Source organism: Sphaeramia orbicularis, chromosome 9 (genome assembly GCF_902148855.1).
Source record: "Sphaeramia orbicularis chromosome 9, fSphaOr1.1, whole genome shotgun sequence".
Classification (NCBI taxonomy): domain Eukaryota; kingdom Metazoa; phylum Chordata; class Actinopteri; order Kurtiformes; family Apogonidae; genus Sphaeramia; species Sphaeramia orbicularis.
The window spans coordinates 34,422,147-34,494,235 of NC_043965.1; the positions used below are offsets into that span (position 1 = coordinate 34,422,147).

A 72,089-nucleotide genomic window follows, 5' to 3' on the forward strand; every position below is an offset into this window, starting at 1 on the left:
TGTTAGCTCATATGACATTTTATTTATTTATATTCTCATTGCTGTGTTGTGTGTTTTATTTTTTCCAAGTAATCATGTTTTTTCTTTGCATCACCGTTCATACTTAGTAATTTATTTGGGAATACTGTGTGCCATAATATGTTTTCCTATAACAGGATTGTGCTATTTCTGTTGTAAATCAACACAAATACCCCTCTTCACTTGTACTACAGCTTTTACTCTGAAGGTTGCATTTCCTGACTTCAGACTTTATTACTGCTGTTGGACTCCAGCTTGACGTAGGTCTGTTGGTGCTGGTAAAAACCTGGCTCCCCCTGCCATCCACAGCACCTCTCCCCAACAGAGTTCCACCAACTCTCCACTCCGCGCTCTTTGCATTGTGGGATTGAAGATCTAAACAATACACAGGCCAATAGCCTGACTATAAATAGTTCCTTTAACCTTGTATTCATTTTAACTTCCATAGCTGATTAAAAAATATATATATACAAAGCACATTTACTGAAAATCCTTCTTTCTTTGTAGAATTATTTTTGTGTTTATTAAATTCTCAAAACTGCGTGTTCCATTACAACTAAAGTACTTCTGATGATTAATGAAGGGTATTTAACACTTTGATTCTTACCTAAAACAAAACAGTATTAATTATGGTTAGATGTACAGTACTGTGCAAAAGTCTTCAACTTTTAGCCTTATTGTTTTGTGGGCATAACTCTTTTCTTCAGATACAACAAAAAAATACAGGAAATGTGTGCACAGCTTTAAGACATACAAAAAAAAAAACTGTATTAAATGGGTGCTAAAGGTTAAAGTCACTATTTAGTGTGACCCCTGACCCCATGACAAAAAGCAGCACAAACAGTTCGAAACATCTGACAAGTGTTGATTGAAACCTGGTGTAAAACATTATAAAATTAATGCAAAAATGTCATATTGTCTGAACAAAAGGGTTAAAGAGATGTTAGTGGAAAGGAGGGTCACACTAAATACTACTGCTTTGGTTTATAGAAGTTTTTCCCTAAACCTTTGTTTTTACTGTTGTACATACTTCCCATATATCCAGACTGTATCATAATACAGAGACTGAGAAATGCACATGTGTGATCATTATAACTGTACTAAACCAACAAACCTAAGGGGGCCTAAGACTTTTGCACAGAACTGTAGGTTAATCAGTTCAAACATTTAAATACCAACATGTGCGTGGTTTTGTGAATATGCATTTAATTAGGGAAATATGTTTTCTTTGCAGGATTTCAGATAACATAGCCTGTCGACAAAAAGTGAGCACTTTCATCAACTTCCCGTTCAAGGCATCTATAAAATAGCTTTATAGTATTGGCATAAAGATCATATGCTTTGGCAGCATTTCAGAGGAAATCAGAAATTCAAATGTATGTGTCAACTCAGCACAAACACAAGTTTTTCCTTCTGATCAAACACATGCTTCATATCTGAGGAGCTCATGCAGTCTTTGGTTCCATGTCACAGTTGACAAATGACTGATGACTGAAGCTGCAGAGACACATGAAGCCCAGCTTCCTAGTGATATTAAAGAATGGGATTACAAAGAAACTGACATATGTTTTCCTTTTCATCACACCTGCAGTGTTGACACCAGCGCTCGACAAAATAGGCAACTTTATGGTTTAGTTTATTCTAATAGAAATTCAAATTCAGCAGCAGGTGAAATGAATAATAAAGTATAAGCATACATCATTCTCACAGGGATACTTCTGTTCCCCATTTGTAGACAGTGTATTATACCTGTGTCTACTCTATAAAGACAGCAAACATGTCATATCGCATGTCTCATAAACACAGCCCCTATCAGCACACCCAGCAGGACTTAGGAAATAACATTTCAGGATATATTTGTAGGATTACTCATGTATACTGTAATCAGAAATCCAAACAAATGAAACACTTTAATATAACATAGTGTGTGGTTTTTTTTTTTTGTCTGTATGGATGTAAAAATCCCGCACGCAATGTGTATGCAGTAAACGTAACTGTATGACAATGTGCTCTAATAAAAACACTTGAGATAACATAGTGTGCTTTTTCATCTTTTCCAAGTTAATGACAGGGAAATGATAAGACTTACTAATAATGCTTTATTATCCACACAGAATTAAAGAAATACGATATATCCCCTCACACATATGTCTCTGTGCTTTGTAAATTTTTATCCTCTACATCTGTGTGCTGATTTAATTTTTTCTGCCTTTTTTGGTTTGTTTTCTTTCACTTTCTTTCATTTATTTCTCTCTTTTCTTATAAATTAAGTTTTATTTACTTGCATACAATAGGTACAAAGTTTTCAATTTTGACTTTTCAACATTTACACGCTGACAGTTATGCCAAATCAGCTTTACTTCAAATAAACTTCAAAGAGAGCTGCAAACTCCAAAGCAGATGGTGCTTGAATCGACCACATACATACCAGTGAAAAACCAAACATGTTTATAAGGTTAACTAATAGTGAGAGTTAACTCTGCATATGCTTCCATTAGCCACATCTTACAACTGTAGCATCTAAACACGGTCGAGAAGGTCTTTGATGCAGCAGATATTTTATAGGCATTTCTCACTTGGATCTGTATATGATACTGATAAAGAGTTCCCTTGGGCTTGAAGCCGTAAATGAAAGTTCAACACCCAACATGAAAGTATTTGCATAATCCATGACATATGCTTAAACCATTTGTTTATTGTTTTCCTGATAAGCAGTGAGTAATACATATCAGGATCTCTGGAAACCTCCACCCCCATCTGTATAGTGACAGCTTGGGATGCTAACTTGTAAAAAAACAGATGAGAGAACATAAAGAAAGTAATTACGGGCCAATAAAAGATAGTCTTTGGTTCTTTATAGCAACTCGGGGGAGACATACTGTCTGTATCTCTATACTGATTCACTCACACACATTAAGGGAATAATTATCTATGGCTCTTTTGACAAAGCTTGTATCATCAATTATTAACCAGTCTTTGTGATGTTTACATGCCATGGTAGCTTCAGTAACTTACAGATAAGGGGAGTTACTAAGAAAGCAAACCTATTTAAAACAAAGACGTAAGGTTTTTGATTTTTTGTACTAGAAAACAGTGTGATTAGTTCACACTCCCATCAAAAAATGTTTTAAAAATGGTAATTAATATATTTTCAGGTCATCTGAGGACTTCAACTTGTAGTCTATAAAGTCAGTTAAACCTGTACTCAAATGCAGCTGACAAAAGCTCAGCCTAAGCACAGTCTGTTTCAAGATGAGGTGTGGCATTTCTGATCACTCCTCACTTCCTTTCAGCGTAAGGAAATGTGCCGGACATTGTGAAAACCAGGAATACCATATGCAAAAGCAAACTGAAGGCAGGCTAAGCCGCGCATCAGCATGAGAACAAATAAAGCGTCATGCAATGCTCAGAGTGAACAATATCTTTCCCAGGGATGCTTTGCATGATGATTTCCCTAGCAGCTTCTTCATCACCCCAAAGTGGTGTATTATTGTCCTTGCTTTTCATGTTTGCATTCCATTGTTACCGGGCAAGTACAAATATCCCTCTTTCTGCACAAAAACCTCAAACAGGCCTTCCACTACGCAGCCGCAGCCCAGCCCTCATCCATCTATCAGCGGTGCCCCCGTTCTGCACAGGGCCCCCCAAGCTCTGCCCACCACCCCCAGCCCGCTCTTTGACATAACGCTGTTGTGGCTTTCCGGGCCTTTATGCAGGCTGTTGTCTGAGGCAGATTGAAGACCCTTTGTGTGCGTCAGCCCCTGTCCTGAGTGGCCGGGAGGAACCTGCTGGGCTGCAAGTGGAGAGACAGGAATGCGCATATGAATAGGCTAGTGTGTTCTGGGCACCTGCTGACAGAGGGACGGCATGCATATGAGTCTAGTTCATCAGCCTAACCATCTTGTTCAATTACACGTGCAGCCCGGTGTTGCATTCCCTGGTCAATTACACTGAAAGGATGCATTGTCAGGCCTGTTGTGATCAATTATGCTCTTTGATATGTATAGGATTTTTAAATGAATGTGGTGGCAGCTGCATTATTTTCAGTGTGAATTATCAACATCAAATGCAGTATTTAGTTCTGCTCTACTACTGTCCCCCAATCAGGGTTTCTTTTGATGTCTGAATGGTGTGCAGATTTATCTAATCTGATTTATACATACAGAGGGCTTGTAGAGTCTTGTCCTTTCATAAGTCAGTCTTTTATGCTCCACTTTTAAATATAGACTGAAGCTGATGTATGAAAGATGCAGATTTTAATCTCCATGTTTCATGACTTTTAAATTGCATAAACAGAAAATCATTTGCAAATGACTCAGTCCATACACACATTAAAAAAATACAGGCAAGGTAGTTATATGTAAAAGTCCATAGATCAACATACATGAGGTAGAATAAGGAACAGCTTGAATCAAATACTGAATAAAATGAAACAGCTCTTTTAGCAGATTTAACAACTAATAGCTAATATAATAAGCTGGGCCAAAAACAGAAAAAAAATTGTATCTTTGTTGTGAGAGCCCTCACCTCTACATAATATGAAAGTATTTTTAAAATATGCACCGTATAATTGAATTTTACTGGTTTATTTGACCAGGACATCGTGCATTAATAAACACTGATGTAAATGCTCCAAAAGGCTTATTTTTTATCTTTTGTCCCTCACTGGGTTTACAGGGTCATCCCTGAATAAAGATTATAATTACAATCATGTTGATCATTTATAAACACGCAGAAGTAAAAATAAAATACAGAAGAACTCTGATGTTAATAAAAAAAGATGATTTAAAATACTCCTATGCTCTTATTATTATCAGGTACTATTTAAAGTGTGCACATGACTTAAAAATGTTGAACCAAAGTACTCATATAGCTGCTTGACAAAACTGTATTCATACATAATTCTGAGGTTATTTTATTAAAGTAGTACTTTTAGAATGACACTGCGTCTGTCTGAAACTATGGATATTATGAACAGCATGTGGGTGAGACTCATTTACAGAGCAAAAAAGCTATGCAAATGATTTTTCCAAAGGAACAAGAACAAGTAAACCTGTGCAAATGAAGACCATGCTGTAAAAGCTTGCATGTGTTCAAAAGCTGGCACATAGATTTACAGAGTTCACAAAGATTTGGTAGATGATGTATAATTAACTGATGCTTAACAATGCTGTTTTGATGGGATGTAGATACATGATCCAAAAAGGTTCATTAATTGTCCTCTGACTCATATGGTACAACTTATGGGATGTTTGTCTGGCTATGCTTTTGAGAAGATTACATCTCCATAATCAATAAAAAGAAACTTAACCATCCACAATAGACTCTGGAAAATAACATTTGGGAAAATAAATGTTAGATTTACCCACAACTCAAAAAAAAAAGAAAGAAAAAATCATATCATGGTTACTGAGCACTATTTCCTGGAAAAACTTTTCTGATGAGTACTGTTATACTGGTACAACTGGGGACATTTGGACTCTGTCAAGATGGGCTGCCTTTCACCCTGTTGATGCTGCAAGAGCCTAAATTATAATGACATGTCCTCCATATTCAAACCTTGAAACCTAGACCTGGACTCTATAATTTGCTTGAAAGCAACTGTCCGTTTCCTCCCCCAACGAGAGATCGCTCATGCTTGTTTGTCTGCAGGATTACACAAAAACTACTGCACTGATTTTCATAAAACTTGATGGAAGGCATGGGCCAAGGACAAACAAATTAAATTTTGGAGCAGATCTATAAAAATGGGTGGAGCCTGGATTTCCTTTTTCCTTTTTCTCACAGTCTGAGACAGGGCATTTGATTGGATTACAGAGCTATGGGTCTTGGTAGAGGTAGGCACTCTTCAGGTGTCTTTCCATTGTAGTTTTACATGAATAAATGTGTAATGCTATTGTATGTGGATCAGTGCTCCAATTAACATTTATCACCTGGTCCCATTTGTGCTTGGCCTGAGCCACTGATAAGCTGAGCCATAGTGCTGATTGTTCAGAAGAGCTGAGCCGTTGCTTCTGGACTCATGGCTCTCATCACCCGCTGACCTGGAAAGTAGAAACATAAGATCTGCAACATCACTTCAACCAGCAGACAACATGCTGCTTTGAAGTGGGAGTGGGACAAAATTGGATTATACAGCATCTCTGAGGAGCAGCTCCCGTAGATTTGATTACATACACCTCCTCACCCACCACCCACACTCCTGCTTCGCCAGTGCAGATGAGACGATATGTGGCAGTCCTCTGTGGCAGAGTCTGCTACTTTACTCTTTAATGTGTGTCCATCTGCCAGGCATTTACCTGATTACTTGGGGCTATCTCAGACAGGTTCTGATCTTTCAGTGTGGCTCGAAGGCCAATAATTGGCATTTGTTTTGTACAGGTGGACACAGGACAGATAAAACTAATGACCATTTTATCTCTGAAAACAACCATCAATGAATCACCAAAATGAAGAAAATGTACACCAAAGCAGAATACAGAATCGCATTGCATATTGTTTTTCACATTAAACTAAACAGTCTAAACAAATTTTACACAATTCTCAAACTAAATAAGTCTGACAAGCTGTTCCATTCTTGTCCTTCACTGTATTTCTTTAAAAAATCCTTGCAGAGTAAGTGCGTTTAATATAAAGCCTCAAGCACTGACTTCAAATCCTTCATACAAGCATGGCACACAAGACCACCTTCTATTTCTGAGGAAAATAACATCCAGTCCTGGTTTAACTTGGGCTCATTATGGTGGAAGTGGGTTCCAGAGCCAGGAAGTTTCATTGCTTTCCAAATAAATCTCGCTAAACAGAGCTGTAATCCAAATTCCTCATCTTGTGGAGTCCTCCCTAAATCCACACACTACGTGGAGGCTTTTGTAAGGCTGACATAGAAATCACGCTTTCTTCTTCTGGGTATCACTTTTAGGAGCATTTCTGACTTACGAAGCAAAGTTGTTAAAAAGAAACAGAATAATAGAAGAAAAAAAGGTTTTCTTTTCTTTTTTTTTCTGGTTCCTCGACAAAGCTGCTCATTTTCACCCAGCACAAGCCTGTTTCTGATTGTTTCCACATAGAGGGGCAAGCTCTCAAATTCAAACCAGCTCATGAAAAATTATCAAAAAGGGGGCCCTATAACTTCCCTCTAGTTTTACCGGGTGACACAGAGGGTTTTCATTACTTTGCTCACTGCTAGCAAATCTAAGACATCAACTTTGATTATGTTACATAGAACCTGGCACAGGATCAATCAGTGGGTGCTGTGGGTGGATGCGATAGCCTGTTTGCCAGTCAAAATTACTCTTGTACTTCAAATAGTATAATGTGCTTTGTGTTCCTGTGCCATTTAAAGGACAAACATATAGTGTCTTGACCAAACTCCTCTGTGACCAGTTTACAAAAAGGCTGAGCAAACCCCCTGCTCTCTCTCTGACATGTGGTATTCGAGTCGGGTGATCATAGTAACAGCTCCTCAGCTGTAGGGAAGGAACAACTTGTCACTGAGCGTAAACAGCTCTCTTGAATCAGTTCTCCAAGCTACAACACCCCCCTCCCCATCCCACTCCATCTACCCCCCGACACCCCATCTCCTTGTGCTGTGTGGCGTCAGCTGCAATGAGCTCCAGATGTGGCCTGGCACCCCTCCAGTCACGGCACTGGATGTGGTTTGAAGGTAGTTTGGAAACACCACCCACCAGCGGACCCAATGAAAGTTCCTCAGACTGCAGCGAGAGGTTTCTGTAGCGGGTTTTGCACATATGCAGTCTACATACATGCAGAAGAAGTGCAGCTCTATACTCTGCACATCTGGGGAGGCCAGGAAGAAAGGTATCAGTCTTAGATGTGCATGTGTAACTTATTCAACATGCCTTGAATAAGTAACTAAAGGACACAATAGCCAAAAGTGCTTCCATGTGTCTTAGTAGATATGGAAATATCAACATCCTCTCTTCTGCCATCGGCTTCCATCATTCGTTCCCTTTGCATGAAAATACTTAAATGAGTGATTTGGTCTGCCTTTGATAATGTATGAAATCAACAAGACATAATTTTGTGATTGGATATTCTTAAAAGAAAAAAGACTTGATTACAACAACTAAACAAGCAAATTCATTCTATGTAGAAACAATTATAAATCTAGGTGTAGTGGTGATTTGACTGCATTTTATGTTCAGTAAAATGAGCTTGAGAGCCTTATTAAATCAAAAATAAGATTTAAACATCTGCTGTTTTCAGGGAAAAAACTGTACACTCTACATGCCAGAGGCAAAGAGGTTAATCAGATACTTAAAGACACATAAGACCTGGTAGCAGCAGTTGAACAATGGCAACAGGTCGCAAAATGACATAGGAAACCATGGCTTTTCCCAAAGAAGAAGTTTTGGGAATAAATAGTAGCTTAGAAGACAGTTGCTATGACAGCTTGACACTGTACCTACAGTTTCATAAACAACATACATGGACTCATACCCTTGAGGCACAGCACAGCCCATCCATGATACTTTACTATCAGCTGTACACTGATGCATTTCTTTCCTTCTAACAGACACTGTTTAGTTTTCCAACAGTATTGAGGATCGAATGAGGTCATTCTGCCTAGGCTGCCAGCTAATTCACATGGTCTAATGAAAAAACACAATCTGCTTTTAACACAATGGCACCCCCTGCTGTCCGACATTGACTGTAAACAAGTCACCAAATCACATCACGTACTGCTGCACAGGCAAAGTGAATCAGTCCAGTATAATGGGACTTTACATTTTAAACCTTTATGTTTGAAGTTGTTAATGCTGTAGAGAGAGCGATGCTGGTGTGTGTTACACATTAAACACTATGTTACTGCAAATCAATTTATAGCAAAACAAGTACTCCTGAAATAAAAGACCGTGTGAGAGGATTTAGGTGCAGTTTGCCTTAAAATAATTTTCTTAAACATTTATCTGATCACAGAATTATTCAGGTTATTCTGCTGTCATTAAGTGTTTTTCTATTTAAAAAAAAAAAAAAAAAATATATATATATATATATATATAAAATTTACATGATTTATTTCTTAATCTCAGTCCTAAATACTGTTCTTCTGTAGCTCAATTCTACCTGATTGGTTACAATTATTCAGTCTTAAAATCTGAGCTATAAATACTGTTACTCTTTTGTATAATAAAAGCAGCTTTTAACATTAATAAAAATAAGACTTTCCTAAATAATAACACTATTATTATAAAATAATGTCACATTTTACAAATACCTCTGGATTTAAGGTATATGCAACCACATAATCAAAAACAATAGTCACTTGGAGCCATGCCAGTTGTTTTTCCAAAAATATTTAATTCATCAGCACTGTACAGAGGTTCATTCCAGAGCCAAACAGTCAAGCATCATGGATCCAAGTCCTGATGACAGAACCTGTTTGTGTCTCTTAGTCTTTAATGTTCATAGTCAAAAAGGACACAGCAGTGAGTCAGTGGTCACCGAGGAGGTTTTAAGAACTCCTGCAGATCCTCCTGCTGAGCCAACTGGTAGGGTAGCTGGGCTCTCTTGTTCACCTGGCTGCAGAGCACCGGACAGTGCTGAAGAAGCAGCTGACACACATTTCTATGCCCCCGTTCTGCAGCCTGGTTACACATACAAGAAAATCAAGTGAAACTGGTTGTCTGAGGTGTTATTTCTGCAAAATCTTGTAGTTAGAAGAGCCACCTTATGTAATGGGGATGCACCATCATCATCACAGATCATTGGATCTGCCCTGTGTTGCAGCAAGAGTTCAACCACATCCAAATGACCGCAGTATGCTGAACGATGTAGTGGTGTGGCACCGCCTGGTGTCTGGGGAGATGCACAGGCCCCATTTTCAAGAAGAAACTTACACACAGCAAGATGACCACTGCGACTTGCATAGTGCTGAGACCAAACACCAAAAAATGCAGAAAATTAGGGGAAGAACATTGCAACAGTTTTAGCAACCAGCTTTCCTGCTACCTCACCAAAGCTGTATATCCAGCTGAATCTTTCAGATTAGGATGTGTGCCTTTCTGAACCAAAGATGTAACACGCTCCAAGTCCCCATCCATTGCAGCAGACCAGATACCTGCAGAGTTAGGAAGAGACACAAGATCACACATAAGACAGTCTGCTTCATTTAAACACTTTTTTTTTTTTTTTTGTTTAAATAATCTAGCTCTAATGTAGTTTATTCTACGTTTATTTGTCTTAGATACATGTATAGTACAATAGACAAAATATGTATAAATATACATGCAGAATGACCAAAAATAACATCAAATGCAAGATGTATTCGTTTAGTAAAGGTAAATTTTAATTTCTTAGTATGAGTCCTCAAGAAGGTGGACATTAATGAATGCATGTCTGTGTAGATATGGATTTTAGTAGAATGCAAACCTCGCTCAAAATCCATTTCACTCAAGGTCTGGCAGACACTAGAAGAGACTGGATGGGAGCAGCAAGAGCAGTGCTCTCGGTTGGACGCCATAATTTGGTTAACAGAAAATCTACAGCCCCAGAATGATTCAAACCTAAAGCAGTGCACTACTTTTGAAGTTGCAAGTATAAAATAACATAATAAAGAGTTAGCAGCCTCTTCCGTATTTCTTCTTCTGTCATCAGCAGTTACCAACTTTATGATGCATTACCACCACCAACAGGACTGGCAACCTAACACACAAGCTCCTTCATCAAGCTGATAAACAAGCTTTTTTATTATTATTATTATTATTATGTAACTGGAAAATAGATATATAATTAAAGAACGGGAATAACTCGGTTGGTTAGTGGAAAAGAAATTTCCATCGCTAAACGTTAGCATAAAGGGAGAGCTTGTGAGTCATACGTCGCTACGTCTAATCGTCTGACCAATCACAGAGCTCCATTCTTGGTGCTGACTTAAAGTACCGTCCAAACGGTTGGTTTTCTGAGCGACTTAATTTTTAACGGGTAAACAAGCTGTAATATCGATATCTGTTTTGTGTGGTGGCTGGTGTCTCTAAAGCACATTGATTCGTATATTTATTAGCCCATGTCACCTAAAATACATTTCACATTCGTCCTTGATTGCTAAATGAATCAGTTCTTATTTCTTTTAATATTTCATGTTTGGCTTTAAAAAAAAATGTATGTACATAAATACAAAGATAACACACTTGGCCACTGTATATTAATCCTACACTCATACATACACACTCATCATTCATTATCTCGTCATGTAAAGGAAATGTACATTTACAATCTCGTAATTCCTGTAGCTCCGATGGTTCCTGAAGGTACCTTTTGTCTCGTGTTATTGTCTGACGCAGCTAGCTAGCCAGCTTGAATTCGGCAAGTAAGACTCATCTGCCAAACACTGAATTATTGTTAATATAATATACTAAATACTTTCAACCAAAGCGCCTAAAGAATGAGAAGAGTTACGTTATTTGTTAACGGAACATCTAAAAACGGCAAGGTGGGTAATAAGTTGGTAGTTATGCTTTATTTAGTGTGTGATCTTGGGCCGCAGAATGACTGGCCTGGTTTACTTCACATGGATTATTTCATTACAGCTGAATCAGATTTACACTTTTATTACCATTATTAACAATAGGAAAGATGTTTTGTATCTTTAATTGTAAATCCATATTGAAGATAAACGTAGATTTGCCTGAATTTGCACTAAGGCTAATCCTGAATGACATTGTAATGAGTCATTTTGGGGCAGATAACTGTATTTTTGTCTTTAATTTTTTCTTTTTAGGTTGTAGCAGTGTACGGGACCTTGTCCGATTTACTATCAGTAGCAAGCAATAAGTTAGGAATCAAAGCCTCCTGTTTATACAATGGAAAGGGTGGTCTCATAGACGACATTACCCTTATTAGGTAAGGTCACACTTGGGCAGTGTATGTGTTTATGAGCTCCATAGCAGCATATGAACTCACTGTGTGTCCTTGTTTACAACAGAGATGACGACGTGTTATATGTATCAGAAGGAGATCCATTCATTGGTGAGTGCAAGTTATTTCTGCTGCTGGTGTCACATCCACTCATTTGTGAAGTTATGATCTCAGAAACCTTATAATTGTTTTTTGAAATTACAGATCCTCAGAATGAAGTCAAGCTTACATCTGAGCAACCTGGAGCACATACTGACTGGCTGACCCTTAACATTGGTGGTCGTCTCTTCACCACCACCAGGTAAATCGTAGTTAATACAGTGGTCATAAGATCTGCTCTGTTTTCTGTATATCGGCCAAAATTTGCTTAGAGGTCTTATTTATGTCTGTGTGCATAAGAAATCCATATAAGTGAATCCCCAAAGGAACTTTGTGTTGGTAAATGCAAGTTATGGAAATTTACAGGATTTCATTTATGTTGCACCATGTTGATGGTCATATGAACTATGTTTTCAGGTCAAAAATGTCCAATTTCATCACAATTAATGCTATATTTTCATGTCACGAATGGCCAAGTTATATTTTAACTGAATTTACCTGAAAAACAAATATTCTATTCTTTTAGATTCCCCAATTTTTCTTACAAGATTATATACTACATATCACATATTTTATTTATACAGGTTACAATATGGAGTATGGTGTTGATCCATCCTGCTTATGTTACACGAATACATACTTTAAGAATGTCACACGTCATTTTTTAAATCAACAGTTTTCTAATAATAAGCATTTTTATGAAGAAATAACAATTCTATATGGTTATTTACTCTTTAGTATGATGATAAACTATACAATAAATAATTATGATACTAGTTTTTGCACAGGGATCATTTCTGGAAACGGTGACATGGCTGCCGAGCATCAGTATGATGGGATCCGTAACAACCGTGTCACATCCGTCCACTGCCACATTTTGTGTTTTTGTGTCAGCTGTTGTTTTAGATCCACAATACTAACATTAATGAATAAGAGGATAATTAGCAATAGTAAGTATATAAGTTTATTACTAATAAAGTACTGGTACTGACCAGATCATCATGGGTAATGTCATGTCCGTCCACTGGCACATCCGTCCACCAGCAAAAGTTTTCACATACACGTGCTATTCAAAATCCAGTATTTCTGAAAATATAACTTCTCCTGTCACATAATATCAGTAGTCTGTGCACAAATGTATTAGCATTATTTCAACACAGTTCTGTGCATTTCTTACAACTTTTTTTTTGACAAAAATGGCCACTGATTTGACCCCCTAAGTAAATTTTAGCCGATATATTTTTCTATAGTTTAGCATATCTAATAATGATGAAGTTGATTCATTTCTAGCTATGCTTTTGTAAATTCTCCATTTCTTTTGGTAAAATAAAGATGGATACATTTTCATTTTACTTGTCATCATGCTGTGTTGTTGAATATTTTAATACCTTTTCTTGGCTGCCTGTATCTTCAAATGTCTACCGATCCACATCTAAATATGAGCAAAAAAAACACCAGCCTGATGTTTTTCACTGTTCATCTAGTCTACTGGAAGAACAAGGTATTATGACTCAGAGAAATACCTCAAAATATTTATAGGAAAGGGTATTTCTGTTGCCATAGTCTAAAGAGGAGAGACAATAGATGGTTTTACTGCAGAATAAAAATAAATGATAATCTAGTTTAGTACAGTGATCATAAAATACACTGTGTTTTCTGTAGGTGTTCTCTGCTAGATCTGGTTCCAAATAGTTAACTAAGCTGATAGAGGTATTGACTGGTACAAAAGATTGCAGGTTTATTTTCATTTAGTGCAGTTTTACAACCACAATGCAAATATGTATATAATATTTAAATTCAAATCTAAATTTATATAAATTGCAGATTTTTTTCTCTCTTCTCTTTATATTTTATGTTTCACGTGTATATTTCTGTTTTTCCATCCTCCCTGCACTTTATTTTTGGATTTGCTGCTGTCAACTGTGCAGTTTCCCCATGGTGGGATTAATAAAGTCCTGTCCTGTCTTATCTTATCTTATCTTATCTTATCTTATCTTATCTTATCTTATCTTATCTTATCTTATCTTATCTTATCTTATGTATAGCTTGCACACTTTTTTGTTTTTTCTTAGTAAAATGTACAGTTTATAAAGACATAGTCTCTCATAATTGTGTAATATGTAATGCAGTTTCTCTCATAATTGTGTAATATTTAATGCAATTATTCTAGAGATGATCAAGAACCAAAAATGTTGTTCATCTAGTTTAATGGAAGAATTAGCTATTATGATTGAGAAAAGCATACTGTACTTCAAACAGTTATGGGAAAGGCTGTTTCTGCTGCTAGAGCTAAAGAACAGATACAATAGATGAATGAAATGAATGTTCTTTCTGTAAACACTGCTTTAAATTGCATGAGGGTGCTTCATTTGGTGTGGTTTTGGATCTGAATTGCGCTGGGCTGGATTCTTGGACACTGTTACAATTACTCTCAGCTCTGGTTTAGTACAGGGGCCATACACTCTGTTTTCTGTATGTAGTCTCTGCTAAATGGCTCTGTTTTTGTACACAGGAGCACCTTGGTCAGCAAAGAACCAGAGAGTATGCTTGCTCATATGTTTCGAGAGAAAGGTAAGTTATGGTTTCTCAGATGAACACTAGATACCAGAGACCCATTTGCATGAAATCTCATGTGAAATGTGTTTGTCTCAGATGTGTGGGGAAACAAGCAGGATGAACATGGGGCATATCTAATCGACCGCAGCCCTGAATACTTTGAACCTATTCTCAACTACTTGAGGCATGGGCAGCTCATTATCAATGAAGGCATCAATATAAGAGGTGAGTTTGACTGTGTTTTAATGAATCACTTTAAGTGATCTACCCAAGTCAAAATGCTGAATTAGTTTTCTGGAGAAAAAAAAAATCAATTTGTTGTTCCAGGTGTCCTGGAAGAGGCTCGGTTCTTTGGGATTGAGCAGCTTGCTGAACAGCTTGAAGTAGCAATCAAGGTAATGTGAAGTCTGGAATGTGGTTAATTTGGTAAAATGAAGTGTCTCTCCTGGCCGTTCTGACTCACATGCTTATCTTCAAACCAGAACTCGCAACCACCTGAGGACCATTCTCCCATTTCACGAAAGGAATTAGTTCGTTTTCTTCTGGCAACACCTACCAAGTCAGAGCTTCGCTGCCAGGTACAGAAAGTTAAAACTGTTTTCACTGTTCAGTCACATATTACACCATCTAAATGTTTAACCAATCATTCTTTGATATCTATTTTTAGGGTCTTAATTTCAGTGGGGCTGATTTGTCCCGACTTGATTTGCGTTACATCAATTTCAAGATGGCTAATCTCAGCCGCTGCAATCTGGCACACGCCAATTTATGTTGTTCCAATCTGGAGCGGGCTGATCTGTCTGGAGCCAATCTGGATGTAAGTCCTAAAACTTTTTTCCTTGGTGTGACTAAATGATTTATGCCCACATGCAGTATTCATAGAGGCACAATAAGGACAGTGTCTCATTCTGGAGATGCAAATGGTGTCTAATTCTGTCTGAGTTGCTTATGTTATTTTTAATTGCTGGCTTTTCTACTCATGGACAACAGACTTGGGCTTTTGTTATTTTGGCAGTTCACGCCTCCTACCCATCAGAGGTGTGGAGGAAGGAGCGCCATTCTGTTCTGTAATGTGTTTACCCATGTCACACAGCTGCAGTTTTTCCAATTTATTTCATTTACATGAATTCAAATAATATCTGCAGATTCATAAAAACTAATGGCTGCTTGTGAACATTTGGTTTCTCTTTTTAAGGGTGCCAACTTACAAGGAGTGAAGATGCTCTGTTCAAATGCTGAAGGTGCTTCTCTCAAAGGATGCAACTTTGAAGATCCATCTGGACTGAAGGCAAATCTGGAAGGTAATTCTTCCCAATACTTAATTAAATACAGTACTTTACATATTTATATATTTGAATATAAATGCTTGTCAACAAGTTTTAATAAGTCTTTTGCTATCAGGTGCAAACCTGAAGGGAGTTGACATGGAGGGTAGCCAAATGACCGGCATCAACCTGCGTGTGGCCACTCTCAAAAATGCAAAGCTGAAGAACTGTAACCTGCGGGGAGCCACTTTAGCAGGGACTGATCTGGAGGTGAGTTCAGTCTGCCAAAAAGGATTATCTCTAAAACCGGTCATTAAAGAAGTCACGTTGACCCTGATGATAGTGCGTCAATATGGTAGCATCCAGACCCCATAAAGGATGAAACACAGCATCTCTATTTATGATTCATCATCAAATTTTAGCTAAAGTGAAACTTCCTGTTATACAGTGAGTGGGGTGAAGTTTCATCTGTACATCACTGGATTTCATTGTAAAGATTAAGGGAATAATATTTAGAAAGATGTAATTGCAAAAGTGGAATATAATACTCATAAATATGTATTTTTTAGTATGTAATCCCCCCGAAAGAGTTGTTTTCATTGCTTTAGAATGAACTGTTTATGTCCACAGATGGTGTGAACATGTTTTTATAGTTGTTCAGAACAGACTCCATCTTCTTATGCTGTTTTTCTGATTCCACTTAATGTCATGGTCCATTACATTGTGTGTTTGAGTGTGGATCAGAGTTAATATCCCAAAAGGCTGAAGACTTGCATTGGATATCATAGCAGTAAACAAAAATATACTTGGGGTAGACTTTACTTTGATTGTCTATGTAGTCATTTTATATTTTCTGAAAAATAAATTAGGCAAAATGCATCCTGAAAATGTTCTTATTTTTCAGTAAATCATGTCACATTGGTCCACTGGCTTAGACCCCTCTCATCCTCTTTGTTTTGTCTTTGCTGTTTTTGTAGAACTGTGATCTTTCCGGCTGCGACTTACAAGAAGCCAACTTGAGAGGGTCCAATGTAAAAGGAGCCATTTTTGAAGAGATGCTGACCCCCCTGCACATGTCGCAGAGTGTCAGATAACTCAGCAGATGTCTGCAAATCCAGTCTGGCCTCTTAATTGCTTTCTTCCTCCAGCCTCTCCCATATTCCAGCACTATCTGTCTCTCATGACCTGTTCACAGATAGTTATATGCACATCCCTGGCATTCCACTTATATTATGTTAGCTTTAAATATCTTGCACTAGAAATTATCCAGGGTTGTCCATGTATGTTTGTATGGTAGGATGTTTCTAAATGTTTAGCTGTCTGCATGTATCACCAAAACAAAATAATCTTCCTAGTGTATGTATATGTGTGTGGATGCAATCCATTCACTGTACTCATATGATATTTTGCATAATTTATATTCAACTCGTATTACTTGACATGTTAGTGGGAGTCCAAACTAGATCGTGAGTGGTAAAGTTCAGAGCCCCGAGCTTTACTGAACGCTGCTGTAGCAGAAATGAAAGGGGTCACTTATCAATAACTGTGTTCTTAAGCATTTCTCTTAAGTATGTAACTTAATTTTGCTGGATACAACCCGTTAAAAAAAAAGTAATGCAAGCCAAAGCCATACAACAGCACAGTCTAAAAGGCTAAAAGTGCTGTGATTGCACCATAAAACTATGCGACAGGCTAGTTTTAAACTTAGCTTGGGTATGCAATACATGTTTTACAGCTGTGAGGTTTTTCCGTTTCTTTGAAATATTGTGTTCTTAAAAGCTTTTCCTTGTTTTGTGCTCTGTGAATCTACCTCTTGTTTTTGTTTTTTTTTTTAATCCAGTGTGAGCGATTCACAATTGCATGCATTTGACTGTGGCGCTGCTTATTGTAAAGGTTATATATGTAACTCATTATCTGCAAAACACATTATGAGGAAATAATCCAAGTTTGTGCTTTAACAGAAGATCACGTTCAGGCAATCAGTGTTCATGCTGTCAAGGTGCGTTCGCCTGGAGTCATGCTTCTCGTATATCACTTATTCATGCTTCAAACTATTTGCACAAGCATATGTTTAACTTGTAACATGTTATACCTTTTCACCAAAAACTTTGGTGTGTGTAATCTTATGTAGATCAAATCCAGTGCTTCCAAAACTTCCAAAAAATCACGATCAGAATAGACCAATGTTGTCACCTGTTTCGTCTAGGAACAGTCTCACTTTAGATTTTACTGTCGCATGTGTGAAAAGTTAAATTTGTCTCGACTGGTGACATTTCTTTAGCTGTAGCTCCAGGCTGCTCACATTCAGTACTCTTTACTCAGTTCAATAGTAGGTACCCAGCCTGTGAGAATGACTGATGAAGGCAATCATGTTGTGTTTTTCACCTTGAGCGTGAAAATCTATTGAAGAGCTATGGTTTATTTATTGTAATGCATCTCACTGAATGCAAAGGTTGGTTTTTGTCTGAGATGGGGGTGTGGTGAATCCTCCCTGTCCATGAATATTGCACTCGACCGTGGAAATATATTTCCATAAATGACTGTTATAAATAAACTGCTATGAAGAAGATCACGTTTTCGCTTCATTTTGTTTTATGTAATCTATCATGTCTCAGCATGAATATCGAGTGTGTTGTGGAGTAAACACACAAAATGCCACTGAATTTCCAGATCTGAATCCCACTGGAAAGTGATCAAGAGGAAGTCGGATGGTCACAAGCATCAAACAAAGCCAAACTGTTTGCATGTCTGTGCCAGGAGTGGCATAAATTACCCAGCAGTGAAGTGTGAAAGGCTGGTGGACAGCATGCCAGCACACATGAAAACTGAGTGGAAAACAGAGTTTCCTGCCAAATACTGACATCTGAACTCTGTCACTTTAAAACACTAGTATTATGTCTGTAACGTTTGCTCTATTTGAGGTCTGAAAATACTTCAGTAATTAAAATGTAAATTTTAGTCCAAAACATACCTAAAACTAGAAGCACTCGGAAAGCGCAGACCTCCGCCAAGGCAGATCAGTAGGCCCCTGTGGCCCCCCACCCCCACCCCCGATCACCACCAAAATTTAACCAATTGTTCCTTGTACCAGTATTAACATTTCCTGAAATTTTCATCCAAATCTGTCCATAACTTTTTGAGTTATCTTGCACACGGACAGACAGACAAACCAATACCAGCAAAAACATAACCTCCTTGGCAGAGGTAAGTATACATCTGTGGTCATAATATTTCTCAATGGTTTCTTAAGTTTTTTCAGATTGTTACTGTCATGGAAAAAATTATTAGACCACCCCTTGTTTTGTTCAATTTGTTGTTTATTTTAATGCCTGGTACAACTAAAGGTACATTTGTTTGGACAAATATAATAACAATAACAATAGCTCATAAGAGTTTAACCCTTTATAGGACACTCATAGAAATACTCTGAAATTAAAAAATTCTGCCTTAGTGTGTTATTGGAGGACATAACTAGACTTTATTACTTTAGTGAGATTTTTCAACATGTTTTGTTGTTATGAAGAAAATCAAGGTCAATGAAGTTACAATATTTGGTTTCTTACCCGGAAGAGGCAAAAAAAAAAGAAGTAAATATAAAAAATTACAAGAAAAACACATGTAAGGTGAAAGGAATATATATTTTAGAACATTAGAACATCACTTTTAGAAGATTATAACATAAGTACTAAACCAGACCCCTGTCCACATCCACATTCTCCCTTTGAACGTCATTCCTTACATTAGTACCATTACTTCATGGTGCCTAACAAAGCAGGTACACTCACTGTTCATGCAGAGGTGGACCTTACAGACCCTGTAGACCACATTTGACCTGAGATTGTTGACTCACTGTCCTCACTGGAACTGATGCTGTCACTGTCTTGTAATGTACATGGAAATTACCAAAAATAGTCACTTGCCCGATAAAAGGTTAATTTAAGAGATGATGTCCAGCCATTTTCCATGGTTTTGTTGATAATAACCAAAATCCCTTCAGTTCTTACATCAATATTTATGACATTGCGCTGCCAAAATAGGGATTTTTAGGCATTCCATGTTTTCTTTTCTGTCTGTTTTAGTCACATGATACACACAGGAGTTAGTACTTGATTGCATAACCATTGTTTTTTGGTGACTATTGATGGTCTAATAATTTTTTCCGCGACTGTATGTGACTAAAATCAACACTTTATTTTGTTGGACTGCCTTTAACTTTGATTACAGGATACATTCACCATACAGTGTCACAATATTTATTCACAGAGGTGCATACATTTTTCACCAAGATCTTGTACTGATGATTGGAGAGTTGAACCACTGTGTACAGTCTTCTCCAACACATGCCAAAGATTCTTGATGGGGTTCAGGTCTGGACTCTGTGGTGCTGGCACGTGCAAAGCAGGGGCCGGGGGCGCTTGAGCCCCTGCCGCTTTGATCCTCTGCCTACAAGTGCCCTTTTTACTCGTTTTTTTTTTTTTTCCTGCAAAAAACTGCATGACTAAAATTTTCGTAACTAAAATTTTGATCAATGATAATAAATGTTTAGAGTGGTTTAATTTGGCTGTCACTGGACCTGGTCACGGTGCCCTTTCATCTCTGTCACGCTCCGCCCCTTCCTCCTGTCCTGCCTTGCTTGCAACACACACGCGCGCGCGCGCACACACGCGCACACACACACGCGCGCGCGCACATGTCATGCGGTCTGGAGAATGAATGAGGAGGAGGGAAGCGCCGCGATTCCAGGTACGTGAGAGTCCACCCCGCTATCTGCCCAAAACATTCACTTGTCTCTTTTGGTCCTGGTCCTATTCTTCAACAACTATAGTTTTGGGGCCAAAAACCGATCGTAAGTGAGTAAATAATTCAATATCATCGTCACATTATGGAATGAGCTCCCAGACTAGCCCACTGTAACAGCTGGTGCCCACCTGAGTCTGAGTCCTGCTGAAGCACTCACACAGATCTGCTTCTGTTTTATTTCCATAAACTGTTGAGTTTTAGCCGCAAAATTGTAACACATGGTAATAGTCCTCACTTGCTGAAACAGTCACTTTTTCTTCAGTTTTCTGTGTTTTTGCATAATACCTTTAAGTTTACTCTGAGCTTTAATGAACATCTACATGATCAGTAAATTAAATATAGGGTAAAGGAAGTGATTTACACTGAAAAATGCAAAACACAGAGGTTTTTATTATAATAAATGGTGATAAATCACATGAGAAATGTTAAAAAGAGAGAAAAAAATCATTTAGAAGCTGCCATAAAAGTACCACTGGGTCTTAATGGGTTAAAAATGTGGGGAAGTAATTAAATTCTGCTAAACCAATATAAAACTGCATAAAAAGAAAACACATCCAAGTCGTCTTCTCATCCAATACCTAAATCCGGCCCTTTTGGTGTACAAGAGTCATAAAACTTATGTAAAATCCCCCGACTCTTTCATCAGTGCCAACACTTTGACATTTCTGCTTTTGTTTCAGAAACTGCTGGATCGATTATCGTAATATCCGTGTCTCGAACATCTTGAGTGAATCTTATTTGAAATAACCACAAACCTCTACAAATATTCCCATCAACCTGGTCAATATTAAATGATACAGCTATAAATACTACAATATAAACTTTATTATTATCATGTAATGTTAAATGGTTTGGCTTGGGTTAACACTTCCTCTACATGGTTATTTCTTAAGTGTGGAAAACCTAAATATCATCATAAATATGTCCCATAATGAAAAGAAACTAAATATTCAATGTTTCACTGTAAAAGGAGGTGTAAAACCAGATGTAAAATGAAGGTATTTCTAGTTATTAACATTCACTGTCATGCTTTTATACATAATTTAACATATTTTTTTTGAAGAATTTATCTTGGACTTACACTGCAAAAATCCAAATCTTACCAAGTGTATTATTCTCATTTACTAGTCAAAATATCTCATCACACTTAAAATAAGACATAATCACCTACAGAGTAACTTGTAAGGGAGATAAAAGAACTTATTTTTAGACAATAGATCTAGAAAATCTTATTTCAAGGAATCTTACCAAGATAATTTTCACTTCTTCCATTGGCAGATTTTTTTGGTGAATTGAGCAAAAAAAATCTTGAATTAAGCAAAAAAAAAAAATCTGCCAATGGAACAAGTGAAAATGCTCTTAATTAAGATGTCTTGAAATAAGATTTTCCAGATCTATTGTCTAAAATCAAGTTCTTATATCTCACTGAAAAGTTACTCTTTAGGTGATTTTGTCTTATTTTAAGTGTGATGAGATATTTTGACTAGAAATGAGAAAAATACACCTGGTAAGATTTAGATTTTTGCAGGGTATTAACACACAAAAACTTCTACACATTACATCTTTATTTCCACTTATATAGAAACTGAACATCAAAAGAAATTTATCACATATTCTATGTGATGCTATTTCACACCATTTTATTAAATATGAAAAAAAATTCAAAATACAACAAACAACAGAAGAGTGGATGAGTATCCAGAGGATAATGTAAAATATGACAAAGGGTAGTTCAACAAAGTTCACATTTAGAAACAAACAACATTATTAATCCACAGCAAGTCAAAGATCTCAATCCCACTGAACATCTGTGGGATATTCTTTGTAGATCCGTGTATGCTAGGCGTCCAGCACCTGGCAATCGCCAGATGCTCATCCAGGCCCTTCAGGAAGAGTGGGACAACATCCCCCAGATAGGATCAGGAGGTGAATCCAGAGTGTGCGCAGAAGGTGCACAGCCTGTGTTAGGGCTCAGGGAGGACACACCCAGTACTGAGGACATTGATCTGGACCATTTGGTCAATCTTTGACTTGCTGTGGATTAATAATGTTGCTTGTTGCTACATGTGAACTTTGTTGAACTACCCTTTGTCATATTGTCATAAATGTGAACTTTGTAATTGGTGGTTATTTGTTTTCATATGCCCTTTTGGAAGTTTGAGCCCCTGCCCCTTTATAGCTCTCTGCACGGCCCTGCTGTGGTGTCCAGTCCATGTGTGACAATGATCAGTCCCTCCAGGATTTGACAGGATTTTTTTTTTTGATTGTTGCGGCCTAAAATGCCTGATTTTGCGGCAGCTTTTCCAAAACATTGCGGTGAAAGTTGTGATGATTTGAGGCTTCTTTTATTAAAGTCACAGGAATTTGCATTTGCAAATTACCTAGAACAGTCTTTTTTGAGTTTTTAGCCTTAAAAAGCACCAGGAAGCCATGATTTTAAACAAAACAGGCTTTTTTTCATTCATTCATTTATTTGTTTTGAGCAGCCAATGAGAGCGTAGCATCACAGAATGTCAGCCAATCAGAGCGGAGCGTCACAGAACGTCAGCCAATGAGAACGCAGCATCACAGAACGCCAGCCAATGAGAGTGTAGCATCACAGACCACCAGCCAATGAGAGCGCAGTGTCACAGAACACCAGCCAATCAGAGCAGAGCATCACAGAACGACAGCCAATGAGAGTGGAGCATCACGGAACGCCAGTCAGTGAGAGCGGAGCATCACAGAACGCCAGCCAATCAGAGTGGAGGTTGACAGAACGTCAGCTAATCAGAGCGCAGCGTCACAGAACGCCAGCCAATGAGAGTGCAGCGTCACAGAACACCAGCCAATGAGAGCGGAGCATCACAGAAAGTCAGCCAATGAGACTGCAGTGTCACAGAATGCCAGCCAATGAGAGCATAGCGTCACAGAATGCCAGCCAATCAGAGCGCAACATCACAGAACGCCAGCCAATCAGAGCGCGGCGTCACGGAACACCAGCCAATGAGAGCGCAGCGTCATGGAACATCAGCCAATGAGAGTGCAGCGTTACGGAACACCAGCCAATGAGAGCACAGCATCACGGAACATCAGCCAATGAGAGCGCAACATCACAGAACGCCAGCCAGTGAGAGCATAACGTCACAGAACGTCAGCCAATGAGAGCGCAGCGTCACAGAACGCCAGCCAATCTCATCTGTCCTCTTCCAGTTTCAGCTGTTCTCCTGCATGTTTTGTGGTTGAAAAGTGTCTGTGGAGCGTCCACTTTCGTTCGTGTTCCACCACAGTATTGCAGGCAGTGCAGAACAGTATATACCGCTTTTGTTTAACACATCTGGAAACTGACTTGCACGAACTTTGGCAGTGATATTTGTCGGTAAATATGGGTGTTTTGAATCGCACGTCTTCATCTTCTCAACCGTCAACAAGGAAGTGAACGTGTTGATGTGTACATGTCACATAGACAGGGGTGGGTGAAAGGGGGCTAAGGTGATTAGTCAAATTTGCGGAAAATTCTTGGTGATTGGACGAAATTGCAGAGCCGCGCAGAATTTGCGGTGATTGGTTGAATTTGCGTTAATAGTTGCGATCGCAACATCGTGAATTCCTGGAGGGACTGAATGATGTCTCATTCTCCCTGAACTATTCCTTCACAATTTGAGCATGAAAAGTCCTGGCATTGTCAACTTGGAATAGACCAGTGTCATTAGGGAACTGAACCAACCCCAGATCATAACACTGCCCCCATGGGCTTATACTGTAGGCGCTAGGCATGATGGGTAATCACTTCATCTGCTTCTCTTTTCACTAGAACAGGGTCAGCCCAGAATTATCAGACGACATGATCTTTTTTCACTGAAACACAGTCCAGTCTTTATGTACTTTATCAAAGTGGTGGTTGTTTAAGGAATGAGATGCTCCTCATCCAAAAGAAACATATTAATTACTGCAGTAATTAGCCAGTGGACTGGTCTGAACTATTTATTTAGTTAAATCCAATTGGGGATTTTTTGTTTGTTTGTTTTTTTTGGGCCGGCCAATGTATCCAACTTTTCCTTTTTTTGAGGGGCATTAATCACAGGCTACGTGTAACCTTTTTAACTCCTCTGCAGGTTGCCAGTAAATGTTGCTTAATCCTGTTTTGTTACCACCTACAGCGAAGGTTTTGTCTTATATAAAGCATGATAAACAGTGCAGTAGCATTCACAAGGGACATCAGACAACAGCAAAGAGAAACTCCCTGCTTTTTCCACAGGAGGTAAAACTGTTTAACCAAATTGATGTAGACATGTGGTAATAAGTAAGACTGTCATTTGTACTTTACTTAGGACATGAAAATAGAGTGTATTGCCACATTTCTGTCCTCCTCAGAATGGCTCTGAAGACCTCAGCTCTGGTGCTCCTTCTTTTGGGTTTGATGGTGCCGCAGAGCCTCTGTCAGCACTGGTCCTATGGACTGAACCCAGGAGGGAAGAGGGAGCTCAGCAGTCTGTCAGACACCTTTGGAAGTGTAAGTATTTGTATTACTTAGTTCTCAGTACCCCCCCCCCCCCACACACACACACACATACACATACACACACACATACACATGATGTGACAATGTAAATAATATTTAACTTTAATTCTAATTCTATAGTTATATATAACTCTTCATATAAATACCAAATTTCTTATTTTTCTCTTCATATTATTATTATTATTATTATTATTTTTTTGCTTATTTTTGTTTTTCTACTTGTCTTTTTCTCTGCACTTGCTTGTTGTATGTTGCAACTGTTAACTGTGAGATTTCCCCACGGGGGGAATCTTGTCTTGTCTTGTCTTATCATATCTTGTCTTATCTTATCTTATCTTATCTTGTCTTGTTTTATCTTATCTTATCTTGTCTTATCATATCTTGTCTTATCTTATATTATCTTATCTTGTCTTGTCTTGTCTTGTCTTATCTTATCTTATCTTATCTTGTTTTATCTTATCTTATTTTATCTTGTCTTGTTTTATCTTATCTTATCTTATCTTGTCTTGTTTTATCTTATCTTATCTTGTCTTGTTTTATCTTATCTTATCTTATCTTGTCTTGTTTTATCTTATCTTATCTTGTCTTGTTTTATCTTATCTTATCTTATCTTATCTTATCTTATCTTATCTTATCTTATCTTATCTTATCTTATCTTATCTTATCTTATCTTACCTTTACTCTGGTACAAAAGATTGCTGGTCTATTTTCATTTAGTGCAGATTTGCCACCATAATGCAAATATGTATATAATATTTAAATTTAACTCTAAATTCACATAAATAGCAGATTTTTTCTTTCTTCTCTGAATAATTTCTGTTTCACATGTGGACATTTCTGTTTTTCTATCCTCCCTGCACTTTATTTTTGTATTTGCTGCTGTCAACTGTGCAATTTCCCCAAGGTGGGATCAATAAAGTCCTTTCTTATCTTATCTTATCTTATCTTATCTTATCTTATCTTATCTTATCTTATCTTATCTTATCTTATCTTATCTTATCTTATCTTATCTTATCTTATCTTATCTTATCCCGTGGTTCTTCTCTCCTTACCCTGCTCTCTGTTTAGCAAATCCACTGAGTTATTTTCCTCCACAGAGAGTGGAACGGTTTCCACATGTGGACACACCCTGCAGTACTGTGGGCTGTGCAGAGGAATCACAGTTGGCCAAAATTTACAGAATGAAAGGACTGTTAGTAAGTGTTTCCAGTTTTTGTGCTTTTCTTTTGATAAACGGTTGATTCTGTCAAAACTCTCAGAGGTTTCATGGTATGTCTGTTTAGTTTAATTTTACCCTCATTAATATCATATTTTCTCTTTCTTCTTCTCTTTTAGGGCTCTGTGACAGAAAATGGACAAGGAACATATAAAAAATGAAAACTATTTGATTCTTTAATAAATGATCATGAGCATGTGAACACTGTTGTGGTTATTGTGCTTATTATTAACACTGCATTTTTATTGTAGCTAATAACATTTAGTGAGTTTTTAAATCAGGATGTTGGAAAATATTATACACAGTCCAGGACATTTTGATGGGAAAACAGTGCCTTTCAATCTTGATAAAGGTTAGATTTAATGTTTGAGCATAATTTAATAAGGATTTGTTAACATTATGATATATATTTTGGAATTTATATGTATCCTGTTGTTTATAAACCTCTGTGTTCATAAATTTTTTCATGAACAGATGATCAGGTGATATTCCTAAACTGAAGGTGTAATAACGTAAAGCAGGGGTGTCGAACTCATTTTAGATCAGGGGCTGCATGGAGCCAAATCTTGATCTCAAGCCAGACCAGTAAAATAATTACATAATATCTTGTAAATAATTACAAGTCCAAATGTTTTACCTTTGTTTTAGTGCAAAGATATAAAATTAAATTATGAAAAATGTTTACATCTGCAAACTACCCTTTCACAAAAAAAGTTAAAAACATGAACAACCATAAACAGTCTGACATTTCTCCTGAAAAATAAGTGTAATTTCAACAATATTATGCCTCAACTTATTCATACATGTGCATCACAGATCAAAGCAGCCCAAAACATTTAGTAACAGGTATTATATTGTTCAAATTTTGGATTTTGGAATTTGTAGTTGTTAGTGTAGTTGAATTAAAATGACTTTGAAACCTTTGACTGTTAATGTTTTTATCCTTTAGCGGGGTACACACATAAAGATAATCGGGCTGTTATTTTCCCCATTTCCCCCTCCCAACCAAGGATGGCAAACGCCAGATTATCTTATGTCTTGTAACATCATCCTGTAAGATTATCCTGTGGTCTGAGGTGTGTTAAGAATGAATTTGACTCGATAATCGGCTCTGAAAAGGGTCGGTTTTGACAATCGTAAATATTAAACTTGTTCAATATTTACGACCATAAGCCAACGTCTCCTGAGTCATGACTCCGTGAACTGTGATGTAGGACAAAATTTAACCAATCAAGAAGTGAGCTGACTGAGGAATGAGGAAGCAGGAGAAAATAAAAACAAGCATAGCTGAACTGAAACATAAAGTTCAGTGGACCTCAGAAATTTGGGATTTTTCCGTCAAAAATAGTCCCAAGAACACCTTCATTCCCTCGTCCCCTCAGGTTGCATGCTGTGTTTTCCGGTTGTTGCTATGCTTCTTCTTCTTCGTTTTTGTTAGATCATGTTTGATCATGCAAGATTTCTGGCTTGGAGGATTAGATTGCAGATCGGTGGAGGGATAGAATTGTTATGTGTGTGGTGTGCTGTGACTATTAAAACACACCACTTACAGTACGAGCAAAACTGTTCAATCCCTGATTTTTTATCTTCATGTCTAGGGTCTGTAACAGACAAAAATCTCTTCAGATTTAGAAAATCCTTATGTGTATACCCCACTTTAGGGCCAGAGTGGAACCTTTGACGGGCCAGTTTTGGTCCATGGGCCATATGGTTGACACCCCTGAGTTAGATCATTCATTAATTCATTGATTCATTTCACCACAAAAGACACAGTCAAAAATATATCTCCCAACAAGCAAAGTGTTACAACCAGGAATTACAGACAATTTCAACTGATTTGATTTAACATTGACATAGTTGAAGGTATAAAGCAGGGGTGTCAAACATGCGGCCCAGGGGCCAAATGCCAAAGAGTCTAGTTCAGCCCCTGGGATGTTTTTGCCAAGTGCAAAAATTCAACAGTCTTGAATTGAATTAAGCAAAAAAAAAAAATTAGCTTGAATTAAGGAAAAAATCTTGAATTGAGCCAAAAAAAATCTTCAATTAAGTAAATAAAATCTTCAATTAAGCCAAAAAAAATCTCAAATTTAGCAAAAAATCTTGAATTAAGCAAAAAAAAAAAAAAAAAAAATCTTCAATTAAGTAAAAAAAAAATCTTGAATTAAGCCAAAAAAATCTTCAATTAAGTTAAATAAAAATCTTGAATTAAGCCAAAAAAAAAATTCTTCAATTAAGTAAAAAAAAAATCTTGAATTAAGCCAAAAAAATCTAGAATTAACAACTTAAATTTTTTTTCTTTGTTTTAGTGCAAATTAAATTTTAAATTGTTTCATTAAATTATGAAAATATTTACATTTACAAACTATCCTGTAACACTAAAATGTGAATAACCTGAACAAATACACTATATTGCCAAAAGTATTTGCTCACCTGCCTTGACTCGCATATGAATTTCAGTGCCATCCCATTCTTAGTCTATGGGGTTCAATATGACGTGGGTCCACCCTTTGCAGCTATAACAGCTTCAACTCTTCTGGGAAGGCTGTCCACAAGGTTTAGAAGTGTGTTCATGGGAATTTTTGACCATTCTTCCAGAAGCGCATTTGTGAGGTCACACACTGATGTTGGACAGAAGGCCTGGCTCTCAGTCTGGGCTCTAATTCATCCCAAAGGTGTTCTATGGGGTTGAGGTCAGGACTCTGTGCAGGCCAGTCCAGTTCATCCACACCAGACTCTGTCAGCCATGTCTTTATGGACCTTGCTTTGTGCACTGGTGCACAGTCATGTTGGAAGCGGGAGGGGCCAGCTCCAAACTGTTCCCACAAAGTTGGGAGCATGGAATTGTCCAAAATGTCTTGGTATGCTGAAGCATTCCCAGTTCCTTTCACTGGAACTAAGGGGCCAAGCCCAGCTCCTGAAAAACAACTCCACACCATAATTCCCCCTCCACCAAACTTTACACTTGGCACAGTGCAGTCCGACAAGTATCATCCTCCTGGCGACCGCCAAACCCAGACCGTCCATCAGATTGCCAGATGGAGAAGCGCGATTGGTCACTCCAGAGAAGGCGCCTCCACTGCTCTAGAGTCCAGTGGCGGCGTGCTTTACACCACTGCATCCGGCGCTTTGCATTGCACTTGGTGATGTATGGCTTGGATGCAGCTGCTCGGCCATGGAAACCCATTCCATGAAGCTCTCTGCGCACTGTTCTGGAGCTAATCTGAAGGCCACATGAAGTTTGGAGGTCTGTAGCGATTGACTCTGCAGAAAGTTGGCGACCTCTTCGCACTATGCGCCTCAGCATCCGCTGACCCCACTCCGTCAGTTTACGTGGTCTACCACTTCGTGGCTGAGTTGCTGTCGTTCCCGAACACTTCCACTTTCTTATAATACAGCTGACAGTTGACTGTGGAATATTTAGGAGCCAGGAAATTTCACGACTGGATTTGTTGCACAGGTGGCATCTTATCACAGTTCCACGCTGGAATTCACTGAGCTCCTGAGAGCGACCCATTCTGTCACAAATGTTTGTAAAAGCAGTCTGCATGCCTAGGTGCCTGATTTTATACACCTGTGGCCATGGAAGTGATTGGAACACCTGATTCTGATTATTTGGATGGGTGAGCCAATACTTTTGGCAATATAGTGTATGAACAACCTGAAATGTCTAAAGAAAATTAAGTACAATTTGAACAATTTTTCTGCCTGTTTCTCAGTGTTTAGTGTCTTTGTAGATCTGATTCATAATGCACATGTAGAAATGATAAGTTGAGGAATAATATTGTTAAAATTGCACTAAATTTTCTTACGTTTTTTAATTTAAATTTCAGTTGTTTTTTTTTTTTGTTGTTTTTTTTTTTGATAGTTTATAAAAGTAAATATTTTCATAATTTAATGTTTTTTTTTTTTACACTAAAACAAAGACAAAAATTTGGAGGTGTCATTATTTATAGGTTATTATGTTATTATTTTTCTGGTCCGGCCCATTTCAGATCAAATTTAGCTGAAAATGGCCCCTGAACTAAAATGAGTTTGACACCCCTGGTATAAAGGCTTCCTGGGCATTGGAAGTCCATAAGGATACCTGTAGGTCTGTCCTGAGCAGTAATTCACAATGGAGCGAATGTAAATCATTACTGAAGATTACTCACCTCTTCACCACCACCACTCTGGTGAAAAAGAACACTCAAACTGCGCTACTGTTGACCAGCAATCTTTTATGACGTAACAACAATTATTCTGAGAGCAGGAGATGTAGATAGAAAGGACAACACCCTTTTAATGCCTTCTTATTATGTGGTTGAGTCTCCTCACTGTGTTTTTGCTGAATACCTTTTCTATTGGTCTAAGGTGTAATGATGAACTGATGTGTCCATGTGTCTATGAAGGTGTTAATTTTGCATAATTGTGTCATCTTATTTGTGATGAAATTGGTTTTATGTTTGGAAAAAAAAAAAAAAAAAGAAAATAATATGTTTTAGTTGTATATGGTGAATTCTTAGTAGAAGTAAATGAGAGAAGGAGGGATTACATTGGTGGTTCCCAACCTTTTTTTGCTGAAATTAATTTGTTTTTGATCATGTAATAGTTTGCTATGTTGCAAGTAAATATTAATTTTAGATGACATGTAGTCTATATAATGTATATAATTATGGACGGAGGCAGAAAAGCCAGGTGTAGATTACTGCATAAAGTGAGAATTTGATTTTCCTTGGTCAGGATATGTACAGTCAGTCCAGCTTGTATGTACAAGGCTGACAATTAATACTGAACAAACAAGAACTCAAACTATGAATTATGAAAGAGCTGCAGCATCTGAAACCGACCACAATGAACATTTGAAAGATAAACAGTATCACAGTGCTTCAGTTTTAGCTTCACAGTTTGTCATGTCTTTATGGATTGGGATTGTCTCTGTCAACTCACCATATATTTTATTTATTTATTTATTTATTTATTTATTTATTTATTTATTTATTTATTTATTTATTTATTTATTTATTTATTCTTTCATTTATTCATTTATTTCAATTACTAGAAATTTCAGGCGACCTCATTTGAATTCCAGGCAACCCCAGGTGGGGTCCCGACCCCAAGGTTGAAAAACACTGGCCTAAGGTGTAATGATAAGTATAATAGTATAGTATAAGTATTATAATATAATAACATTATACTGTACTGGACAGATGTGTCCATGTGTCTATGAAGCTGTTAATTTTGCATAATTGTATCGTTTTATTTATAATGAAGTTAGTTTTATGTTAGTAAAAATAAATAAATAAAAAAATTACAATCCATGTATATGGTAAATTCTTAGTAGAAGTAAATGAGAGAAGGAGGGATTACATGTTTTTTGTTTTTTTTTTAATGTGAAATAATCACTTCAATGCAAGTTGTTCTGGCTAGTAACATTAACCTCCTAAGACCCAGCTCTTTTTTTCTACCGCTCTTCACTGCAATGGACATTTATTGAAAAAAATACAAAAATACAAAAATAAATAAAAATTAAAATAATAAAAATATATAATAATAATAATAATAATAATAATAATAATAATAATAAAATGGTGTGTCATGCTGTTTTTACTCAAGACAATTTTTTCTTCCAAAACAGCTGAAACTTGTACTGTACTGGGTCTCAGGAGGATTACTTCCATATTCAACCAGAAGAGGACACTAGAGAACAGCTTGAAAATAAAGTACATCACATACAGTCTGCACACTATTGTAGCTTTAATATCTCAAATATTTAGTACATTAACAAAATAATTAGCCATAAAATTGAGGCTTTGTAGAAGTCATACAATCCCTCTGATTGCTTTTAAGTTCTTTTCTTCAGTCTTTTGCTGGAGGCTGCATCAGGCAGTATTTATACACCATTTACTTTATTTTATTGTGTTTGTTCAGCATGAGGACATGTGTCTTTGGTTAATTTATTACAGTGTATTAGCTCATTGCGCGCCTGTTTTTTTTTTTTTTTTTTTTTCACAAACACTCCACAATCTCTTCTGGATTATAAAAGAGTTTATGGTTGAATACGCTGAAGCATGAAAATTATTTGACCAAGCGATATGTGAGCGGTTGCCAATAGTGTATGGTATTTAAGCAAACTGAAAAACAAATCCAAGTGCATTCATCATGGAGATTTGACAGTGATATAGCAGCCTGTAATATCCTGCTGAGTAGCATACGGAGTGGTAGTACTCTTATCTTGAATGGAAAGAGTATTTTTCAAAGTAATTCAAGCTTTCTGCCACTGTGCAAACACACAGAACAGAATATCGCTTCTGTGAACTTCATCTTGTTGATGAAATTGTAGCTACTGTCATTGAGCGTACACCCAACCATATGGGTCAAGTATTGTCCTTTATTGAAAGTGATTTGATAAGGAGAGGAAGAAGTAGGACATAAAATATTTACTCAAGATTGATAAAGTCCTGCATGATAGGTCTGTGTCCACCTACCATCCATTATAAAGTCAAAGTCATCATATCAGAAACAGTAGCTGCAGCGAGGAACGTCACCCATTATTTTTAAAGCATTAACCCATAAACACCCTGTGTTACTTTTGTGGCAGTTCCAAAATATTTTTTTCTCTATATGCTACTTTTCTTAAGCGATTTAACAGCATTTATTATAATATTATCCTCTGTATTTTGCATTTTTTTCTGTGATAATCACATATTTTTTGATATTTAATTCACTGATCATGTAAATCAGGGGTGTCAAACTCACTTTAGTTCAGGGGCCACATTCACCCCAATATCATCTCAAGTGGGCCAGAACGGTAAAATAAGAACAATGAAATAAGTAAAATTACATTATGATAATGTTTACATCTACAACGTTTCCTTAAAAATCTGAATAACATGAACAACTTGAAATGTCTTAAGAAAAACCAGTGCAATTTTAACAATATTATGCCTCGTTTTATCAATTTATCATTTATACATGTGCATTACAACTTACATTACAATTACAAATACACAAAACATTAAGTAAAAGCCAGAATATTGGTAAAATTGCATTTACGTCACTTAAGACATTGCAGGATGTTTATATTCAGGTTATTCACATTTTTTGTTTAAAAAAATACATGTACATTGTTTGTTAATATAAACACTTTCGTGTAATTTTACTTTTTTACACTAAAACAAAGATAAAGTCTGCAGTTGTCGTTATTTAAAGGTTATTATGATAATATTTTACTGGTCTGATTCAACTGACATCTTATTAGTCTATATGTGGAACCTGAATTAAAATGATTTTTACACCATTGATCGACAATTTCTTCAGTGTAAATTCTGCATTTCACAAATTCATCCTACGGGCCAGATTGAACCCCCGGGCTAGCATGCATGTTTGACACCTGTGATGTAGATGTTCATAAAAACTCCGATTAAAGTTGAGGGTTATTATATAAGAAATGGAGAAAACTGAAAAAAAGTTACTTTTTCAGTCAAATCTATCATTAACTGAACATAAACCAAGTGTCTCCATCCATTGTCACTGATCCAACTCCATGAGTTTTACTGGTGAATCAATGTTGTTGAAGATGATGGTGCTTGAGGTTCACTATGGAGGTTCTGAACATCCAAATGGGTCACATCTGATGACCATAAAAAAGATAATACACTTTATTTTACACCAACTATTTACATGGATTAGCAGATTTATTGGTTCAGAGATTATTAAGCATTTTAGATCAGTGGATGGTTTTGGTCGTCAGCGTCTGTTTGGGTCTTTATGGGTTAAAATAGAAACATCCAAGCTTTCGGACTTTGTGATTAAGAAATAAACTTAGACAAGAGTATTGGATCTCTGTAATCAGGAAAATACCTGTTGGAGACACAGACTCCCACAGCTTCAACGTCTGCAAGGTTACCTCTAATTAATCACACTTAGACCAAACCTGAACAGACTGAAGTAACAAAAGGGGACATGAGGCCATTACCTGAGCTGTGCCAACAGAGTCTAATAAATGGAATGAGTTTGATGCTTGTAGATTCTGGCATTTTTGACGGTTCATCAAAGGAAGAGGACATTTTTAGCTAATTATATTAATGACGGTTTTGTTCCAAGTGTGCCAAGATGCACAACAACAGAGTACCAACAGATAATTTAATGAAAAACAGCCATGTTCATGTTTATATATTTCCTGTGAAATAGGACTGTAGGGCTGCACCTCTGATTGGACAACCCCACCCATGGAGCAGCAACCATCCAGGGACACTTATAAAAGGGGTGCAGGGGGTCTGCCCCAAGGGAAATTTTGAGTATCAGACCCTTCATTTATTATATTCTGGTGACTTTTATACATTAATTAGTGTCTTTTCTCCAAGGTGGACATTTGTTTAAAGCAGGGTTCTCAAAAATATTCAGTTCAATCTCCTTAACCCATAAAGACCCAGTGCTACTTTTGTGGTAATTCCCCCAAAAAAGTCTTTTCTCTATGTTTAACTTTAATTTTTTTTTTTTTTTTTTTTTTTTTTTTTTTTTTACCTTTATTTAACCAGGAAAACCTCACTGAGATTAAGAATCTCTTTTTCAAGCGTGTCCTGGCCAAGACGGGCAGCAGTACATTAAATAGTTACAGACAGACTTCCATACATAAAACGAATACATCAAAAGCACATAGACAAGTCAAACCTTCCAAAGTCAACTCAAAAAGTGCTCATGAAATGTAGACAAAAGTGCATCGGTAGAACATCTGCAGCCAGATATCTCCCTCTCTGAGTCACACAGCATCCTCTTAAAAGTGTCCAATGAAACCAGATCCTTCAGTTTCAGGTCTTTTTGTAGTTCATTCCAGGTGAATGGGGCCGCATACCTGAAGGCCTTTTTCCTCTGTTCAGTTCTAACTTTAGGGACAGACAACAAGAAAAGATCCTGAGAACGCAGATTATAAGAGTCTGTGGTTCTCCGACTGATGTAGGTCTGAAAGTAGGATGGGAGCAGACCTAGAATAAACTTGTAAATTAAAATACGCCAATGATTCAGACCATCCTACACGATCATAAAGCAGACAATGATGGGTAAGAGATTTAAAATTGCTGATGAACCTCAGAGCTCCATGATACACACTGTCCAGTGACCGTGAACTATGGGTGGAGGCATGCATGTACAAGACATCACCATAGTCCAACATAGACAGAAATGTAGCTGAAACCAGTCTCCTTCTTGATTCGAAAGACAGACATGATTTAATTCGAAAGAAGAAGCCAAGTTTTAGTTTTAATTTTCTAACAAGCTGCTGAATGTGCGCAGAGAAAGAAAGGGAGCTTATTTATCACTATTTACTCTAATGTCATGCTCTGTGTTCTGCATTGTTAAATGAAAATTAGGTATTTTCCTGTATTTAATTTAGTGATCATGTAGAAGTTCATTGAAACTCAAATTAAAGTTGAGGGTTAATATATCAAAAAGACAGAAATTTGAAGTAAAATAAATGATTAACTGAACATAAACCAAGTGTCTCCATCCACTGTCATTGGTCCAACTCCATGGGTTTTACTGGTGAATCAATGTTGTAGAAGATGACAGTGTTTCCACGGTAACTACGGAGCCTGTGAACATTCAAATGGGTCATATCTGATGACCATGAAAAGATGACAAACTGTATTTAACACCAATTATTTACATGTATTGATAGGATTAATGGATCAACATGTATTAAACAGTTTAGATCAGTAGATGGTTTTGGTCACCAGTGGATGTTTGGGTCTTTATGGGTTAAGATACATCTTGAATCCCAACCTTACAAAGTACATCATGAATTAGCATGATATCTCAGCTACTTGTTAAAAAAAATACAGTAAACCACAGTCTTCAAGTGTGTATAAAATGTATTTCATTATTAAAGTACATCATAGCAGTAAAAAAAAAAAAAAAAAAAAAGATTCAAGTGGACTGTTGGATAAAAATTTCTATTAAGCATATTTTTTGCTGCTTCTTTTATTTTCTATTTTGCATATGTGATATGGAGAGGATATCACATGGGAATCCCTACATACACCATTCCACATAACGTTAGAATAAAATATTTGTACCTCATGAAATTATTGTAATAATGTGACTTGTTTTTGAAAGATAAAACATAACTGGGACTCAGTATGTAACCACTACACCTGGTCAGTGGTGGTTACTAATGTGTATGAATAGGAATGAAAAGAGGAATGTGTCTGAAAACATAATTATTCCAACGTTATGGGCAACAGTGTGTGTGTAAATGCATTCAACAAAAGATCCACTAAAAACACTTTGATGCTATTTATTATCATATCAATCCCTGTATCAACACGCAAATGTTCTTAATGCACAACCAGAACAAGACCAGTGTTCAAACAAATGAAACTGTGCAGCTCTTAAACTGTAAAAGTATTAATAACAAAATAAAAATGTTTCATTACAAATAAAAAAATACAGTAATTGTCTCCAAGATATGGTGGGATACCAGAAAAAAAAAAAAAAAAACACTTTAAATCACTTTTGGTCTGCTTTTTGTTTGGCAGTATGTTTTTACAAGTGCAGTTTTGAGTCAAAGCAAGCGTATAACTAACATGTAGCACAAAACATTTATTTTCATGGTAACATCACAGTTTAACATTTCCTGCTAAGTCAGTGTTTTATTATTATGAAAAAGTTTTTGCTATGTGTGCTCAGAAAAAACAATTCAAGTCTAAAAGGGTTGATATATTTTGTTCCCCATTTGTTTTGTTCATCTGTTTTCCAAATACAAGTGGTTCTTCTATAACTGCAGCTATGCAATGCTCCTCTGTCAGCGTGTGATAAACTGCTTTCAATAGCATGTTGCTCTGTGTCAGCTTGAAGAAAAACCATTGAAACCCAAAAGGAAACTGTAACCAGGCAACTAAAGCAGGCTGAGGTCTGTCTTTTTCTTGTAATCAAAAAAGATGGAAGGTCAGACGAAGAGGCCAGCGCCTAAATTGTCAGGGCAAGATTATCTATCTATCTATCTATCTATCTATCTATCTATCTATCTATCTATCTATCTATCTATCTATCTATCTATCTATCTATCTATCTGTCTGTCTGTCTGTCTGTCTGTCTGTCTGTCTGTCTGTCTGTCTGTCTGTCCGTCCGTCTGTCCCTCCCTCCATCCATCTATCTATCCATCTATCTATCTATCTATCTATCTATCTATCTATCTATCTATCTATCTATCTATCTATCTATCTATCTATCTATCTATCTATCTATCTATCTATCTATCTATCTATCTATCTATCTATCTATCTGTCTGTCTGTCTGTCTGTCTGTCCGTCCCTCCGTCCCTCCCTCCCTCCCTCCCTCCCTCTATCTATCTATCTATCTATCTATCTATCTATCTATCTATCTATCTATCTATCTATCTATCTGTCTGTCTGTCTGTCTGTCTGTCCGTCCCTCCGTCCCTCCCTCCCTCCCTCCCTCCCTCCCTCTATCTATCTATCTATCTATCTATCTATCTATCTATCTATCTATCTATCTATCTATCTATCTATCTATCTATCTATCTATCTATCTATCTATCTATCTGTCTGTCTGTCTGTCTGTCCGTCCCTCCGTCCCTCCCTCCCTCCCTCCCTCTATCTATCTATCTATCTATCTATCTATCTATCTATCTATCTATCTATCTATCTATCTATCTATCTATCTATCTATCTATCTATCTATCTGTCTGTCTGTCTGTCCGTCCCTCCGTCCCTCCCTCCCTCTATCTATCTATCTATCTATCTATCTATCTATCTATCTATCTATCTATCTATCTATCTATCTATCTATCTATCTATCTATCTATCTATCTATCTTCAAAACCAGTCCTCAGGGAAAATTACCCGACACCAGTCAGGGGTTTCATATTCCCAGCTGTCCAGTCTGATCGTGTTATGCAATACAGAAATGTCTGTGTGCTCGTCTGTTTCTTCAGGAAATGCAGAGGACGTGTGTGATGCATATTTCTATACTGATTTCCAAAGCAGAGACACAGTGGTGTGTTTTGTCATGAGTTCATTTGGATGATTAAATGTGAGTAACCTTGAGTGGCCTGAAAACATTTTGTTGCTCTGTTGAGAAATTAGAAAAAAAAAAAAAAAAAGGAAATGCATCCTGGAAAAGCAAGCAAAACCCATCTCTTTCACTGATTTGATGAACCAGGAAGCTCCTGATTTAGACCAGAACCATTAGAGCAGTTCAATAGACAGATAAGAGAACAACACAGTATCGACTGAGGTGATGTATGTGTTTGACCCTTGGATGTGTTACCCGTCTGTTTCAGTGTGTCTACAGATGTAAGTATGTATAATGCTATTGATTAGGATTCCACAGGCAGCAGGACGATTCCCCATGACCTTTTCATCTGTGGCAACTAAAAGATTAGCTCTCACTCACAAAAGGTGCATCCGGTCCAGTGACTACATCTGAGGTCATTGCTCACAAAACTAAACTATCATTTCATAACACTTTTTATACGCATCAAAATAAGGCATTACATTATATTTTGATATGTTATATAACAACGTATAACCAGGCCAGACACATTTATGTCCAAATATAATATGTTAAGTAGTATCTATTTATGGTTTGTGCAAGAACAGTTCTCGTAAAAACCCTTTCCTATCCTTTTGCTTGAGTGAGAAATTAGATCTTTAAACAAAGGCAAACTGCTGTGCTGCTGGAGAGAACGTTGAGGAACCATGGTGGATCACAACCATGTTTTGTGGTTCTGCCCCTCTATCCAGACTTACTGGAAGGAAATATCTAAAATCACCTCTAAAGTTTTGGGTTTTAAAATCAGCGCGTCACTTCCCTCTTTCTTGGTCATGAGCCTGATGGTCTTAGTAAGAATGACACTTACCTCTTCAAGGTCTTGCTGGCAGCGAGTAAAAAGACCCTTACAAAATACTGGCTTAAGAGGGAATGCCAACTGATAACTGTCTTTACCAATATTTTAAAACATCGCCATTTACTAGAATGGATGACCTACACAATACAACTGCAGAAAGAACTGGATGAAGAACATTGGGAAAAATGACACGTTTACATATCCTGTGAGACAAATTTGTAAACCATTAAGTGTAAAAATTGTGTTGTTCATCCAAACAATGCCATCTTTGTAACCCCTTGACCTCATGACCTGTTTGTTCTGTTTTTTTGCTTTTGTATCCGTTAAAAAAACTGTCAAAAATCAAGAGTTAAAAAAAGGCAAACACACAACAAAAGTATGTTTTCCATTATATTTGACATTTTTACAATTTCTAGTCAAGTCATTTTAGACAGAAATCACAACTGTATTTTAACTGGTTTTAAATCCATAAAATTAATGACTGTATGCTTGATTTGTATGAGAAATAACACTCTAACACTAAACAAAATTAAAATTAAAAAAACATCTTTAGCTGCTTGGTTTGAGCAAGAAATTAGGTTTTTGGAAGTGTTTTAAGTGCAAAAGAACCTGTGACTGTATGTGAGGTCTTTCTTTGCACTATTAAATTATAATTTGGAAATTTTATGCTGATCTTTGACATTACTTTATATTTTTACATCTTACACATATTTTAACAATTTTTTGTCAAGTCAATATAGACCAAAATCGCAAGTCACAACTGTATTTTAACTGGTTTGAAATCTCTACAGTTAATGATTCTCTATGTCAGTTTGTGTTAGAAATAACATCAACATGCTATAGAATACAAAAAGACTATCCTTAGTTTTTGCTTTGGGTAAGAAATAAGGTTTTTAATCCTTACAGACATAGATTCGCATCCTATATTTTTTATTATTTAAAAATCAGGTAGATGTTCATAAAAGCTCAGAGTAAATTGAAAGGTTCAGAAATTTGAGGAAAAAGTGATTGTTTCAGCAAAATATAGTATTGACTCAACATAAAAACAAACATCTACAACCTCACTCATTTGTCAAACTATATAGATTTTATTGATGAACTAGAAGCACTCGGAGAGCACAGACCTCCGCCAAGGCTGATCAGTGGCCCCCCCTGCGGGCCCCCCCCACGCCAAGGAGGTTATGTTTTTGCCAGGGTTTGTTTGTTTGTTTGTTTGTCTGTCTGTTTGTCTGTCCGTGAGTGTGCAACATAACTCAAAAAGTTATGGACAGATTTTGATGAAATTTTCAGGGTTTGTTGGAAATGGGCCCCCCCGTGGGCCCCCCCACCCCCGATCACCACCAAAATTTAATCATTTCTTCTTTATCCCATTTCCAACAAACCCTGAAAATTTCATCAAAATCTGTCCATAACTTTTTGAGTTATGTTGCACACTAACGGACAGACAAACAAACAAACCCTGGCAAAAACATAACCTCCTTAACGGAGGTAATCAATGTTGCAGAAAATGACTGTTTCCACATTCACTACGGAGCATCTGCATGTCCAAATGAGTCATATCTGATGCTGCTGAAAAGGTAAGAAACTGCATTTTACCTGAAGTATTTCAATGTATTGATAGGATTTGTGGTTTAAAAGTTATTAAACATTTCAGATCAGTAGATCACTATCTCCATGCTTTGAAGGTTAATTGGATATGATATAGTGTTATGTTTTATCCTCCTGAGACCAAGAACAGTACAAGTTTCTGCTGTTTTACATGAAAAAATGTCTTTAGTGAAAACAGCATGAAGCAAAAAAAAAAAAAAAAAAGATCAGCTACATTTGAAGTTTTATTTTATTTTATTTTTTTATTTTTATTTTTTTTTTAAATGAATGTCCTTTGTCATGGTTGGGTCTCAGGAGGTTATATAAGTGTTCACAATCACAAATGCATTTTAACTGGTTTCAAAGTTGCACGAGTTTTAATGACTATGACCTATTAATTTTTTATGGTGTAAGAAATAAGGCTTCTTTGAAGTACAGAAGACAACAAAAAGAAGGAATGTGATATGCAGAAATGCACAAGATTGATAAAGGACACTATATACATCTTCATTAGTAGCTGTTTCTTTTATTTCTCTAAATAGGGAGACGTAATCACACAAAGACAAACAGGCTTTGTTCTTGGGAGCTGAAGAGCTATGTTTGATTGTGAATCTTAATAAGAGAACAAGGCAAAACAGGCCAAATTATGTCCCACTCTTTCAGCAGTAAAGCTGCACCCAGGCAAAAAATGTGTCTGAGAATTAAATTTTCAAAACAACAGCTTGAGGAAATCTCCAGCCAACTATGTAGTTCATGTTGTTCCTGTGATTTCTTATATGAGAATCTCTAAATGAAAATGCAGAGAGCCAAGATGCTAATCTTTCTGGAACTGCTCCATAGACAAGGAGAGTCTGGCCCCGTAGACTCATTAAGTGTTTTTTTTTTTTCCTCTGTCTGAGCTTCATTTCCTACCATGGCGATGCAGTCCTTTAACAGTCACTCGGGTAAAACGGTGTTACTTAAGTTCCACCGTCAAGAGCTGCTGGAGTATCCTTAGTCCAGTATTTCAGAGTGAGCACTGCTTCCTTATTTAGTTGTGTTTTAAGAGCGCTTACAGGTGAGAGAGGAAGAGGAAACTGTGAGGACCGGAGAGGCGATAGGCAGTTTGTAATGGTCATCTCAGGCCAAGGCAGTTGAAGAAAACAGTCAATTATGTCGACGAGGACCTGTGAGAGCTCTCTTCAGGACTAAACTGCCCTTGAAACGTCAGAGTTTTACACAACCTGCCAAACTATAGTTGTTAAAATGTTGTTTAGTATTGTCGTGTGTTTCATAGTGCCCTTTAAAATCCCATCCAGCCTCCTGTACAGTGGAAAACATCTGGCACTTAAACTCCTGTCAATATTACAAACTTGAGAACGTCCGAGAATTACTTTCTTAACTTCTTCTTCTCTTTGTTTTTGAGACAGACAAAAGTTATCATCTGACCTCTAGAAATAAATATTTTGCAAAGTCTCGCTGATATCTCATACAGCCCCCCCCCTCCTCCTCTCGTCTGTGCTGTTTAACATCAGTGCCACCAAACAAAACACTGATTTATTTAACACTACAAGCACATCTAAAATGAGTTGTGATCTAAGACTTCCCTCTGAATAATGCACAGTAAGAGGCAATGCACTGAGTTTGACCTCAGGAAGGAACAGGGGTTTTAAAATAATCAGCTTTTAGAAGTGGTGGTTTTTAATCGACACCCCATATTCAAGTGTTGATTGACTCATGTTTTAACACATCGGGGCAACACTTTGCATAAGTCACTTTGCCGTTAATAGGAAACCGATCAATTGTGTCTTGAAAGCTGACAACAATGTGAATGAATGACCTGTGATGTAAAAGGCAAATCAATTCTACGCAAGATCAGTATTCTGTGTAGTACTTTCACACGATACATCAGGTTATGATCAATAAAACCAAACATTACAACATAGACTTCATTATTAAAGAGACAAATACATGTTTTTTAATTCAATACCACAAAGAAAAGTGACTGACAAGTTTTCTAGGAGATATCTTCTATGCTACACAGTGCTCTTTATTGCCAACCACACCACAGACTATTACTGTGTCACATGTTTTACAGGCCATACATGTATTTATTTATTAAGGTTATATACAGCAGGAGAACCCTACCCTGACCACCTCCTTTACTGCCACTCTTACTTTGTTTTATGGCACTTGATATATGGTTGTTTTATGTCACATTTTATGAGAAAAAAACACCACACCTAAACAATATACTGGAGCATGAAACGTATGTTCTTGCCAAGGTTCTCAATAAAAGATCATTAAACACTTTGTGATCATTACAGGTAGTAAGAGCAGCATTGTGATGCAAATAAATCCTCTGAATAAATGCCTGGAGACATATTTAATGCACTAATGTACTTTTCATTCAGCTATGTAGTAAACTGCTCTGTCAATAATCGTTAACACATTACAGGTTACAATCCCTTTACAATGTCATCAATACTATCCCCGTGAATCAGTAATATTACAAGAAACATTTCTGGTACCCTTTGTCTTTTCTTCCTGTGATTCCTCTACTCATAGTTACACAGGTAAAAGAGTGAAAAGCAAAGACTAAGCATCAGATACAAATGAAAACATGATTTCTGGGTGAAAGCCTGTGTCCTGTATACAACATGACAGATGTATACATAGAATAACTAGATTAAAAACCATGTCCTTTTTTATATGTGACCACAGCACACCAAGAATAGAATATACAGCTGTGAAAGTGCTTGTGTAAAGTGTTTTCATTTGTTGTCCAACCTTTGAACCATCATTTTGTTATCTACTTCCTCTTTCATGTGAGCTCGTTCCAAATAGAGGACACAGTGTCATGCCGGTTAAGTGTCTTTCTCAGCTCCCACCGGACCACTATTATGAGGCTTATAACTTTGTAAATGTCAACCTCGGTTTTACACTCAGCGAAGCAAGAAAAAACTTTAAAGGATGGCACAATGAAGATGGGAGAGGCCCCAGGTTTTCTTTGTTTTTTACTGAAAGGCCCTGATTTAAGTATTGATGGTGATAGATCCATTGCTCAAGATGGACCCCTTGGTAACCTCTGTGCTCACAGTGGAGAGCGGGACACTCTCGTATCTCTCCGTCACCCCCCAGCAGCGACATCTCACTAGGGTGGTCTTGAGCTGCTTCTGGAAATTATTGTTGAGGAAGCCATAGATGATGGGGTTGACACAAGTGGACGCCATGGCTGTGAGGTGGCAGAATGAGAAGATGATGTCGTGGCCGCAATCTGGGATGGCCTCGTGGTTCCAATCAAAAACCGTGTTGAAGATATTGAGGGGGAGCCAGGAGAGGGCAAATGCCACCACTATGGCGACTAACATGGCATTTATCCTTGTGGACCCCTTGTTTTTCTTCTGAGTGGTGTTCTTGCTTCGCTCCACTATGTCCTTCCTCCTCCTGAGGCGGAGGTAGATGTGCAGGTAGCAGACCATGATGAGGAAAAGAGGGAGAAAGTACTGGAACATGAGAAGAGAGGTGGTGTAAGCTCGTCGCTCTCCAAGTGAGGGCCACTTCTCCATGCAAACCAAGTGGTCGCTGACTGGGAAGGGGATGCTCAGGTTTTGGAAAGGCAAGGCGAGGACGCTGTATGACAGGAAAGGCACAGAGATTAAACACGCCACTATCCAGGTGACAGCGACAGCCAAGTAAGACTGGCCCACCATGGGTTTCCACCCAGTGGGGTGGACGATGAGCTGGTAGCGCTCCATGGCGATAAGGACGAGGGAGAAGATGGACACGGTAACTGATATGCACTGGACAAAGGGAGTGAGCTTACAGAGGGCGTCTCCCAGGATCCAGCGGTCCATCAGAGTGTAGATAATGGTAACTGGCAGGCACACAATACACATGAGGATATCAGAACACGACAGGTTGGCGATGAGGATGTTGGTGACGTTGCGCATCTCCTTGTGCCGTGTGATGACAAAGACGAGGCAAGAATTCCCAATGAGACCCACTGCCATCACTGTACTGTAAGCAACAATCAGAAATGTGGTGCCGCTCACTGAGAGCGAGCAGTCGTCAGGATAAAACGGCATCTCCTTCCACAAGGCATGGTTGTAATGTGTGTTGTGCTGCAGCTCCATGATGGTTTTCCTGGGTTTACCTCAAAGACCAGGGTCTAATTGAAGTGATTTGTTGTGTTGCACCTGTTGTAACTACTTCATGAGTTAATTTTGGCTTTTTTAAAGCTCTCCTTCATCCTTAATCTTCAGCTGTCTTCATTTAGTGCCTGTAAAAAAGGGAAAAGAAAACACATTCATGACATGAGACATCAGAACAGAAAAAAAGATAAGTTATTAAAGATGTTAACTGTATCGTGAAAAGAAATCAATCTTCACTTGCACAAAAAAACCATTAGTCTCTGCTTCAGTGCATGTATTAGAAATAGATTATCTTCCGGCAGGACAGATTTTTTTAAATTAAAAGTCCTCCTGGATGCCATTCTTTGTAGTATTTTGTGGTCCAATTTCACCTTTGCACATTATTAGATTCAATCTGGCAAAAAGACAGATTTTTAAGCAGGATAATTAATACTGTTATGCAGATATCATGAAGCTGTTTGGCATAGCTGAGCTCTGGCTCTCTATCTCCGTGAATACTGGCTATAAGAAGAAATGATACGCTGATGGCATATCATCAAGAAAACAGCATAGATCCCGACTTTGTGGCATGCTGTAATGGCATACTGATTTGAATTTCCATCACAATAACTGCGATAATGACTGCTCCTTGAGAGACAATCATTTCCTCTAACTGTTTTCTCCCCTTTAGACAGCGGGAATGGATTCTGTTTTATCCATAAAGGAGGTGACACCTCTCATTGTCAATGAACACTCACAATAGCCTCCCGGATTGTATCACACATGTGGCACTTATGGACATCAACAAATTAATGTTCTGGAAAACAGAACAGAAACTGCATTACACTGAGACCAGGATCATCTGAACAGTATGTGCAGTTTTGTGCTCACGTGCATATTTATGCATGTGTTCTGGCATCGGGGGAAACACTACTGATTAACTGAGATGTTTTGCCCACGGCTCAGCAGAAATTAGTTTAGAAAAAAAGCTATGCAAACAAAATAAAATCTACCGGATTTGTAGGATTAATAATTTCTAATGGAGCAATTTTTAGAGTTAATAAATGTTGACAGGTAGGACATTGATTGCTCTTGGCTTTCTTCATTATGAGCAATATTGTTGTATGATAATGCAGGGCTTCATCAGTGTCAATAACACTAATTATGAAAACAAATCTTTTTAAAGTGGAAAACAGTCATAAACCCAGGTGGAATTCAATTAAAATTCTCAATACAAGGACCCTCATATGCTTTCTGTCCTGCAGCTCTGAGGCGGATTATTTATGGCAGTATTTGGACACTTAAAGTGATGCATAGCTTTGTGTTGTGGAGCTATCTGATCTTCTTAAAAACGGTCTGAGCACAGCAAAAATGCACAAATTGTGACAGTTATTAACAAATTACGTGGAAGAAAACGGACAGAAAATTCATAAAGAATGTAAAGACTAAAAAAACAACAAAAAAAACAACAACAACAAAAAAAGATACCGTTGGTGATGTTTCTTTAAAAATGCCCCCAACAATAACATTTTTTTTAAACCAAATAGCACAAAAACGGTCATAAATGTGGATGTGCACATGCAGAAGTCATCAAGACAATCATGCGTCGGTGGATGAAAAGTGTGAAACCGTGGCGCATCTTACCCTGGAGAGGCGCAGCTGCCTTGGATCCACTTTGTGCCTTTAGTGTGTGTTTTCTGGCAGTGAGCAGGACTTTCTCAGCTCCGGACAGGTATAGTGCAGGACTCCTGAGTGTGATCCGGTGTACTGCCACGCTGCGTGTTCACTGCTCTCCTGTCCAGAGGAGACACATCACTCATTCCCATCTGAAAACCCACTGAACGCCCACTTTTACCGCGCCACTTAACGGCTTTTATACACTTTTAGCATCAATAAGGAGAACACACCGGCGGGAAGTGAAGAACAAAACTATAAAAGCCATTAGACTAGTACAACCCTAACAGTAGAGAGAAAAAAAAAAAAAAAAAAAAAAAGCATGAGGGAGAAGGTTATTAAAACTTATAAAACGCATCTCAAGACCAGATATTTATCATAAAGAAAAATCAAGACCACACAGGTGTATACAGTTTTACTTTTTTTTTTTTTAATTAATAATAATAATAATAATAATAATAATAATAATAATAATAATAATAATAATAATAATAAAATCAAACGAAACCCTCCACTCTTCCGATTTATTAGTTTAACCAGATTGCCATTGTTTCTTACCGAAGTATTCCGTCTTCTTGGATCTGGCGCAATTCCTCTTATCAGGTGAGACAACAGAGTTTTTGGTCGAGGAGAAGGTAGGAGGTGTCCTGGTAGCACTGAGATATCTCTTAAAGCGACCTTATGCCTCAGACTCACGCGGGGATGTGATTGGGAACATGTTACATAATAAATTCTCGCACTGGCACGCGCACAGGCACGCGCCCACACTGAGGCCAATGGGGAAATTGAATTATGGGATTTTTGTACACACGCTCTGTTTCATGCACCTGAAGCCCGGGGATATATTAGGGGGACACATTAGAGGATTCATTTAGTCCCTGAAATTTAGATACTATAATGACATATGCAATTTGTCCATTTCTCTGGTTTCATATGTGCATTATAAAGCCTCTAAAATAATGCATTGTTCAGTGTAATGTGTTTTTTTTTTTGTTTTTTTTCTTCACATGGGGCATATTTCTAAATCAAGCCACCATAATTGTAGTGGATAAACAGAAGCACTATTCACAGAAATTTGGACACAGATTTTCATACATCCTGTGAGATTCTGTGGGTGATGAATAGTGTATTTGTCGCCGGTGAATCCAAGTGTCAAATTAAAGAGCACATTAAGAAAACATCATCTTATTTGTTGTTGATTTTGTCACCCCAAACACAAATAGTGATGGGTATCAGCATCGAATCCATGTTGGTGCATGACTCATAGCAGACTATAAACCGACTTCAATATTTGTTATAAAAAATACTAAACTTGTTATACGGATATGAAATGCCAACGTATGATTAATATATTCATTTCCAAATATCACGTTCTCCAACATCTGCATCATACACCTGTGTGATACAACCCCCCCTCATCCAACAACATAAAAAAAAAACGTGTATCCATCCTTCTGAAGCTGTAACACCAACAACTATTTTAAACCCATGTTTTACACCTTTCTTGCTTGTGCAACAGATTGTTAACTGCTTCTTCACACTGTCCCCACACACTCCTGTTTCAAGTGAAGGCTGTTTGAGAGAACAGTAATAGCTGTTTGTCTGAGAGGCAGAACGGTGAAATGACTTGCCACCACCAACAACAGCTCCGTGGGTGTTTACTTGACACAGAAACTTAAGTGTCAAGTCACTCATGTCAAGACAATTAATCTATGCTTATATCCTCTGGGGGGGGGGGGGGAACCCCAGAAATGTCGATACAACTACCACAGGACTAGACTTTTATATTTTATCTTTCACCCTTAAGAACAACTGTTCAATACATTGCTTTGAAAAGACTGCTGTACTTTTAACCTTTTGCAATTTCTAATAACTGTCACTCACATTTTGATTTTTTCTTTCAACTCCAAGTGTGTTGTAAGAAAGAGTAAGGCTTAAAAGTCTATAACCTCGGAGCCACGGTGCCATGAAATTGATTTTTTTTTTTTTTTTTTTTTTACAGTAAATACCAATTTCATTTGATTGATACTTGACAAGTTGATAGATGCAGTAAATACATCAAAGTTCAGCCACAGAAACTTGTACATTCAATCTGGAATAATACCTTACATGGAAAGGTTAACATGGCTTCAGCGGCAAACATTTTCATCCAAACAAACAGTTTCCATGTGATAAGCTGAAACAAGAACAGATAATGTGCTCTGAACATTCATAAAATATTTACCTGGCTTGTCACATGAAATATTTGATTATTCTTTGATCGCTGATTTTATTCGGTGCACTTTATCAACTGTTTAGTCTCATTTCCTGCGTCCATTTACACAGTATATGATGTTACATGATTCAGATATATGACCATATTTAGATTTAGACTGAAACTCAAGTTACATAAGGCGGCTTTCTTGTGGGAAATTTTTTAATGGTTTTATGTGTCACTGCCAGTGTAAATCAATAAAGTGCTCTGCCCCATTAACAAAAAATTGCTCCCATTCTGTAGCTCCCCATATCCATGTTTAATATTATTCAGGGAGAGATTCTCCTCCATATTTCAGGTGCACAGCCTGGTTTGGGGTGATTTATTTGTCTTGACAAAAAACTCCCACTTTAATGTAACAAACCTTTAATATCCTCTGCTGTGCTGTGGAGCTGTGAAATGGATTTTAACATCAGCCAGCCAAAACAAATAAAGAAATGTTCTGTCTGTACAGCCTCACACTTGACTCCAATATGTTGAAAATGAAGAGAACGCAAAAAAAAAAGGTGAAACAGACCATTTAAGTCAAGTTTTTATGAAGATGAAACACACATAATGACATGTACAGAAACATGGCTCTGAATTTTTCTTTTTCATGAGGCCTTTGTGTTATACATCCAGCATGAGACGCTTCATCATTAAACCATTATTCCAACTCACAAAACAAAACACTGCACTAAAATAATGTCTCAATTACAGTAAAACACATCTGAGGAGAAGGACGCCTGACTCTCCAGAATATTGCAAAAATAACAGTTATGAGAACTGTTGAATGAGGAGTGAAGTACATATATATATATATATAACCATTTGAATATCTATTATTGCTGGTAAGAAGCATATATGGATTTTTTATAGCTTCATAATGAGTATTATTAGTTTGATATGGTGCATTGCCAAAGCTTTATTGTTGAACATGTTGACTTGACTGACCATAATAGTGAGTTATAAAACTGAACTAAACTGTAATGCTCTTACATTGAGTAGTGTGGTGAAATAACCTGGTAACTATTCCTAAAACCACTCACTTGACGAATAATGCAGAAATATAGTGAAATATATTATATTCTATGGCAGAATCTTACAGTGACATTCATATTGTATAATTGTTGGCAGAAATATACCCACATACCAGACACATGTATGGAACCATGTGTATTTATCAGTTTACAAATTGTATAAAACTCAAGAAATCATTAAATATATTTAAATGTATGATTGGGTTATAATGACCTCTCCCAAATTGGAAGGGGTGATATGTAGTATTGATATTCCAAACTCTTTACAGCAGGCGGACGTGTACAAGAACACACTTAAGATGACCAAAACCACCAACAAAAATGTTTTGTTTCCACAGACTGTCACTGAATAAAGCATAAAGCTCATTGTTTACACATATCTGTATTATGATATCATGAAGTTTTCTGTTCTTCAAACACCAACACACAGCCAGTAATTTTGTCAGTTGGTCAAAATAACAGTGTCTTCTAATCTTCACATGCTGCATCAGCTGATAGTTTACATTATAGGTTTGTTAGCTTAACTTTACTTTTTACAGCCGAGGATTAGGGCCACTGGGAAAAAAATAAGGTCCAAAATAATTTATTTTATTAGTATTCTGTGAAAAAAGTCAGAATTCTAAGAAAAAAACGTAGAATTCTGAGATTAAAGTCAAAATTCTGACTTTAACCTCAGAACTTTGACTTTTTTCGCAGATGAGCAAAAGGTGAGTGAATGTTATGTTTTGAAACTTGTGTGTGTAAATTTGAAGAAAAAGCCACTGATATCTGTTTCCCTTCCTTTCGCTCATTTAATAGTGAAACGGCTCCCTCTGGAACCCCTCGGATACGTATCCATCATTATGTCAGCCCGCTGTACTCCTCCTGCATGTCATGAAGCAAAGTGACACTCTCCCTGAATGACAGAAAAAAAATCTGATTTTTTTTTCTCAGAATAATAATTTTAAAAAATATATTGAAGCTTAATTTTTTATTTAATTTTTTTCCCAGTGGCCCTAATCCTCTTCTGTAGATTTTAGACAGAAGACAGCCACAGTAAAACTATAAATCACCTCTGTTTTCTGTACGGTTTGTTTTGTCACTAAAGAAGTGTTTGTAGCCACTCAAACAAGGTCAGAATTGTTACAGTTTAGTCAGAACCACAGACCAACAAACAGCCAATTTAAGATAATAACACCCCATAATAACTTTATACCTTCGTGAGCATCATAATCAAACTCACCTTTGTAGAAGAAACGCTGTGATTTCATCATCAAATGCCATTCTTCTTGTTGGAGCTCTGTCTAGGGGTGAAGACAACAACAGTGCCTCCAGCTTTTATCACTTTATCACGTTAACCTAATGCTAATGCTAACTGGTAAACAGTCTGACATTAAACCTAAATCTGAGAACTGGATGTATTTGTGTTGTCGCTGTGAGCTGAACACTGATTTATTCTGTATGTTTTGTGATTTCCACCTGAAATGGACCAGACGGACTCGCCTCTTTTTCTGAACCTGTTTGTGTCCTGGTCCAACATCTACTGCTGTTTACAACGGCCCGGGTCAGACATGTCACAGGTCACATCACACTGGTAGGAATCTGTCATCATGCATTTTTATTACTTTTCCTGTAGGAAAGTGAAAAAGGGACCAGGACCATGGAGTTCCAGACCGGCTGTCCTGGACCAGCTGGACCACACACTGGTCCAAAAGCCTGAACCTTTAACACATGTTTATTTTCCTCTTAATCTCAAGGCATCTTTGTTTTGTTTCAATTTTTAATTAAAAAAAAAAAATCTAACCTAATACTGTCTGTTCATTTACAAGGCATCAAAATATGAGTATAAGTACTTTTATCAGTAATATGCAGTCGAATTAAATGCAGGCATTTGAGTAAATGTGTGTGACTTCAGGGTCGAACCTGGACTATATCTATAAAACAATAGAAATGAAACAGAATCATCCATCACACATAAAGTTAGATGTGATTTAGTTTAAGGAATGAGAAGTTGAAAATACATGTTCTACCATTTTTAAATACAAATTAAGGATATGTAATGATGGTTAACTTAATTTAAAATGTATTCTAGATGGATTAAGTGATTCAACAACCAGTAAAATGTTAAACCCAAACCGTCCACTTAAGTACTGTGTCATTTTATTGAACTAGACGTTAGTTCTGTTACTACTCCCTCATACATCATCAACCTGATTTGAATAAACCCTGAACTTTCGGGTGCAGTGGAAACGCAATTACCAGGAACTTTTTTACCCCGAAAAGTTCCTGGTAATAAAGTTCCTGGGCCTTTTGGTGGGAAAGGGCCTTTTGTCACTCTTTTTGACTCTAAAGGTTGTGTCTTAATGGTTCTCACCCCATCTTGGGTCAAAGGCCCATCGGTGGTGATCATTTTCCACCACAGTGACTCACTACTCCCTCTAGTGGTTATATAATCCCCTTGTCTGTCAGTATAAATATACTCAGCTCTGTTATCCATTACACTGGTGTCTTTAGCATAACTTCAGGTCTCTTTATTCGAAATACTGTTTATTTGGTCAATAATGTTAATTTATCCGTGATTAGCATGATTAATGGTTCTAATGAAGATGATAAATAAACCAAATAATATAAGATTAATTGAAATAATGTGATGGCTGTAAGAACAGGAAGAAGGAAACAAAAAATTGTGACTCTTTTGCATTTTTTTTTCTATTTGCTTTTGTACAATTCTCAAATGATAATGAGTATTTTCAGATCTTGTGCAACCATCCAAGTCATTAGACACTGGCTCACAACAAACAGTATGTCATTTTGCTAATACACTTTGCACAATTACCAGCTGAATATGTTGTAGATCAAAACATCACTTAAATAGCTGCACTGATTATGAATTGTTGTACGTCATCAAGTTCATGTGTCACTTTCTGCCAGGATCATATTATCATCATTAGTGCCGTGTCACGCTCTGTCACCTACATCATGTTTATGCTCTACTGGTGTTGATTTTGTGTTTCCTGTGGTTTTGACATTACTTACCCTCTGGTTTTATTTCAGATTTTCTCGCTGCCCTTCTGTTGATTACCTTCTCTGCCCTAATGTACTTCACCTTTGTCTGATTGTCTTCACGACCCTTGGTGTATTTTTTCTATTTCCTCTTTGTTTCTACAAGTTTGTCTTTGTCATTCTGTGGGAGACATTCCATCCATCTTTTCTCCAGTGTAAGAATTTGTGTGATTTACCTTTTCTCAGTGATAGCCCTCTAACCAGATTTTGGTTGACTTTTGTGTACCAACTTTTTTTCCATCAAAGACAGATTTTTTTTTCACCCCTGAATAACACTCTCTGTATGTACCTCATATCTGACCTCAGAACGACTCTTACTCATTGTGAACACTGAGCACCTTCTGTTTTAACCACCTTGTCTGCAGTATGTCTTTTAATCGATCTTTGTCTCACAGCTGTCATTCTCACAGCTGTTGTGTACCCCAGTGGTTGCAGAATTCTACCATATGTGTGCATGACGGTGACTGTAAGAAGGCTTTTTTCTATTGTTGCATTCCGCTTTGCTAACATCTGTCCTTGAATTTTCAATTCAAAGCTTTCACAAACAAAACCATGGGCTCTGATCTACACACATTCCCCTGTTTCTTATATTTACAGTAATATGGATTTTTAATGTCAACTGAATTGGTAAATTACCTGGCAGATGAAATGTTAATGTCACTAACTAATGGAGAACTCTTTGTGTAATGTTATGTTGTGTGGATTTTCTGTTTACTGAGGTGGAAGACACTTGCTTTAAGCAAACAAAAATATTGCAAGAATTTCCATTGTGTAAAAATGTACGGTAAAAGTTGAAATGAACTCTGCATCTGAATAGCATCTAGATAGTGGACACTTTTCCATTAGACATATGTGCAAAACTTTACCAATATTGACTAAATGTTGAAAAAACAGACGTGCATAATGTCAATTTTTCCATTAAATCACAAATGTGAGGATTTGTTTATTTATTATCTAGAGATGACATGAGAAGTCATTCCATAAACATGGCAATGAACGTAAATATCATGTTGATTTACATATATATTCATTATTATTATCTATTACCCCTCTGTCCCGTCCTAAATTAAAAAATGATTTGGTTTCCTGGTGTGTCCACACATACCGTGCCATGTTTCTTTTAAAACTCTTCTTCTTCACTTGTTGTAACATCCGTCAACATTTTTTTCATTCATGTCACTCTAGCTGCAGAAAAAGGCCTTTCCATTGCAGTTTTGCATGATATACCATTTTCGCTATGCTCAAAAAGCTACCTCTTGCCAGCGCAAAAACTTTTAATCAAAAAACAAGAGTTTTGGCAAAATTGACGTTTTTCCATTCGGTCAATTTTTATGAGCAAGTTATATTTGCGCAATTTGAGGGTCAATGGAAAAATGACTAGTGTTCAGTTTGATACATAAAGCATTCATCAGGACAAACATTACATCCTTGCGCCATAAACTTTTATTGTCAGTGGGATACACACATACACACACACTGACTTTTTATTTGACATAATAACTTTGTTTTTAAATGTAAGTGAAGTGTTTTGGGGTGTTATAACCTTTTGCAGGTGAGCTATGTTGTCCTGTAACATACAAGCTGTTTTGAAAAAGGCACCTCTGAGAATGTTAGCACTGTTTCAAGAAATGAGTCAAAGCAACTAAAGGTAAAACTGAAGCTTTACTATTACTACATTACTTGGATCACTGCACACAAGCAGAGAAATTGCACATTGATTTGATGACTGGAAAATTTGACAACTACAAAACACCAAAACTGAAACTGTCTGAACTTTAATGTTTGTGAGTTATTTAAATCAATTAAAACACAGCCATGAAACAGGATGTTGAGCGGTGCTCAGTTTCTCCTTCAGTCATTCGTATTTTTTTTATCCTGTGAATCCATATGCACTGTGTTAGTGGAGCTACTCTTTTGGCAGAAAACATTCTCCTCTGCTGTATTACAACCTCTTACATGAACCGAGTCGAAGTGATCCTTGACACCATCACTGCAACAAAGTCCTATAAATCCCCAGAGGCTTTGTATAACCCTAGCCAAGAACAAATGCCACACTGCCTGAGGTAGTCTCGGATGACAAACAACCCTCATCAGCTGCACAGATCACATGTGACAAGGAGCTCACCCTCATGCCCCTCTGTTTAATGTGACTTTTGGAAGCAGCTAGTGCACACTGGCACACTGCTGAGTATTAAAGGAAAACACAACTCAGGTTATTATATTCTTAAGTCTACCACATGACTACTACAGTTTTCCCTCTGCAGCTCACAGTTTGACTTTATCTTAATTTCATGTTTAAGGAAACAGTCAGATAAGTGGACTATTTATAGTTTATTCTTATTTAAATTATTAAATACAGCACTAGCATGCCATTAGTTCCCATTTGTTTCTAAGAATATGTACAGTAAACAAGTCACGTTCAAGATGTTATGGCCTGCCAAGAATTAATCTAAATAAGGTTGGTGCATTGTTCTTTACAGATGCCATTTAGCATTTCAAACTAAACTGACATGAAGTATAGAAAAGAGAAAAGGACTACAGCGAGGGAGAGAGAAATTGACAGAGAAGGACCTGAGATAGTGGTTTATTAAAGCAAAATTGCATTAGTAGACCAAAAGGTGGAATCAATCCTGTGTGCATTAGACCTGCTGACCTTACTTTAATTCATATAAATGCTCTGCATGTCCCTGCTGCTTTCTAAAGCCACATAAGTATTCTGCATCAGCTCCAGCCACATCTGTGTGAAGCCCAAACAGTCTTTTTCCCTGCCTGGCATTTTCCTCATCATTCTGAATTTACACTAATGTTGTCACAGCGAATGAAGTGGTGGATGTCACACCCCCAAAATAGCGCCTCTCCCAATAGCGAGAGGTGAAAACTGAATTTAGGAGGCAGGCAAAACATGACAGAGGGAGGCGGGCAAGGTGCTATTGATCCCAAGAAGCTCTGTTCAATGTGAGTCTGCATCTACTGACACATTGCAGATATGACCGACCGCCCACCCAGGTTCTTGGCCACAGTTTAAACATATCCCAATTAAAATTTGATCCACCATCAGTCCCATTCCTCTTGGCTGCATTGCAAGTGTTGGAAAGGGTGGCGGTTACCAGGGTTACAGTACATGGCCATGTTTCTGAAATACTGAAAATCTTGCATGAAAAAAGAAGAAACAAAACTTGATGAACATAATGTGAATTAATAAGTTCATGTGAGAGGCATTAAGCTATTTCTATATGGTTTGATATTCTTTTTGCAGTTCAGTGAAATGTCCTAAAAATGAATCCGTTTGAGTGCAGCTGTCCAATAGCCAGATGATGCGATCAAGTCTCAGCTTGTTGCCTTGTTTTATTCTATCCACTGGGAGATGTGTGGCCTTGTCTGGACTATGCATAAGACATAAGTTGTGAACATCTCTTCTTTTTTCTGTCAATAAGTCATAAAGTTGCTTTCCAGCCTTCCACTGGAAAAGATAAAGAGAGAAAACTTACAGAAAGTGGTTGATTACACCTATTGTTCTCTGCTTTATTTGACCAGCTGGTAATCTTTGTTTCCTGTCTGTACTCTCTCTTGGAAGGCTTAAATATTTCACCAACATTAGTTTGTTTTCTCTAATTCCCAAGTGAGCCTTGGAAATCCCCCGACCTTTTCTGACACTGACCTATGGGTCGTACCACATGGAGGAACAAGGCACGGCACCAGCTAATTTGAGAGCTACAGCTATGGTCAGACAATAAATGTCAATATTTTCCACTCTTTTATTGCATGATTTCCCACTGAATATAGAGCAAAAATGACACTTTGGCATGTAAATTCTTGCAAAATGATTCAGAAACACAATAAAATATGCTAAACGGATTTGTCCAAATTCTGTAGCCGTGTAAATTACCCCCCCATTGCTTATTCTACAAGGAGAATTATGCATCACCCAATGGCTGCCATCGTAGAGGGTTGACAGCCTGGATCATGCTGTGATGCTGAATGTTGTTGTGTTACAGGATTTTGGCGCTGAGGAAAACTGATTACTAGCTTCAGGATCTCCAGCCGTCACAGAAGTAATGCACTTTCCAGGGTGGTACTTCAGTCACGTTAAAACTAAGATGTAAACCCTGAAGGTAGATTGATCTTTTAAAGGGGTCATATTTTGCTAAACCTACTTTTATTAGTCTTTGGTACGTTTATTTGTGTATTTGGACCCTAATAGTTCCAAAAGTTGGAATTTGAACCCTCCAGGTACTGCAAAGATTACAAAGATTTACCAATTACAGATTACAGATTTCTTTATTGTCATTTGACAGCACAGTGTACATACAGCACAGAGTACATCAAACGAGATTTCAATCGATGATTAGGGCCATCGGGCCGCCGCAACTGGTGCGCCACCACTGAACCTTTTTCTTCGAAATTTGCAGTGAATAACACAAGATAATGCAAAGCACAAATATAAGACATCATACAGTTTCCACACAGTACATGTTGACACATGCTGGAATTTTTTCGTGGATTTGAAAGGAATTCGGGGGATTGGGTGAAAAAAAAACAGGGTTGACAGCAGATGAGATTTGGGGTTGGGGCAAAGGAGAAATGTGTGTGTGTTGTGTATTTGTCTTTGGAATGTGTGCAAAGATAAGAGACACCAGTGGGTCAGTCTGTCCTTCAGTTGTTGCCAGTCTTTATCAGTTCACTCTACTGTTGTCTTGACCATGGCAGATGTTTTGACTGCAGGAGGATTAGATTAGAGAAGAATCCAGCTGCTGCTTCCTCAGCTCCCAGGGGAAAACAATTTGGCCATGGGGGAAACTTGATTTCTGCTTTAATTTAGTATAACTCACTTTTTTTTTTTAATATCTGGCCTCAGCATTACACTTCACTTCCGAGCAGTGAGGTCTCTACACAGTTCGTCCACTTTCTCCTTCAGTCCCGCAGATTGACGGAGCCCCTCCACATTGGTCCTCAGCCCCTCTGCAGTCTGGCCCGCGATGTAATCCAACTTCTTATACGAGTCCTCAGCCCGTCCGGCCACGTTTTGCACACTGTCCCCCGACTGCATCACCACCTGTTGTAAAGCTATCTTTATATTCATTTTGGCAAAAATCCAGTGGATTTCTACAACCCATTTTAATTCCTTCTTAATTTGTTGCATCTATAACTAGTAAAGTCATGACATTTGCACATATAAGGTCAAGATTTCTAATGAACATTTCTCCGAGTACGCCATAATTGTTTGTCAGCAGCAGTGGTTGTAGTCCATACTGAAAATATGTCCAAACTTCATTACCTACAGGGTGGGGAAGCAAAATTTACAATATTTTGAGGCAGGGATTGAAAGACAGTGTATGACCAATTAGTTTATTGAAAGTCATGAGAATTTATTTGCCACAAGAAAATTTACAGAATAGAAAATGTTTTTATTCTATGTGTCCTCCTTCTTTCTCAATAACTGCCTTCACACGCTTCCTGAAACTTGTGCAAATGTTCCTCAAATATTCGGGTGACAACTTCTCCCATTCTTCTTTAATAGTATCTTCCAGACTCTCTTGTAATAGTTTTGCTCATAGTCATTCTCTTCTTTACATTATAAACAGTCTTTATGGACACTCCAACTATTTTTGAAATCTCCTTTGGTGTGACGAGTGCATTCAGCAAATCACACACTCTTTGACGTTTGCTTTCCTGATCACTCGTATTGGAAAAGTTTCTGAAAAGGTATGGATAATAGTGTTAGGTATGATTATGTCATCAATATATGTTTGGTTTCAAAACAATTGACGTAGTGCCTGCTGAGAAAAAACAACTAAATGTTCATTGTAAATTTTGCTTCCCCACCCTTTATAATGTTCAGTTGTTGGTTGCACTAACAAACACATGTCACTACCCTGACTCCCAGCCTCTGAACACACAAGAGGGGCCTGGGTGAATTTTATTTTTCATGGGAATATCCCTACAACTGTGGGAAAATCCATTCTTGTCTGTGCTAACCACTTTGAAGACAAGTGTTTTAGTAACTTCATGCAATAAAGAGAGGGATTTGCCTTAAAACTGCATTTAATCGAGGGGTCAGTTCCAACTGTCTACAGCAATGGTGGAGACAAGCAAGTGATAAGTTATGATTAACGCTAAAATGACTGTGAATTGTATTTTAGACTGCTAGCAATATGTGTTTAAAAAAAAAACAAAAAACATTGAGATGGTTTCATTTGAAGTCATGGTTCTACAGGTTCTTCGTTGCTGTTCTCCAGGTCAGACTCTGGCTCGTACCTTTAAGGCTGAAGGCTACAGTTGGCCGTTGTTACCATTATCAATTACAAATTCTTATAAATTGTAATTTCCAAAAACTTTTGGTATTGCTAGACCAGCGTAGTGTATCTTGAAAACTTCAAAGATGGCTAAATGGGACAGAGCAGCACGGTCAACAACCTGGAGGGGGTGGGGTATGAAGTGGCTCATTTGCATTTAAAGGGCCAGCACTCAAAACAGCCTTTCTCATGTCATTACTCAGAAATAGAGTTGAAGATGGACCTTATGGAGATGGAGTTTAATTAATGAAGAATTCAGACCGAAGCATAGCATTTACAGTTTATGCAGACCACAGAGAAATGTTCCATTTAAAAAAGCAAAATATGGCCTTTTTAAATCAGACGTGAGCTCCTGTGAAAACATTCACTCATTCATTATCTGAACCCGCTTTATCCTCACTAGGGTCACGGGGGTCGCTTGGAGCCTATCCCAGCTACTTACGAGCGAAGGCGGGGTACACCCTGGACATTTCACCAGTTCATCACAGGGCTGACATATAGACACAAACATCACTCTCACATTCACACTTGTTTGTTGTGAGGCACGAGTGCTATCCACTGCACCACCGTGTCGCCCTGTGAAAACATGATTTCCTTAATTTTAGGTGGTCTGTACAATATTAATGCACCAACTGGTTCCAGGTCAGCAACAGGTGAGGGGGACATCACATGGTCATGTCAAACAATAACTTATTTATTTACTTAAATTGATAACTATAACTAAATAGTGTGGAAGTAGGAGAGGTAATTCAGCAAGTATCAAAGGTCTGGATGAGTGAAAATAGGGTCTGATGTATGTTGTTTGTGTGTTTTGTTTATTCATTTTGAATACAACATTAAAATCAAACCACAAAAAGATTTTTTTATAAGAAGGAAGGAAAACATTTGGAAGAGAAACAGAATTATTGAGAAATTACATTCACTTTCTCAAACATTGTTGTAAAGTTGGGGAATAGGCCAAGGACAAACCCCTGAAACTCTGGAGGAGATTCTTAAACATTAGAGCGGTAACAGCTAATTAAAGGTTCAGTGGATTGTATTTAATGATATTTACAGATGAAGTTTGATCCATTCTGTGCTTTGTAGGGACTATTAATGCTGATCCACACTCAAACATAGAAGGTAAAATAAAGCATTTTCATACCTACACCATCATAGAGGAAAAAAGGCTCATTCTATGGTGACAAAAACATAACAAATCTTACAGGTGATTAGAATACACACACAATACAACACAACATAATACAATACAATACAACACAATACAATACAACACAATATAATACAATACAATACAACACAATACAATATAATACAACACAATAAATACAACACAATACAATAAATACAATATAATACAATACAACACAAGACAATACAATATAATATAATACATCACAACACAATACAATAAATACAATACAGTATAATACAATATGAGACTACTGACAAAATAGTTGAATATTCCTTTGGACTGGCTTTGTTAGATTCCTCTTAATTGTGCACTAAACTTTTGAACCTGCTATACTTGATTGCTATGGGGGGTTTTTTGGTGTCAAAAATTCCATAATTACCTTTTTATAATGAGTGAAACTCAAGTGGCCTGACTGGAAACAAGAGTTCAACTCACTGTCCTGGACTCTGTATTAAGCCTGAAGGAAATCATGCTCTATAACAGGAGGTTTCAGCAGCTTGTATGTGTTTTCAGGGCTGTTAAAAATGTGATTAACAATTATAATCACTGTCTGTCATACATGACTCTACTGTTCTACAGGCACAGAAACCTGAAAGAATGGCCTCAGAAGCATCAGGTCATCTGTCGTTATGGTTTGGACCACTAGGAGTTAGCTACAGGTAGATGGTGTGTATTTCTAAAGTCTGGTGGGTTTTTTTTTCCTCTTGAATTCAGCTCCTCTAGGATTACATGTGGGAAAAATATCTAAATAAACTAACCAGTGCCAACATATGAGTAGCCAAGGCCTTTGCTTCCATGGCAACAGCCAGTTACACCAACCAGCATTATCAGATTTGTGATTTGTTTGCACATTATAATGCTGTGAAATGAGAAAAAGAGCGAACTATATGAGAGGATCTAAGAGCATTCTCTCTGAGTGCCCTTACAAAATACTACAGTGAAGTGTTCCTACTACTACTTTAACTGACATAAACAGCATCTCTCTGCCTCTCCTCCCCATTAATGCATGCATCTGTGCAGCTGAAAGATGCACAGCAGGCAGCAGCTGCTACTTTTCTTCTGCTTTCTCATTATTCACTTTGGTATCAAAATGGAAAATTATAAATTAGAGCTTACCAGAGGTGTTTCTAAATGTTGTATCTGTAATTTTTGAAAAAAAGTCAAATAGTGAGCTCTCTGAATGCCACGGTGTAGTTTGCCAACTTCTTACAACCATCCGTTTAGCTCATGAAATCACTGTGAAATAGAAGTGACACTGCTAACTTTTCACTGCTACCTTTCATGAACTTCTGAAAATTGACATGCGCACTCTACACTTCAGCTTGAAAAATGTCATCATAAAGCTTGATTCGAGTCCACTGAATGAAACTGGTAAAATAGTTTCTTTTATGTGCCAGTCAATTTTCCCGAGGCACACAGCAGATGGCAGGTAGTTGGCATGGAAACTGATATGGGTAGAAAGAACTGCTCTATTGGAGCTGCGCTGTCCCAAACCAATCAGCTGTATTGTCCTCTGGTCTGCTGGTTACTTCTCTTATCTGATTGAGCATACAAGTCCCATTCTGTGCTGCATACACCTGCCTTTTCCAGGAAAACACTCCACGTTAGAGGCCTTTTTACTCACCAACACAACCAAGCAAAGGATATGAAGTCAAGGCACTGTATCTTGATCAGATTAAAGTTAACTGGCATCTCTGTATCTACTGTAGTCTACATTTTGTCTGCTCAGACCAAAGATTGACAGTTAATCCTGTAAATGCAGCCCACTTTGTTTCTACGTGTTTGCCGTTTCTTATTTTTGGCTTGCGACGCGCCTACTGCACAGCTTTCTCCTGATGAGAGGAGACGGTCTTCTGCTAAAGTAGTGGAATGCTGTACTCTCAGTAATGGCAAAACCAGTCTTTCACATCCACTGAATGCATTCGCAAGAGCTCCAGCAGAAACCAGCTTTACTGTGTACCTGTGATAATGTCACTGTTATCAGTGAGAAAAGTGTGAAATATTCATGAGTATTTAAACATCTGAAATGAAATGTGCTGCTGTCAAATGGAACACTAATTTGCAAGTCCTGCGTCTTATCTTAGATAATGTTGTACATCTTTTACTGTTCAGACATATGGTTACCATTAGCAGCTTAGCATTAGCAGCTTTAAGTCAAAAACTGACAAATAATTAGATTGACTTTTCTTGAAATAAGAAAAGATGCATCTTGATTTAGACTTCATAGTCAAATCATGTGGCCAATAAAAACTCACATTTGTAGAGCATGTTTTGTTTTTGTAGTTTTTACATACTAATGTGGGTCACACAGATACTGGTCTTGAAAAGATGCAGCTGTTTATATTTAAAAGGTTTATCTAACATGACTGCTTTTATGATTGAATGGTAGTTACTGGTTCAGTAATAAATACAATTCTGGATGTGATCATGGGGCAAGGACCTCAGCCCTGAAATGAAGCCAATGCAGAGGAGCCTTTAGGTCAGGGGTGGGCAATCCTGGACCTCGAGGGCCAGTATCCTACATGTTTTAAATGTTTCCCTCTTTCAGCACACCTGAAGGTCGTTATCAGGCTTCTGCAGAGCTTGATGATAGGCTTATCATGTGAGCCAGGTGTGTTGGAAGAGGGAAACATCTAAAACATGCAGGATACCGGCCCTCGAGGACCAGGATTGCCCACCCCTGCTTTAGGTGTAATACCACTAATTGCCACTAGGTGCTGCCCCCAAAAAGCCCTAGCTCCCATATGCTGTTTCCACTACATGGTATCAGCTCGACTCGACTCGACTCGACTCGACTCGACTCGGGTATCAGGTATTATTCCTGGAGACCATTTCCATTACAGGATACTACCAACTTTACAGTACCTGGATGTCACAGCGACTCTGCGCGTAACTTCCCTGACGTCTGCTCAGAGAGTTGCTGATAAACTGGCTCGTTGCGTGTTTCACCGTCAAGCTTACGCTGAGTCTTTTTATCATCCACCAAGGACAGAAATCTCTGAACGTCCTCGACCGACCACAGGGCCGTTTTGTAGGTTGTCATCATGGATTAGCCTGCCGTTATATTTACTGTAAACTTCCGAATCTGTTTTTTTTTTTTTTTAAATGGTGTGTCGTGCATTGATGACGCAGTGATGCAGAGACATCTCACTGACCAATCAGTGGTCTACAATGTTTACATGTCACATTTTAGTGTCTCTTCACCCATTTTGGAACCTCAGCCGAGCCAGTGCTAAAAAATGTTGTACCACATATCCAATTCCAGGTTCTTTTACATAATGGAAACGCAAAAGGCCAAGTCCAGTCCAGTCCAGTCTAGCCGGTACCACGTTGTGGGAACGCAGCTTATATTGAACTTCTCTGTAAATTACCAGTAAATGGTTATATAACAGGAGTTCAGAAATAATCCATACACATACACAGTCTATGGATATGGTATACTGAGATGCATCGACAAATATTGTGCATTTGAAGGTCAGTCATAATCAATCTGAATCATAATACCAGTAATAAAAAAAATAATATAAAAGATAAAGAGAAACTTTATTCATCACCTAAAGAAACTCCCAATTGACTGGTTGTTCAGTGCACAATATTATAAAATTCAATGGTTAATTAATTCATTATTATAGTTGCAACAGGGAGTGGTAATAAAGAAAGTAAGTCATAGTAACCCTAAATGTAGTAAAATACACCATTGAAGTAGCAAAGCCCATTAAAATATTGTCTATCTAAAATAATTGCAAATAAGTTTAAAACATAGAGTAATCTGCATCAGACTAACACAGTAGTTTTCATGTTTGCTATTCAGTGCATTGCACATAGGCCATTTATTTAGCCTGATAACAGATAGATCTACTAAAAACATACACATGTTGGAAAAAAGCTATCATTTACTCTTTGAAAAGGGCATTTTCGCACCCAAGACATGAGGCCAGAGGAGCTTTTCCTCGTTTAACTCTCCCTGTGCACTCCGCTGTAATGTATGTTAGACAGGAAAATAAATCAAGTGAAGGATTGTTTCTACAGTGCTTTTTCTGCAAGTAAGAAAATCTCTACCCATCATGTCAGGAAATGATATATGCAAATTGAAAACTCAGCAGAAGATGAATGAGAATGTGGAAACCTAAGCAATATGGAAGCTTAAATTAAAAAAAAAAAAAAAAAAAAAAAAAAGAGTCACATATCATCATGCATATATGCCTTAGGAAACGCATTTGGTGGCTCATACACTTAAAAAAACAGCGGGAAATCAGTGTGAAATCTGTTTGATAGAATGGAGATCAAATATTGGTGGGCAAAAAATGATAAATACAACACTTGGCAAGAGCAGCAGGAAATTATTTCAAAATTTGTAAGCCAAAGTTCTTCCTCTTCAATCTTCTTCTATACTTGGGTTTTCTATTTCAGATAGTGTTCAGTATTAGGGGAAGTTTATATATCCATTTAACCAAAACAGATGCCTTGTTTTCCCAGAATAGGTAGATTCTCTTAGTTTATGCCTTTTATCATGAAATGTGTTCCTTTATAACAGGGGAACACATAGAGGCAGTTAGTATTATTACACAGGGGTTGAAATGTCTAATGATAAACTCTACAGCTGTCAGGATATCGTCCACTATAGAAGAAGAAATATCAATCTTTTTCAGATGACCTGTTTTCACTGGGTTGCCAGATTCAGATTAAAACACATGATAACACTGTGATATGTGAAACCAGTTTCCTAATTAATATAGAAGAGAGTTTCTTTCTTGCTGTATTAAGCCATGTGAAACACAGAAGGGAGGCTGCAGTGTGTTTCATGAACGGAAGTGTTTAGCAATTAAAGCTTCAAAATGAGCAGCCTGAACAGACTCTCCAAATGAAACATGCTCAATATCCGGGCATGTTTTTCCTGTGAAAAAAATTAGACTGTGAAGAGGCGGTGTCAGTTTCATATCTCATCTTTTATGATAGTGACTGGTATTTCAGCATTCGGTCTGTGATTCATAGGTTTGTCTGTGGTGTATGCAACAAAATGCAATTATTCAGTATTCCTCTAACCTTGGAGGATTCATTGATTATTTATGATGGCAAATCATAACATATTTCTGTATGTTTGTGTAGCAGGGAGATGCCAAATATTTTTGAATCTCACTCTGACAACGTCTGAGAGCCTCTGTTATAAAGCATTTTAATCTATGGGTGAACTTCTTCTTTTTGAAAACAGGTGGAACATGTGACCAAGACCTGTGACCTCTCAGTGTTCAGGATGAATGGATTTAACACAAGCCTAAAATGTAAAAAGATGTGAAGATTTCCATCTTTTTCTTCTGTAGGAACTGGGATGAAAACATACTTTTGGGAACATACATATACAGTGGTCTTCCTTTAACAATTGAACGTAAACAAGACAGAAGATACAACAGGGCTCTCTTCTGGTCAAATCAAGCAATTGCATTCTTATCTATACATCAGACTAAAATAGAGAAACAAAGAAAACAACGTCAACAACACAGCAATAACAATAACGCCAAAGTGAAATCATTGGAAAATACCCTGAAGGAAAGCATTGTGTTCAGTGGTGCAGAGGTAAACAAAATCAAATCAAATCAAATCAAATCAAATACAGAGAGAACATGAGAAATAAAGGAATAAAAACATAAAACAAGACAAGGCAATAACATGACAATTGTATAATGCTAAAATAAGGCAAAAAAAAATATTGTTAGTTAAAATAAATAGTAAACATCAAAAGCAAGAACACTTAAAAACAAGAGCAATTAACATCTATAAAATTAGAAATTTAACTCCAGTGCTGTGGTCCTTTTGGAAATAAATATATATTAAGCTGCAAAATATAACTGATGTTAGTAAACATAGACCCTAAGTCTACTCAGAAACAAAGAGGATGAGTCAGTATCAATACTAACTGAAGATATCCCCCTCATATTGCTCCCAATTAAAGACATCAAAACACTGCAACAAATGCATGTTTCGCTGCCTCACTGCCAACAAATTGCTTGTCATGGAAACTCAGTGAAAGGAGCATGGGGTCACAGATGATCTCTTAGGGTTAGATTCTAGGTCAAGGGTGTCAAACATATGGTCCAAAGGCCAAAACCGGCCCTCCAAAGGGTCCAATCTGGCCAGTCCAATGAATTTACAAAGTGCAAAAATTACACAGAAGACATTAACAGTCAAGGGTCACTCACTGTTTTGATCATAAAGTTAAATACTATATTTTCAGTTCCAAATGCCTGTTATCACTTTTTTTTTCTGCCTTTGTAGATCCACTCCAATCTGTAAATGACAATGTGCATGTGTAAATGATAAGCTGAGGTATAATATTGTTTAAATTGAGCTTATTTTTCTTAAGAAAGATTAGCTAGAACTTTATTGATCCCTTGGGCAGAACCCTCTGGGAAATTAAGGTTTCAGCAGCAGCACAGTAATGTATGTACATATATAAGAAGAATTAGAAGATTAAAAACAGAAGAAAATAATAATAATAACAATAACTATAGAAACAATAGTAAATACAGGCAATTGCACATTAGAAGTACTAGTAGTAATTAATAATATTAATATCAATAAAAAACAATATTTAATATAATAGAAACAATAATAAATGCAGCAATAACAATAGTACTCAAAACAACAATATCAATAATAGGAATATTAACAATAACTACAGTAATTGTAATAATAACGATTCAAAAAAGTAAGAAGTAAGTAATAATAAATTATTTATATCTGGTCGTTCATGGTTGTTCAGGTTATTCACAATTTTTGTGAAAGGATTGTAAATACAAACATTTTCATCCTATGGTTTTACTCTTTTGCACCTAAACAAAGACAAATTTAGAGTTCTCAGTATTTATAGGTTATTCTGTGTTATTTAACTTGTCCAGCCTGCTTCAGACTGTTCTGTCTGTGGCTCTTAAACTGAAGTGACTGACACTGGCTGATCTGGGACAGGATGTGGCACAGCGTCTCGGGGGCGCGCGGTCACCCGAACGCGTACTTTTCGTTTCGATGAGGGCGGGGCTCGATGCGTCAAGTAGGTATAAGACTGATTCATAAAGTCAAAATTAACTCTTTATCGGTAAAACTAATGACAAATGCACCTTTCACCTTCTATATACTCGTCTTTTTAATCAAGGTGAAATTGTTTTGCACAGTAAACAATGCATATCAACGGCTCTGATGAGACCTATTGACAGGCCTTTCTGATTGGTTGTTCATGGGGAGATGGGCGGGGTATCTGGACTGCAGTGACCAATGACGTTTGAGCTCACTGACTGATTCCAAAAAAGTAAACAGACTTGTTTTTGATGTGTCAAAAAATCATGCGACAGTGCTAATTATTCGACAAAGGAGTTGGTATAACAACATTTAATGAAGTCCCGACCGACCCTGGATGTAAGCGTACGGTTGTAGTGTTTTGCTTTGACTTTTACTGCGTCTTTGCTATTTTTATATCAGCTGGTAACAGCCAGCTGATGGCTCGCTAGCTGATTTTTACACCGTATAGACCATTTAAAGGTTAGCTCACAGCTTAGCACTGCATTAGCAGCAACTAGAGCATATTATGTAACAATACAACAATTAAATATATTCTCAGAGAATCAGTTTTATAACACAACGTAATATAATGTAACAATATGCACATGTAATGCATCGAAACACGGACTATGTAGTAATATTTTCACTGCCATAACCACCCATTTAGCCGTTAGCTTCACAGCTGCTCCTTTGCCTACCGGACTCTTTACAACTCAACACCACTGTTACATCGATCCATGACTATTGTGTGAGAAATACTCAGAATGATGGTAGTATTAAACAGATGAAAACGATGAAGCCCGAGCGTCATCTTCCTGTCATGGCTGAGGATGGAAAGCTGAGTCCAGTGGGAGGACGCGCCGGCTCCTCAGGCCGCCGGGGCCGACAGACCTACAGAAGTTCAGCCCATTTCCGCAGCCTGTTGGAGGGCCTGGTGGCTCTCAGACAAGGTGGCATCCTGTTTGATGTGGTGCTTTTGGTGGAGAATCGACCCATCCAAGCCCACCGTATACTCCTGGCAGCTTCCTGCGATTACTTTAGGTAAAAGTCACAACATGTTTTCACCCTGCTCTATGTGGTTCAGACATGTCACATATAAGCAACAGCTCAAAGTAGCTTTCAGTTCATTTTACCCTTAGGATGCAAGTTAGTCCAAACAATTCAGGCACAAAATATAGGGTACAAACATGAGTACATATTTTGTGGGCTTTCAGGTAACAAAATGCATTCAGAGTTAAGCTGTTTAACCCCAGTTGCCTTACTTTACTATCACTTTCAGTTATTACACATGATCTCATCAGTGAATGGATTTTTCTCCAGGCCACGTCACAAGACACAGCCTATTATTACAGAGTTAAATTTGAACCATTTATCTCCTGTGAATGTATCATATGATCAGTAGTTGTATCACTGTTTTCTTTTTTGTTCCTGCTATTTGTTCATATAATTCTTAGGAGTTTGCAAAACATGTTATGCCCTCCAGGACACAAACAGTGCATCAAGATACAAAAGTTTGTGTTGAATGTGAAAATGTTCAGTACTGAATGGGACATCTCTAATGGTGTCAAAAGGCAATCTCAATGAAAGGGTCACTTTATCTTAACACCACTTCTAAATAAGGTTGTCACAGCCATTACAGTCACCTTATTATAAATATTTTTGATTATTCTGTACAAAAATAGCTGAATGAAACTAATAGATATCATTATTCATCATTAATACTAATATTTGTGATTTTACTGCTTCTTTTTATATTTAACTTCTTATTACCCTCTGTTGAATTGAGGTGCTTAATTTCCATGGGTATCTGTCATTATAAGTAATTTCTTTTTATATTGAAGTTATTTCTTGTTTGTAATATCCAATTTTGTGAACAAAACCTAAAGGCAAATAGAAATGTATTTTTATACAGTATATATATATATATATATATATATATATATATATATATATATATATATATATATATATATATGTCCCATGTCGCATGTTCTCTGGCTGTAATAGGCTCTTCTTCATTAGATGTACTCTCAACTGTCAATGCTGTTGCTACTGTGTATGTATAATTATTAAACTATTGTTAGGTTTATGTTACAGCATAGACTAAACAAAACAAGTCAGTTCATTAATAATTGCAGTTCCTTACAACAATTAATCATCGACTTAAATTAGTTGGATAGCCCTACTTGTAAATATGAAAGCAAAAGGGAAATAAACTCAGTAGAAAAAATAGCCTTGGATATTGCCCAGTGAATATTATGTTATTGTGGCTTAATGGTATGTGTCTAGGCTGTGGGTTAGACAAAATAGCGATATGAAAATATATTGTGTTTCCTCCTCTTGAGATATGTTCTTGATACAACGGGCGCCAAATTTCAATTTTTTTTGTTAAAACTCATGGAAGGAGAATCACAGTTGGTGTATGAGTGCTGTTCAGTTTTTTGTACATAATTTAATCTCACTTGTCATATTCTGTGAAAATGACACCACAAAACAGTAAACGAATACATGATTATTGCTTCTCATTCTTTTTAGTGGTATTTACATTTCCTTTCTTCCTCAGTTATTCAAACATTGTGATGTTCCACAGCTAATATTCTTTCAGTGTATCATCCCAATGTATGATCAATATTGTCTTGACAACAATATTAAAATGACTAGTTACATGTGCTGAAGTTGTGTAATGTGAGTTACACTGTGAGTTACTACCCAAATTTAGTCTAAAACATTTTTCCACAGTATAATGTAAGATCAGACTCAGACTCAGTTTTATTATCATTTGATCAGTGCTACATGATAGAATGAAATATAGTTACCCAGGTCTCAGTTTGTAGCATAAGAAAGAAAAAAAATGAATTATAAAATAGAATATATAAATGTCATATACCTAGGGTAGAATAAAATTATCATAAAAAATATGCCAAAAAAAGATAAAAAAATAATAAAATAAATTCTTAATTAGTATAAAATTTCCCAGTATGCATCAACAGTAACAGGTAAAGTGGTAGTACATATAGCAGCAGCATGAGCAGCAGCAACAGTGAAAAAAAGTGGCAACAGTGAGTAGTGGGAGTTCGTAGATTGTCCTAAGTGTGTGTTATTCTTCTTTACTAGGGGAATGTTTGCAGGAGGACTGCGGGAAACGCAGCAGAAAGAGATCCCAATTCATGGAGTGTCCTACATGGCAATGAAAAAAATACTTGACTACATCTACACTTCAGAGATTGAGTTAGACCTGGAATGTGTGCAGGAGGTATTAGTTGCTGCCACGTTGGTGCAGGTAGGGTATTGTTGTCCCTTCTGTCGTGACTGAAGCTGTTGTCCTCCATTTCAGCTAACCTGTGTCCTTTTATCTTAAAAGCTTGAGAACGTCATTGGCTTCTGCTGTGATTTCCTCTTCTCCTGGCTGGATGAGAGCAACATTTTAGAGATGCATCACCTTGCCGATATCTATGGACTCCAACAGCTCAACGACAGGGTCCACTCCTACATCCTCAGGAACATCCAGACTTTGTCTCGAACAGACGTGTACCGACAGCTTCCCCAAGATCAAGTCTTCAGAGCGCTGTGCAGTGATGAGCTCCAGGTGAACAGTGAGAATGAGGTGTATGAGGCAGCACTTCACTACCACTACAGTCCTGAGCAGGTGGAGACGGACCAGGTGTACTTGCAGGTCAGTCCAAAGGTGTGTCCAGCTCTTGTAACTACTCACTATTTATAAGAAAATAAAGCAATCACTGTCACTGAATATATACCTGCTATATTAAGAGACCTCTGTTCTTGCTATTTATGTATGTCTTTTAATTAATAATTTATTCTTGAAGCAATTAATTTGTAACATTAATTTGTATAAAGATAAATTTATTTATTACCTCCGCCAAGGAGGTTATGTTTTTGTTGGCATTGGTTGTCTGTCTGTTTGTGTGCAAGATAACTCAAAAACTTATGGATGGATTTGGATGAAAATTTCAGGAAATGTTGATACTGGCACAAGGAACAAATGATTAAATTTTGGTGGTGATTTGGGGGGGGGGCACTGATCTGCCTTGGCGGAGGTCTGCGCTCTACAAGTGCTTTTCTAGAAAAGACAGCGCAGACCTCCGCCAAGGCAGATCAGTGGGCCCCCGTGGCCCCCTCACCCCCGATCACCACCAAAATTTAATCATTTGTTCCTTGTGCCAGTATCAACATTTCCTGAAATTTTCATCCAAATCCGGGGCACTGATCTGCCTTGACTGTGGTCTACGCTCTCCGAGTGCTTCTAGTTTTTTTTATTGTATTTTCAGTAGAGGTGTGCATCTTCAACAGGCTCACAATTCGGTTTCTGATCCATACCATCTTCAGTTTTCTACATTACTACACTTTTTCATTGATTAATGCAGGGATCCAGGTAAATAATTATATAGACAGAACTGAAAACAAACTGTAAGAGCCTCTATTATGAACAGCTGCATCTTTATAATATCAGAATCTGTGACCCACACCAGCACAGAAATCTGTCTATGGTGCTTTACAAGTGGAGATGTGTTGATTTACTTACCTCCTGACTGATTATGATATCTGCAGAACATTGCATCTTAAAATCAAGAAATTCTCACACCTCATGTTTTCAGATGTCTCAGGACACAAAGAAAAAGTTGAGATTCGTTTTCAATCAACACAATATTAAATTATTTAACTTAAGTCATAA

General features: G+C 37.3%; 5 protein-coding genes and 1 long non-coding RNA gene across 10 annotated transcripts in view; 3 read left to right on the forward strand and 3 right to left on the reverse strand.

Moving 5' to 3' along the window:
• Nucleotides 1-9,318: 9,318 nt before the first annotated feature.
• ankrd39 (ankyrin repeat domain 39) lies at nt 9,319-10,848 on the reverse strand. Of its 2 annotated transcripts, none has more exons than XM_030143699.1 (4): nt 10,411-10,848; nt 9,996-10,099; nt 9,709-9,837; nt 9,319-9,626 (listed from the first exon to the last, which is right to left on the reverse strand). In XM_030143699.1, exons 1-4 carry the CDS (start codon nt 10,499-10,501, stop codon nt 9,480-9,482), a joined length of 471 nt encoding a protein of 156 aa, XP_029999559.1. In that variant the 5' UTR covers nt 10,502-10,848; the 3' UTR covers nt 9,319-9,479. The 2 variants fall into 2 exon arrangements, with proteins under 2 accessions (XP_029999559.1, XP_029999558.1); XM_030143698.1 differs by having other exon boundaries at nt 9,709-9,912.
• A 451-nt stretch (nt 10,849-11,299) lies between these two features.
• kctd9a (potassium channel tetramerization domain containing 9a) lies at nt 11,300-18,384 on the forward strand. Its single transcript, XM_030143697.1, has 12 exons — nt 11,300-11,470; nt 11,759-11,880; nt 11,963-12,006; nt 12,100-12,196; nt 14,507-14,565; nt 14,647-14,775; nt 14,878-14,945; nt 15,033-15,128; nt 15,218-15,367; nt 15,746-15,851; nt 15,952-16,085; nt 16,793-18,384. Exons 1-12 carry the CDS (start codon nt 11,423-11,425, stop codon nt 16,907-16,909), a joined length of 1,170 nt encoding a protein of 389 aa, XP_029999557.1. The 5' UTR covers nt 11,300-11,422; the 3' UTR covers nt 16,910-18,384.
• Nucleotides 18,385-21,741: 3,357 nt separating this feature from the next.
• Nucleotides 21,742-39,478, reverse strand: LOC115426335 (uncharacterized). The gene is made up of 3 exons (XR_003936328.1): nt 39,318-39,478; nt 38,747-38,751; nt 21,742-21,761 (listed from the first exon to the last, which is right to left on the reverse strand). It is a non-coding gene; the product is annotated as an uncharacterized LOC115426335 (long non-coding RNA).
• On the forward strand, nt 24,749-26,534 carry LOC115426334 (progonadoliberin-1-like). Its single transcript, XM_030144383.1, has 4 exons — nt 24,749-24,855; nt 24,969-25,107; nt 26,214-26,312; nt 26,452-26,534. The coding sequence occupies exons 1-4, from the start codon at nt 24,779-24,781 to the stop codon at nt 26,491-26,493; spliced, it is 357 nt and encodes a 118-aa protein (XP_030000243.1). The 5' UTR covers nt 24,749-24,778; the 3' UTR covers nt 26,494-26,534.
• A 3,219-nt stretch (nt 39,479-42,697) lies between the features above and the next one.
• npy8br (neuropeptide Y receptor Y8b) lies at nt 42,698-47,232 on the reverse strand. Of its 3 annotated transcripts, none has more exons than XM_030144382.1 (3): nt 47,108-47,232; nt 46,520-46,661; nt 42,698-45,024 (listed from the first exon to the last, which is right to left on the reverse strand). In XM_030144382.1, exon 3 carries the CDS (start codon nt 44,876-44,878, stop codon nt 43,778-43,780), a length of 1,101 nt encoding a protein of 366 aa, XP_030000242.1. In that variant the 5' UTR covers nt 44,879-45,024; nt 46,520-46,661; nt 47,108-47,232; the 3' UTR covers nt 42,698-43,777. The 3 variants fall into 3 exon arrangements, with proteins under 3 accessions (XP_030000242.1, XP_030000241.1, XP_030000240.1); XM_030144381.1 differs by having other exon boundaries at nt 46,520-46,666; XM_030144380.1 differs by having other exon boundaries at nt 46,520-46,669.
• A 20,337-nt stretch (nt 47,233-67,569) lies between these two features.
• Nucleotides 67,570-72,089, forward strand: part of klhl22 (kelch-like family member 22) — a 10,326-nt gene continuing 5,806 nt past the window's right edge. Inside the window, exons 1-3 of one of the 2 annotated variants that reach the window (XM_030144333.1) lie at nt 67,570-68,440; nt 70,514-70,679; nt 70,761-71,084. In XM_030144333.1, coding sequence (XP_030000193.1) covers nt 68,184-68,440; nt 70,514-70,679; nt 70,761-71,084 — 747 coding nt within the window. In that variant the 5' untranslated portion in view covers nt 67,570-68,183. The remainder of the gene's footprint in view (nt 68,441-70,513; nt 70,680-70,760; nt 71,085-72,089) is intronic. The other variant, XM_030144334.1, reaches the window with a different exon arrangement.

Excerpts from the sequence above, each read along its gene's own strand:
- kctd9a (XM_030143697.1), top strand. The coding sequence starts at position 11,423 with ATGAGAAGAGTTACGTTATTTGTTAACGGAACATCTAAAAACGGCAAG. Across the intron at positions 12,197-14,506 it reads CGTCTCTTCACCACCACCAG|GAGCACCTTGGTCAGCAAAG; the intron begins GTAAATCGTAGT and ends TTTTGTACACAG. Across the intron at positions 16,086-16,792 it reads TAGCAGGGACTGATCTGGAG|AACTGTGATCTTTCCGGCTG; the intron begins GTGAGTTCAGTC and ends CTGTTTTTGTAG.
- LOC115426334 (XM_030144383.1), top strand. The coding sequence starts at position 24,779 with ATGATAAACAGTGCAGTAGCATTCACAAGGGACATCAGACAACAGCAA. Across the intron at positions 24,856-24,968 it reads CCCTGCTTTTTCCACAGGAG|AATGGCTCTGAAGACCTCAG; the intron begins GTAAAACTGTTT and ends TGTCCTCCTCAG. Across the intron at positions 25,108-26,213 it reads TGTCAGACACCTTTGGAAGT|AGAGTGGAACGGTTTCCACA; the intron begins GTAAGTATTTGT and ends TTTCCTCCACAG.
- ankrd39 (XM_030143698.1), bottom strand. The coding sequence starts at position 10,501 with ATGGCGTCCAACCGAGAGCACTGCTCTTGCTGCTCCCATCCAGTCTCT. Across the intron at positions 10,100-10,410 it reads TGAAATGGATTTTGAGCGAG|GTATCTGGTCTGCTGCAATG; the intron begins GTTTGCATTCTA and ends CTAACTCTGCAG. Across the intron at positions 9,913-9,995 it reads CAGCTGGATATACAGCTTTG|CACTATGCAAGTCGCAGTGG; the intron begins GTGAGGTAGCAG and ends GTTTGGTCTCAG.
- npy8br (XM_030144382.1), bottom strand. The coding sequence starts at position 44,878 with ATGGAGCTGCAGCACAACACACATTACAACCATGCCTTGTGGAAGGAG.